Source organism: Haliotis cracherodii, unplaced genomic scaffold (assembly GCF_022045235.1).
Source record: "Haliotis cracherodii isolate W230 unplaced genomic scaffold, xgHalCrac1.p SCAF_20, whole genome shotgun sequence".
Taxonomy (NCBI): Eukaryota; Metazoa; Mollusca; class Gastropoda; order Lepetellida; family Haliotidae; genus Haliotis; species Haliotis cracherodii.
In genome coordinates, this window is record NW_027266276.1 from 925,563 (window position 1) to 997,651 (window position 72,089).

General features: G+C 41.0%; 2 protein-coding genes across 2 annotated transcripts; both read left to right on the forward strand.

Moving 5' to 3' along the window:
- The first annotated feature begins 5,197 nt into the window (after nt 1-5,197).
- On the forward strand, nt 5,198-39,948 carry LOC139470417 (uncharacterized). The gene is made up of 12 exons (XM_071252826.1): nt 5,198-5,250; nt 6,859-7,076; nt 11,251-11,376; nt 13,937-14,066; nt 15,542-15,673; nt 26,435-26,569; nt 27,426-27,547; nt 29,580-29,802; nt 33,667-33,966; nt 35,335-35,400; nt 37,859-37,962; nt 38,917-39,948. The coding sequence occupies exons 2-12, from the start codon at nt 6,870-6,872 to the stop codon at nt 39,799-39,801; spliced, it is 2,430 nt and encodes an 809-aa protein (XP_071108927.1). The 5' UTR covers nt 5,198-5,250; nt 6,859-6,869; the 3' UTR covers nt 39,802-39,948.
- An 18,465-nt stretch (nt 39,949-58,413) lies between these two features.
- Nucleotides 58,414-62,130, forward strand: LOC139470170 (tubulin alpha-1A chain-like). The gene is made up of 3 exons (XM_071252473.1): nt 58,414-58,544; nt 59,812-60,034; nt 60,890-62,130. The coding sequence occupies exons 1-3, from the start codon at nt 58,542-58,544 to the stop codon at nt 62,017-62,019; spliced, it is 1,356 nt and encodes a 451-aa protein (XP_071108574.1). The 5' UTR covers nt 58,414-58,541; the 3' UTR covers nt 62,020-62,130.
- Nucleotides 62,131-72,089: the final 9,959 nt, after the last annotated feature.

Genomic DNA, 72,089 nt, shown 5'->3' on the forward strand with positions numbered 1-72,089 from the left:
GTCATTCTCTTGTTATATATGGATGTGGTAAACGTGTGTCTGACTATTTATTGCTGAATGGTAAGTGTTCGGACAGTGACCTTATGGGAAAAAAAGACTGACATTTTTTTCTCATTTTATTTCAAGTTGTGTTATTAAAAAATATTTATCATCCAAAACTGGTTCACACAGGAGATATCGCTTGGGTGAGTCGTACATTGTAGCTCGATTATATAATGTGTGTGGAAGCCCTATGCATAACTTATATAGAATGCAAACTGAATTTGATGCGTGTGACTATCTTGTTTGGTTTAATGAAGTGTTTGTAAATATCTCTCGCTTTCATGAGATTGCTTCAGTTCTGCCTTGTAGTTGTAAAATGAATGACGTCTTGCGAATTTTTATGAATGAAAAAAGTAGTCCCGGTGTGACAGATATCCACATTCGTGACCAACTCGTATTATTCCGGGACAAGCCGAATAGCGACTCATGCTCCTCTCCATTCGTGACCAACTCGTGTTATTCCGGGACAAGCCGAATAGCGACTCGTGCCCCTCTGGTGGCCATTTTTGCGACCGGGTTCCGTCTTTGCGCAAACGGGCATACCTAAAACAATTGTCAACTCTTTGCGTAATGGTTCACATATATTTCCCTATATATTGTATATATTTCAGATGCAAGTTACAGCACATCGGGAGATGCGGAATTATACAGTATGATTGAACACACTTAACTGTGTCTTGGGTATATTTTAAGATGCAAGACATATATAAAATCAAAAATTATTTCCGAGGGATTCTTTGACGACGAACTTGAAATCATACGCGCATTCTGATTGGTTTGTCGTATTTTCGCACATAACATTCATCGAGAGGGGGACGAGTCTTCTTGCAGGTGACGGAAAGGGTCGAGTGATGACGAATGGCTCCTCTCGTGGCCATTTTTGCGACTAGGTTCCGTCGTAGCGCAAACGGGCATACCTAAAACAATTGTCAACTCGTTGCGTAATGGTTCACATATATTTCCCCATATATTATATATATTTCAGATGCAATTAAAGGACATGGGGACGTGCGGAATTATACAGTATGATTGAACACATTTAACCGTGTCTTGGGTATATTTTTAGATGCAAGACATATGTAAAATCAAAAATTATTTCTGAGGGATTATTTGACGAAGAACTTGAAATCATATGCGCATTCTGATTGTTTTGTCGTATTTTCGCACATAACATTCATCGAGAGGGGGACGAGTCTTCTTGCAGGTTACGGAAAGTGGCGAGTGGTGACGAATGATATCCAATAAAAATAAAAATAAAACGAGGACAACCTTGTACGACACACTTGTGACGTACGGATTGAGTATCTTACCACCTTTATTACTTGCCCGTGAAAAGATCACCCGTTTAATAAACATACAGCTGTATTACACATTGTGTAATACCAAAACGCGTGCTTATGTACTCTCGGAACACGTTTCACGAACAAATATTGAAAGCTCTCAACATCCCTTGGCTTATTCAACGACATTGCGTGTGGAGGTGATAGATCACTGAGAGGAGCTTATGCACACTCGATGACCCCAGCAACCTTGTTGCTAGGTTGACGTCACATGGCATTGTTTCGCCGTAGGATCTTGCAACAAAATTCCACAAATTACGTCATCGTGTATTGTGACGTAATTGTAAACTTTGTGGTACCGTTCCACAAGGCGATCGTACGGTAGCGCAACGACAGTCGTTGGTCTAAGTTAAAGTATATGAGTTGCGATAACCTTAACGCTACGATAATTTTGTGGAACGGACGCCTGAATTCTAAAGGTGGACCATTGGATGGTATTAAATTCATACGTTTCAACTTTTGACGTATTTGAAGTATTACTGTGTTAAACACAGTTGGATTATGCCGTGGATCGTGTAGGTTATTCACACACAACAGTATAATTCTAAAAACGTTATAAATGGCCAGTAATAAATAAAATACTAAACTCGCTCCCGTGTAATACCAATTTTATGAAACTCGTGAATAGTTGTGGTATCTAACTCGCTTTCGCTCGTCAGATACCAGAACTATTCACTCGTTTCATAAAATTGGTATTACACGGGAGCTCGTTTAGTATTCTATATGTATCTTCACCACATGGGTAATAATAATGAAATTGCATCACAATGCTTTGCAGTTATTGTGACGTCATTGCTACCATGACGTCACAATCAAATGACATCACTAATGGCGCTGCTACTGAAGTTGTTAGCAGTAGCTTTTACAATTAAGACACTGCTAATTATTGTCTCCAAACTGGAAAAGTTGGAAGAATGATGTTGGATGATAAATAAAATCTCACCCTCGGGTATTTTGATATCAAATATATCAACACTCGTTGATATATTTGATATCAAAAGACACTCGGGCGAGATTCTCTATATATCTACAAACTAAAACATAACTCCAAATGGAGCCCAGAACAATGTCTAATGTCAGCCAGGAACGGAGGCAATCTACTTTGGCCCAATCCGGGCTCGCTAACTTGGTTGATGCCTGTCATGGTATCCCATTTGCGTGGATAATGCTCATGATGTCAATCACTGGATTGGCAGGTCCAGAATCGATTATTTATATACCGCCGTCATAAAGCTGTAGTATTGCTGAGTGAGGCGTTAAACAACAAATAAACAAACAAACATTTTCCCAATCATTCTAGACCTGGGTAGGACTCCTTTTTTGATATATTCTCTTGGTTCCGGGAGACAGAGTTGTGAAGTGATTTGTAACAAGTAATTGGATCAGATCCAACAAAGGCTAGTTTTGTATGGCATGCGCCGTTAAAGAATATTTTTTTCTACTCCGTTATTGCGATGACAACACGAGCTAATATCGTTGTTTAACGTATCATTGCCCTGTAGTTATTTTGGGCGAGAAAATGTAGGTTCGGTGATTTATACTTGAAAATTCGATTTTAGTTAAATGTTGAATGTTACTTGCTTAGAGGTGTTCAGACCCCATGCGGGGGCACTGGTGACCCAGTCGTATATTCGTTGTGCAGAGTTGCGTCCCTTGGGCACGCCAGAAACCTATGATTGTGGGTTCGAATCTCGGTTCACCCCGATTAAGTTTCTATGATTGTCAGCACCATACCCGTGCTTGTGGGTTTCACAGAAGTGGTAAACGTCTGAGACCTGCATCACTTGGGGCTTTCCTCCCACATTAAGCGATACTGTGATACTGTTAAAAGCGGCGTTAAAACCCAGCACTCTCACTCAGATTCCCGGGCGGCATATTATGAATTGGCAGATGTAGGAGTCAATCGAATGATGAACGTTGCAAAGTTAAGGCATAAGGGAGTTAGTCGGCAAGCCCATTGCCAAGCAAGCAACTTTAGATTAAATTGGTTTCTTGGAAACAATGTATAAAAAAGTCATTGTTTTTATTCATACTAGGAAAGGAAACTGTATAAGCCCCAGGGAGCTGAGAATGAAAATCGGATGCACACTGATCATTTGAAAGGGGTAATAATGTAGGGCTTTGAGCATGCTCATGGTGTGAACGCATGATTGATATGGACATAGTTATATTATTACAGGTAATCTGTAATTCTGAGTTTCGATGAAGATAGTTTATAGCTTATCAGTTGTCGTTTTAAGAACGTAAAAAAACGTAAAAAATATCAACCCGGCAGATATCACTACTAAAGTGAAGGTGTTCTGATGACGTACTGTTATCAATTTGTGACGTCATGAACAAGAGATGACAGGATATACCCTGTTATCCTGAACAATTGAACGTCACGCGTGTAACAGCCCATTCAGCATTGCGAATCGTCAAAACTGACACGTGCAAATACCGTATAGGAGAGTTATGACGCTTCTGTATAACAACATGTCGTAAAAGGCGACTAACGGGATCGGGTGGTCAGGCTCGCTGACTTGGTTGAAGCATGTCATCGATCCCAATTGCATGGATTGATGCTCATGATATCAATCACTGGATTGTCTGGTCCAGACTCGATTATTTACAGACCGCCGTCATATAGCTGGAATATTGCTGAGTGCGGCGTTAAACAACTAACAAACAAATGTAACAACAAGATAATATACCCGTAGGGGTAGGTAAAATAGTGGTATCAATTAACAACACAAATCAGCCATCCGCACATGTAACCAGCCGAGCCCTTGGTCAGACTGGATTAAGTCTATTTAAAAAACCTAACTTCCGAGGAATATTTTATATCCTGGTCAGTGGCGTGTTCCGAAGGAGAGACCACGGGTAGCACTGTCGTCTGTGGCGCCGCTGTTCATGTTGCAAGCCAAAACGCAATATAGTGAGTGTTTTATTCCATTTACTACTTAATGCAACGAATGGCTTTTATTGGCGAGTTTGTATGAGATCTTATATACTTAATACAACGTGTTTGTATCGTTTTCTGTCGTGTAGTTGTCCGATTTTCGATCACGAACGCTGATACTACTTAATTTCGTTTACCCGACATAATCAAGGCCGTAGTTAACTTTTTTTTGACAGGGGGGGGGGGGGGGGGGGGGGGGTGAATTTTCCCTTTTTTCACCCCGCCGACAACCTGAAAGCATTTTGCAACAAAATATATTTTCTATACTCAGACCCACTGTAGTTGACATATATATTAATCAGGACAGTCAAACTTAAGTTTGTTATTTCTGAAATTGATAGGAGGTATAGATGCACAACAGTATTCAGCAGGTTAGCAGGCTCTCCTCCCACAGTTTGTTTGTTTGTTTGTTTGTTGTATAACGCCGCACTCAGCTATATTCCAGCTATAAAATGACGGCGGTCTTTAAATAATCGAGTCTGGACCAGACAATCCAGTGAATGGCATCATGAGCATCGATCCACGCAATTGGGATACGATGACATGCATCAACCAAGTCAGCGAGCCTGACCACCCGATCCCGTTAGTCGCCTTTTACGACAAGCATGGGTTGCTGAAGACTTATTCTACCCCAGATCTTCACGGGTCCCATTTTTAAAAATTTTACCGGCCGGCCTGTAATGCAGGAATAAGGTAAAACAATTAATTGCGTCTGCCCCACCCATCGAAGGGTATTTACCTGAAGACAATCCGTAAAGCAAATAAAAAAAGAGTGCCCTGAGATAATTTCTAAAATTGTTACTTGTTTGCAGTGACGCAAAGAGGTCAAAATCTATCCACTCACAAGCCTCTTACTTTCATTTTTGAGCTCGACGCCATTTTGAAGACATTCGTGTTGACATATAGATCTCTGCTGTGTTTTTATAGGTAAAGGGGTTCGTTCTTATACATGTATGTGTTGTTCACGTCGATTCGACAGTATCGATCAACACTTGATACAAAGGAATAACGCTTTACCTTACGAATGATCAGGTTCAGTCACCTACAAACATCTATCGCGTTGACAGATATAAATAGATCCGACGAAATTCGGAAGTATTCATTTAAGTTGATCTGCGGGAAAACGGTAGATGTTTTGGTAGAAAACTATGGAGTTATTCTTATTCTAAGTACACCCTGTAGTAATCAAGGTTCTTATAGGGGTAGATCTATGTGTTTTGATGCAGAGTGAAATTTAAAGTATAGAGAGTATGCACGGGCCAAATTGGCAGTGCTTGCCGATTTGTAGACTAACATATAGTCTCTGAAATGAACATATCATACAGAAAATAAAAATCTAATAAAAAGGGAGCCCAGTGATTCTCTTCATTTTCAGATACTGCAGTAATCTAGACTTGCCAAACATTATAGACTTGCATGGGCTGTAGTTGATATAAATGTATCAGGGTCTGTAAGACAGACTAGCCGATTTGATTCAAGTCGTTTTACCCACGTGTTTATACACTGACATATGTTATTATATATGTTTATCAATCTGACAGTGATGATTATCTTGTTTGTCTGTTGTAAACCTCACAGCGTCCAAGCCATGTGATCCCATTAGTCGCATCTTAAAATTACGACAAGCGTTGGTTGCTGAGCTCGGATCTTCACGGGCGATTGTCAGAATCATATATACTGTCATTTTGATACTTGTCACTAATTAGTCTACAATGTCTAGAAGTTGACCGAAAATCGATGTTATGACGTGGAGTATAGTTCGACTATAACCAATTAGTTATCAATGGGTCCACCAGGTTAAACAATTCGATGGAACGTTGATTGTACGGGTGCTTCATTTGTCAATTTACGTGAGGTTAAAAAGAACCAGCTCAAATCCTGATGTGTGTTTGGTTTATGATGAATTGAAATAATTGAAGACAGAATTCTAGATGGCAAATCAATCTTACAACCTCAAAGATTTGCATGTTATAAACATGAATTTCATAATTTATAATAGGGGATGGGTTTAGTGGTGGGTGTTGATGTGTTTGATGGGAGGGATTAATGAGGGTCCCAAAAAAATGACACAGCAAAAGAAAGGAAATTTATATTACATCTTGGTGGGGGAGGTGGGGGGCATGTTTCAATTTTTTCAAACTGTTTTTAAAAATTTGAACTTAATTTAGATTATTACATAAAATTTGGGTGGTGTTTGGGGTGGTGGGGGTGGTGGCGGAGTCAGCCAACAGTGATACAGTCCTCTAATACCAATCTCACGACCATAAATTCAATTCAGAAAAAAAAGAATATGTTCTGTTTGTTCAAAGCCACATTGATTCATTGCAGTCATGACAACAACAGCCTTGTTCACAGGTGTATTGTCCCTCGACATCACTCACAATCAACCAGGTCATCAAGCCTGAAACCTTGTCTGATCAGGACAGGTTGCTGGGACAAATTCAAACCCAGAATCCCCACAATTGAAAGGTGTAAAGAGGGCATCCATCACCTGATATTCTAAATATGTAATGATAACAAGCCTTTATTTCTCAGGTGACTCAAAGATGCCTCATGTTCCTGCTACGGAGGAGAGTGATGACTTCCATCCAATGGAAGGACGCCTGCTTCCCCCAGACCCAGATCCCCAGACTCCTCCAATCACTGTACAGCATGGCAACTTCCAGACTTTACAGCTCAGTCTCTGTGACGCAGCACTGAGTCGTCATGACCAGAGTCTCCATCACTGTCGATGGCGTGGAGTCATATTGGAGGTAGGTGCCCTGGACAGAGTAGGCCAGAATAATAAGGTGCCTCACCACCCAAAACCTCATGGTTTTGTTGGCCCCAAGTCAGTGTCCAAAATAGACATTGTCCCATTGGGCCTAGCCTGACAGATTTGTTCTCGAGCTAATAGTTATAAATTTCATCAGTCCCTTACGGCCTGAAGTTTATTAAGTAATTTTAATAAAGCATTATTTAAGTAGTGAGATAAACATAACTTTCATGTGTATACACAGAGGGATTAGACATTTCAAATGGTGTATGAAATATAGTCACAAAGATGTTTACAAGCTGATAATTTCCTGATAAATACCTCTTTGTAACAGTTCTCTTGTGATTACAATTCCATGGTAAATTAAGAACTCCTCATGACAAAGAACAATAGAACACTACCTTGGGCGGATAACGCGTCTGACTACGGATCAGAAGATTCCAGGTTCAAACCCTGGCATGCTTGGAAAATCTTTTTAGCAATTTTTGAAAAAAAAAAAAATCCAATGCTGATAAGACATTGAAGGACGTGTGTACAACTGGCAGGGAAACTCTAATCATCAGCAGACAGAATCCATCTTTGCATCAACACAAACTGAAGTGATCTGACAAAAATATCCCTGGAATATCCTCCCATCAGAGTCCTCCAACACTTCCCCAAACATAAAAGCCAGTTACCTACAAGTCTTGTAAGTAATGGTTCTGGGTTTTCGTATCTCTTATATATTTTTGGTTTGAGTTCGACTTTATACTGCGTGTATGTTATTGGTTCATCACAGGAGGTGGACCAATCACAGTAGAGGTTACATTTGATGAATTCCTACCCAAATGGTCAGAGCTACAGATAAGCTGCGTATTTGCGTAAAATACCCACCAAAAATATTCAAAACCCAATTACGTTCAATTAACATGCGTACAGAAATGAAATGTATTAAAGGAAAACACACATGTATAAAAACAGCACATGTAAATCCCCATTGAAGCTTTTTCAGCATGCATACTGTGAGGAAATCTGAGAAAAATGCTAATTTGTCTGTTATCTCGTACAACGTGTAAGTGCAATAAGGGGTTGCAATGTTCAAGATGGTCCAGTAACTGGTAGCTTGTTGGGAGTAAACATCACCGCTGACATAAAATGTTGTTTGGGTTTCTTATCTTTGAGATGTACAATGACATGGCACTATTTGATGTATTTGCTGAGTAAGAGGTGACCAGTCAGTTACAGGAGAGGTCCACTTTTATGGATAGGTAACAATCTGAACCGATCACACATACTGTGATAGTTGACAATCGGAACCGGTCACACATACTGTGATAGGTGACAGTCTGGACCGGTCACACATACTGTGATAGGTGACAATCGGAACCGGTCACACATACTGTGATAGGTGACAATCGGAACCGGTCACACATACTGTGATAGGTGACAATCGGAACCGGTCACACATACTGTGATAGGTGACAGTCTGGACCGGTATGCATACTGTGATGGTTAACAGTCTGAACTGGTCACACATACTGTGATAGGAAACAATCTGAACCGGTCACACATACTGTGATAGGTGACAGTCTGGACTGGTTACATGTACTGTGATAGGTGACAGTCTGGACTGGTTACATGTACTGTGATAGGTGACAGTCTGGACTGGTTACACATACTGTGATAGGTGACAGTCTGGACTGGTTACATGTACTGTGATAGGTGACAGTCTGGACCGGTCACACATACTGTGATAGGTGACAGTCTGAACCGGTCACACATACTGTGATAGGTGACAGTCTGAACCGGTCACAAATACTGTGATAGGTAACAGTCTGAACCGGTGACACATACTGTGATAGGTAACAGTCTGGACCGGTCACACATACTGTGATAGGTGACAGTCTGAACCGGTCACACATACTGTGATAGGTGACAGTCTGAACCGGTCACAAATACTGTGATAGGTAACAGTCTGAACCGGTGACACATACTGTGATAGGTAACAGTCTGGACCAGTCACACATACTGTGATAGGTAACTGTCTGAACCGGTCACGCATACTGTGATAGGTAACAGTCTGAACCGGTCACACATACTGTGATAGGTGACAGTCTGAACCGGTCACACATACTGTGATAGGTGACAGTCTGGACCAGTCACACATACTGTGATAGGTGACAGTCTGGACCAGTCATTCATGCTGTGATAGGTAACTGTCTGGACCGGTCACGCATACTGTGATAGGTAACAGTCTGAACCGGTCACACATACTGTGATAGGTGACAGTCTGGGCCGGTCACACATACTGTGATAGGTGACAGTCTGGACTGGTCACACATACTGTGATAGGTGACAGTCTGGACTGGTCACACATACTGTGATAGGTGACAGTCTGGGCCGGTCACACATACTGTGATAGGTGACAGTCTGGACCAGTCACACATACTGTGATAGGTAACAGTCTGAACCAGTCCATGTACTGTGATAGGTTACAGTCTGAACCGGTCCACATACTGTGATAGGTGACAGTCTGGACTGGTCACGCATACTGTGATAGGAAACAGTCTGAACCGGTCACAAATACTGTGATAGGTAACAGTCTGAACCGGTGACACATACTGTGATAGGTAACAGTCTGGACCAGTCACACATACTGTGATAGGTAACTGTCTGAACCGGTCACGCATACTGTGATAGGTAACAGTCTGAACCGGTCACACATACTGTGATAGGTGACAGTCTGGACCGGTCACACATACTGTGATAGGTGACAGTCTGGACCAGTCACACATACTGTGATAGGTAACAGTCTGAACCGGCCGACGTACTGTGATAGGTAACAGTCTGAACCGGTCACACATACTGTGATAGGTAACAGTCTGGACCAGTCACACATACTGTGATAGGTAACTGTCTGAACCGGTCACGTATACTGTGATAGGTAACAGTCTGGACCGGTCACACATACTGTGATAGGTAACAGTCTGAACCGGTCACGTATACTGTCATACGTAACAGTCTGGACCAGTCACACATACTGTGATAGGTGACAGTCTGGGCCGGTCACACATACTGTGATAGGTGACAGTCTGGACCAGTCACACATACTGTGATAGGTGACAGTATGGGCCGGTCACACATACTGTGATAGGTGACAGTCTGGACCAGTCACACATACTGTGATAGGTAACAGTCTGAACCGGTCCATGTACTGTGATAGGTTACAGTCTGAACCGGTCCACATACTGTGATAGGTGACAGTCTGGACTGGTCACGCATACTGTGATAGGAAACAGTCTGAACCGGTCCACGTACTGTGATAGGTAACAGTCTGAACCGGTCCACGTACTGTGATAGGTGACAGTCTGGACCGGTCACGCATACTGTGATAGGTATCAGTCTGGACCAGTCACACATACTGTGATAGGTATCAGTCTGGACCAGTCACACATACTGTGATAGGTATCAGTCTGGACCAGTCACACATACTGTGAAAGGTAACAGTCTGAACCGGTCCACGTACTGTGATAGGTAACAGTCTGAACCGGTCCACGTACTGTGATAGGTGACAGTCTGGACTGGTCACGCATACTGTGATAGGTATCAGTCTGGACCCTCATGTACTGGGAAAGGTACTGATCCTTGTTTTAAGTTGTAGTTCTGGATTGTGATATGGGGCAACAAATGAACATGGTTGATCATTGTATGGACATTTTGTTATAAGGCAGAAACGATTCACCGATACATCTTTGCTAAAATGTTGACCACGTGCAGTTTTGTGAACCATCAGTGATGTAAGTACAGTTTGTGAAGTGCTGCAATTTGATACAGAGCATGAATAGAATATCATTTTCTGTAGTGAAATTCTTCCTTTGTTACTATCTGTTACTATCTGGAACAGGTGGCTGTCGGATGGCCGAGTGGTTAAAGCATTAGATCGTCATGCCGAAGACCTGGGTTCAATTCCCAACATGGGTACAATGTGTGAAGCCCATTTCTGGTGTCCCCAAATTGTCATATTGCTGGGAAATTGCGTAAAACCATACTCACTCACTCACTCATGGAACAGGTTTTACTAGGACATTTTTCCACGATACATGTACAGTGGCAGTAGTTGTTCCACACCATACCCAACCTTGTGTCTTATGTCTCAAGTCTTATTGATTTTATTTTTTTAATTTTTTTTACAGAATCAAACTGTAATACCACCTGGAGTTGAAAACTTTGACTTGCCTTATCACGGTAGAGAAAGATTGGGCCGTCGAGATAAAGTGACGAGGAGAACATTGGACAACCACACCATCATCTCCAAACAGGTAGGTTGGTGTGTTATGCAACACCCTTTTCATGTTTGTGAAATCAGATCAATTTGGAAACATACTGAGAATGACATACTGAAAGGACCAGTTTTTCCCATAAGTCGGCCATTTCTGCATGTATCATTTTGAAATTTGATAATTATTTGGTTTGATAATTTTCATTATGAAATGATATATTTCTCTTTTAATGTGATATTTACAATTGAACCTTCAACTGTTAACCCTTTATGTGTACTGCTGTGTCAATATTGATTTCCAGTCAGGAATCAGGGATGCATTGATGAACAACACAAAATGACGCAGTTCTAGTGTTTCAAATAAAAAAGGTTATAAATGTGAACATTATTTAGGAATTAGTCTGTTTTTACTGGGAGGGGGGCCACGAAAACATGTTACATCAATAGGGAGGTGGGGTGGGGTATGTCGGGGCAGGGGATTGGAAAAACAATATATGATGCAGTCCTAGGACCAATCTCAATGTCTTGCATCGCCTGTCCTTTGTCGTAAATATCTTCGTCTTCAGGTAACCAATGACATGCTTACCATCAATGATGACACCCTGATTTTTTTCAAGAGGTCCAAATCTGATTATTAACGGCCATAGTGAACTAGTGAACCTATTTAGGGCAATGACACAGTACATGTGTAGTTTGTGGAGAAGCTCCACTTGTCAACATGTGTTCTGTTTTGGGTGATGTTTAGGAGATAAACATACTGTGATTTCACTGTGAAGCTAGATTACCTATTACTTTTTAAGTATCTATGTTTGTTTACATTTTAAACCGTTGACTATATATTCAGGTGAGCTACAGCACCATGGCACTAATTTGACAAACTATTTCTGAACTTGTTGGGTAGCCTTGTGGTTAAAGCGTTCACTCGTGGCGCCGAAGACCCGGGTTCGATTCCCGACATGGGTACAATGTGTGAAGCCCATTTCTGGTGTCCCCTGCTGTGATATTGCTGGAATATTACCAAAAGCGGCGTAAAACCATACTCACTCAATCACTCACTGAACTTGTTATTATTATGTTTAATATGCTGTCGTTTTTCTTCATAACATGTTTAATTTTTGCCATGATACAGTTTCAACCTTTGACCTTGAGCAAAATGTTCTATTGTGGTAACCATGGCAATCATGAAAATCATGTAAATGTTGCTCTCTACATAGGCAGTTATGCATGTGTAAATATGTTATTTTAGGATCATGATGTGAAAATGTTTGTTGTGTAGAAACGTCTGCTACCATAGATCGTTGAAGATTCTTGCAGTCTCATTAGCCAGTCACTGTCTTGTAGAAACCAATACTGGTAGAATGGCTGATCTGGGCTGAAAGTATGAAGGGATAATGTTTGATGTGACGTTTGTAATGTCCAAATTCAAATTTATAAGCGTGAGTGAGAGAGTTCAGTTAAATGCAGCTTTTAACAGTATTCCATTTATATGACAGTGCATTGGCTTGATGATGGAGGAAACACGGGTATTGTGCTGACAAACCAAGAAACATAATCAGGGCCAACCAGGATTCGAACTCATGCCCTCAAATGCAAATTGTGGCACCTTCGGCCTACGACAACTGGGCCACCCGTGCCTCCTCAAGTTACAAAGAGTGGGATGGTAGCCATAAAATAGATTATAATGTCACCCCCACATATTTCTTTGTAACGTGTCAGTTTGTTTGATTGATTGTTTGTTTTTTAATGCCTAATACAGCAGTATTCCAGCTTTATAATGCAATCTGTAAATAATCAAGTCTTGACCAGACAATCCAATGATTTACATCATGAGCATTGATCTATGTAATTAGGATACGATGTCATGCATTAACCAAGTCAGCTACCCTGACCACCCGATCCCATTAGTCACCTCTTACGGCAGGAATGGGTGGCTGACGACTTATTCCCTACCCTACCTGTTTTTATGTTATCTGCTTCATATTTCGTCAAAATCATCAGTACCTAACAATTATTTACCATTTGTAACAAAACTATTGTTTTAGTTATCTCGAATTCACCTGTAAGGCTTAAAAAAACAAAAAAGAATTGGTTCTCAGGCAATCGCTTTTAAAAATATAGTGCGGGCGGGTGGGCGTAATTTTTTTGTTTTGGTTTTTATTATTAAGTTCAAGCTAGCATGTAACCAAATTCTGTTTACAATAATTTTGATTTCTCTGTCAGGGTCGTGTGTTTGAAACGCGGAATATTTAAAGATTTTTTTTTTTTAAATTTAAATTTAAATACATGTAAAGACAAAACATGCGACAGACTTTATGATGATGCGGGCGGTGCCTGAGAACCAAGACTATTAGGTTTTTTAAGCCTAAAGTATGTTTGGTTACCTACAGAGCCATTTTATGGTGTCATTGGATTTTCTTGTCCATCACTTGATTGTGATGGGGATGAGCACTCGGGCAGGCTTAACCTGTTTAGACTCACCTGGTATCATCACTGAGTTTCACCAGTAGTCTGACTTTTGTGCCCAATGGAATCTGTTTCCGTGGATAACCAAGACTGGTTATTGTGGGAAGTTGAAGGTAGATATTAACCATGTGTTGCAGTATTCCCGGGCTGACTTCAAGAGAGCTGAAGTGGAACTGGCAATTACCAGTGGATGTGGCACTATGACTGAGATCATTGGTGTCATCTGGAACCACTGTACGGTCCAGATTTTGCAGAAATGTTTTAATGGTATGTTGATAAACACAATCTGTACAGTGAATATTATGCAGACATAGGTTTCTCATAATTAGTACGGATGGGTATGAGAGGTTTAAAGTGTATCACAATATTTTGCAATGCACAAGGACGTATTGTGATACATATAGCGATATATTTTATAATTCTAAATCTTTCATTCAGAAGCAATCTGATACATTAAGGTATGAATTGAAGTTCATAAATGGAAAAAAACAAGATCCTTACTCATTAAAAAAATACACAGCCATCCTGGGGCCCCAAATGTTTGCTCCTTGGCAGCAGAAGCTTTTGGCAAGTTTTTATATCATGATGAAAATCGCGATTTGTTATTACCGGATATATCAAATATGAAAGGTGATATCGTGATACGAATCGTGGAAAGCATGAACCTCAGTTTACTGATATACTGGTAATACCTCACACCCTTAAAAATTAGGAGTGAGTGAGTGAGTGAGTTGGGTTTAACGCTGCTTTTAACACTATTCCAGTTATATCACAGCGTGTCATCCTAATGTGGGAGGAAAGCCTGAGTGATGCAGGTCTCAGACGTTTATCACTTCGGTGAAACCCACAAATATGGTGCTGACAAACCTAGAAACATAATTGGGGTGAACCGGGATTCGAGCCAACAATCATAGGTTTCTGGTGTGCCCAAGGGACACAACTCTGCACAGCAAATCGCGTCGCCTTAGACGACTGGGCCACCTGTGCCCCTAATAATTAGGAGATAGACGTAGAAGAAATCCAATTCAGAGCCTTTGGATGCACTGATGCGGTTGTCAAATCACCTGTTTCAATGAGAGGTGGTAATTGTGATTTGAAACCTACAACTGATGATACAACATCAATTATTTCTCAAATTCAGGGACAAGTATCAGCCAAGAGAACCCCATCTCCTTGAGGCAAGTCCTGTAAAAGTCCCGTTTCCATCCTTGCCGAACTTGAATTTCGTGGCTCAGTCTCAGTGCCAGTAGTTGCGGCTACGAATTATGTCCCTTCTATGTGCCTCCTGTTGATTCAGATTCCACCTCTCATATCACTTGCATTTTCAAACAAAATGGCAGCCCAGTCAAAACAATTAGATAAATAAACAAGATCTTTATTATGATAAAATTGGTCTTACCTCACGAAGTGCATCAAATCATTTGATTAAAAACATGATTTATTTTTTAAAACATCTGTTAACGGTAATGCCCACTTGAGGGTACAAATGCTCTGCAAATCCTGCAATCAACTTGAAATCTGCTTGGCAATCACCATGTTGTTTCTGAACCGAGTGTCGATTTGGTTACGCGATTTTGATTGGACTATGCATAGACCCGTAAGTTGACCCAAATATTATTCCATACTTCCAGCCTAGTTCAGAAAGGGTGGCAACTAGACTTTTATAGTCAGTTGCCTCCCTTGCATCAGGAAGATGCGATAAACAGGGTTCCACGGTATAATTCATGATATTCTATTTACAGGAGTAACACTGACAGAGCTGCTAAAAACACGACAGCGACTGACAGACATAGAAGTGAAACTGTTAAACTACAGGCTGTTAGTTTTCTTGAAGAACCTACACAACAAGAATATTCTTCATCGAAATATCGACCGTATGTATAAAGCCGTTTATCTGTGCTCAAACACTAGAATGGGGTTCAGACATCTTTGATAGTTGCTGTCTAGGCTTTAATGCTCATGTTTATATTATTTTTTGTAGTTAATGTTTTTATTATGCTACAAAAACCTGATTACAGAAGGCAAACCAATACCACGGTGGTAAGGGATCCCAGTTTTATGGCATGTGACAGAAGGTGAAACCAATACCACGGTAGTCAGGGATCTCAGTTTTATAGCATGTGACAGAAGGTGAAACCAATACCACGGTGGTCAGGGATCCCAGTTTTATAGCATGTGACAGAAGGTGAAACCAATACCACGGTGGTCAGGGATCCCAGTTTAATAGCATGTGACAGAAGGTAAAACCAATACCACGGTGGTCAGGGATCCCAGTTTTATAGCATGTGACAGAAGGTGAAACCAATACCACGGTGGTAAGGGATCCCAGTTTTATAGCATGTGACAGAAGGTGAAACCAATACCACGGTGGTCAGGGATCCCAGTTTCATAGCATGTGACAGAAGGTGAAACCAATACCACGGTGGTCAGGGATCTCAGTTTTATAGCATGTGACAGAAGGTGAAACCAATACCACAGTAGTCAGGGATCTCAGTTTTATAGCATGTGACAGAAGGTGAAACCAATACCACGGTGGTCAGGGATCTCAGTTTTATAGCAAGTGACAGAAGGTGAAACCAATACCACGGTGGTCAGGGATCCCAGTTTTATAGCATGTGACAGAAGGTGAAACCAATACCACGGTGGTCAGGTATCTCAGTTTTATAGCATGTGACAGAAGGTGAAACCAATACCACGATAGTCAGGGATCTCAGTTTTATAGCATGTGACAGAAGGTGAAACCTATACCACCGTAGTCAGCGATCTCAGTTTTATAGCATGTGACAGAAGGTGAAACCAATACCACGGTAGTCAGGGATCCCAGTTTTATAGCATGTGACAGAAGGTGAAACCAATACCACGGTGGTCAGGAATCCCAGTTTAATAGCATGTGACAGAAGGTGAAACCAATACCACGATGGCCAAGTCATGTTTTAAGTATTTGTACATATAAGTTAGATATTTTAGATGTTTCATTTTAGCTTTAAACTTTACATACAGTACCCTACAAACAATCCTTTAGAGTTATACATGCCCTCAATACAATAAGCCTATCCCTGCACCCTGCATTTAACAATAGCCACCTTACTGGGTCAGGCCAGTGGTCTCGTGGCGGATGCAGTTATAAGCATGAACTAAAGGTCCCACATAATTCTTCCAGTCCCGTTTCTTGTCAGGCGATAGGGTGCCAAGCATGCCACAGAGGGTCCTATTAAATCTCTCACACATGCCATTGCCCATAGTGTGGTATGGAGTGGCCCTTGACTTCTTGATGTTCAGTAAGTCACATAATTCCTTCACGAGCTTGCCCTCAAAGTTTGCTCCTTGGTCGGTGTGGAGACGCTGTGGCATTCCATAGTGTTGAACAAAGTGGGTGTAGAAAGCCTCTGCAGTTGTCTTGGCTGTCTGGTTCCGTGTGGGAATGGCCATGGCATACCTGGTAAAGTGGTCTGTAATTACCAACACATTCTCGTAGCCTTGGGATGATTCCAGTGAAAGGAAGTCCATGCACACTAACTCCAGAGGTTGGCTGGTGTTGATGCTCACAAGAGGTGCTCTGGCATTGGTAGGAGACTTCCTTCTGTGGCATCTTCCACAAGCACGTACCCACGCTTCAGTATCTTTGGACATCCCTGGCCAGAAGAATCGGTCTCGCAGAAGTGATAGAGTGCGGTCTCTTCCAGGGTGTCCCACTTCGTCATGGCATCCTATCATGGCTCTTTCTACACAGGAGGCAGGGAGAACCAGCTGTAGTCTCTTTTCTTCTCCTATGGTGACCTGTCGATAAAGGACTCCATTCTTCAGGATGAGTCTGTCAAAAGCCTTGAACAGAGTTGCATCCGTCTTTGTTGATGGAATCATGTCTTTTTTTGGTTTGAGACCAGCTCGCACATTGGCTATCCATGGCCTGAGAGTCGGATCCTGATACTGTGTTTTCCTCCAGTCTCTGTCAGTCATGAGGCGGATGTCTTGTCCTTGGTCTAATTCGATATCTATGACCTCAGCTGATAGGCACAGGGTTTCTACAAAGGGTTGAGAATGGATTACATTACAAACAGCTTTGACAGATTCTATAGGAACCTGTGATCCTTCCTCTTCCTTTCTTGACAATCCTGGAAGCCTGGACAATCCATCTGCATCTGCATTACTCTGACCTGGGCGATACATAATGTCGAAGTTATAAGCTGCAAGTGCAGCTAACCAACGATGGCCAGTAGCATCGAGTTTGGCAGTGGTGAGCACGTAAGTCAGTGGGTTGTTGTCAGTAAATACAGTGAAGGTATTGCCGTACAAGTAATCCCAGAATTTCTCAGTCACTGCCCACTTGAGGGCCAAGAACTCCAACCGGTGTGCAGAGTAATTCCTCTCTGACTTACTCAACCCGCGACTTCCATAACAAATCACTTGCTTCTTCCCGTCGTCTGTCTTCTGGTATAGAACTGCGCCAAGTCCGTGAGTACTAGCATCTGTATGAAGTTCAAAACTCCTCGTGTAGTCTGGGTATCCTAGGACTGGTGGTGATGAAAGAACATCCTTCAATGTCTGAAAAGCTGACTCTTGTTCTGGACCCCAAGACCATGGCTTACAAACGTATGTCTTCTTCTTGGTCCTCTTGCATTCCTTGGGAGCTGGCATGAGGCTTGAGAGTGGTTGAGCAATTCTGGCAAAGTCCTTCACGAATTTACGATAATACCCAGCGAAGCCCAAGAACTGGCGAACTTGCTCTGGTGTTATAGGACGTGGCCAATCCTTGATACGTTGTACTTTATCTGGATCTGCTTCAACTCCTTTCGATGACACAACATGTCCAAGAAACTTTATCTTCTCCTTGAAGAAAGAACATTTGTCTGGTGTTAACTTCAGGCCACACTCTCTGATTCTCTCGAAAACTCGCTCAAGTCGATCCAAGTGTTCTTCATATGTGTCCGAGAAGATAATGATGTCATCTATGTAGATTAGGCAGATCTTGAGATGAAGCCCATCAAAACACTCGTTCATTAATCTCTGGTACGTTGCTGGACTGTTACACAAACCAAAGGGCATCCTGGTGTACTCGTAAAATCCGAGTGGTCCTACTGTAAAAGCTGTTCTCTCTTTATGTTCTTCAGCTAACTCCACTTGGTGATACCCACTCTTCATATCCGAAGTCGTGAAGAATTTGGATCCAACCAGAGCATCAAACATCTCTTCCACTCTTGGCAAAGAATAGCTGTCCTTGATAGTCCTGTTGTTGAGCTGGCGGAAGTCCACACACATTCTAAGTTTGCCATTCTTCTTCCTTGCGAGCACAACATTAGATGACCATGGTGAATAGGATTTACGAATGATCCCACTCAGTAAAAGTTGTTGAAGATGGTCTCTCACTTCCTGATACATCGGTGGTGGGATCCGTCTGTGTCGCTGTTTGAAGGCATGCTCATCAGTCAGCTTAATCCTATGCACCACCATGTCAGTATAACCAACATCTGTATCCCCAGTTGAGAAGATGTCCAAGTGCTGTCTGATAACATCTTTGCCTCTGGCCAGTTCATCAGGAGTCACAGCAGCTTCTTCAAAGTCCATCTTCTCAATCAATGGTCCATCACTAGTGGTAGATGTCTGGGGTATGTCTTCAACGGTGACTGGCTGTACTTCATAAAGTATTGCATTGGGTGGTATAGAAACGGTCCTGGTGGTGACATTACTGATGTAAACATCAACTCCCATCTTCTGTTTACTGTTGTAGGAGACAAGACTTGGGGCAATGTCAAGGTCATCTGGTATTGTGGAAGTCTTCGTTGCCTGCAGTACAGCACAAGTCGAGTGGTACTCAAGAGGTTTATCAAGATATCCATGAATCTTTACTTCACTATTCGGTGGGATGATAAATCTCTTGAACTCTACGCTCTTCACTAAAGCTAACCTATGGTGGCGCTTGACTAGCTCCTTCTCCCTAAGTACGAGACATCTGAAGGCAAGGTACCATGGGGTAAAGAGATTAGCACACTGTAAAAATCTGTTCCCATGATGCTCCTTACAATTAACCATAAGCGCATTCAAAATGTTTGTGCCCATAAGAATAGGTACAGTCTCATTGTAGTCACTGTCAGGGACAACAAGAAATAATCCTTGCTGGTCAGCTGGTGACATACCAGTTACCTGAAGCGGTGTCTCTGCATATCCAAGATATGGTAATGGCTTACCATCAGCACACTCTACATGCAGGATACCTTCAAGTGGCTGTATAGGGAGGTGGGACAGGTGATCTCGATGGAAGGACTCGCTCATGGTTGAAACTGTAGCTCCGGTATCCAGTAGGGCTTTAGTGTTCACTCCATGAACGGCAACTTCCACTTCTGATGCAGTACCCACAAGGCCAGTTATATCATCATCTTTTGGACCCTGTACACTGAAATCCATAACATGTCCCACCTTATGGATTCTCCTCAGTTTAACGGATTCCAACTGTGGTCCATCCTAACTGTACACTTGTAGCTGACGTGTCCAGGTTGTCCACAGCGGTAGCAGATGGGGGTAGGCTGTCCATATGCATCAGTTGTCCATCCCTGCCTTGGCCGAACTGTCCCTGGGTGAAAGGCTTGCTGTCCCCGTGCATTGTTGTTCTGAGCCTGAATAGAAGCAGGGGATGAAAACCGAACTGGAGGACCCTGAGGGTGCCGTGGCATCTCTTGGACTCCCTGAAATGGTGGATACCAGGCACCTGCAAAATCAATGGAGGGTCGTGTCTTTGCTTGAGAGGTATTGTCGCACTTCTTCTTGAGATCAGCTACTTCACCTGAAAGTTTTCTGATCATCCCCTTGATCTCTGCCAATTCCTTGTTCTCCTTGGAGACAGCCGCCATACCAGGAATAGGATTCTTCTTAGTAACAGTAGAATTGGGAGTAAAAGACAGGGGCCCTTCACGTGTCTTTAATTCCTGTTCTATTCTTCTGAGGCTGATTAGAAGATCGCTGAAGGTGAGGCTCTGATCGTACTTGTGGCCGGAAATGTCCTTTAAGTCAGGCAGAAGTCCTGTCCATAGCATGGATTTAAGCATTCGGTCTTGCTTGTGAGCTTCCACTTCTCCGGCATCTATGGCCTGTCCCAAGAGATCCTCTAGACACACAGCCCAGGTAGCTACTGACTCAGTCTTGGTCTGTTTGGCGGAATAGAACTTGGCTAAAAGTGTCTCCGTTGCATCCACATCGCCAAAGACGCTGTCCATTTTGGCTAAAATAGAGCTTCCATCAACGTGTGGGCCTAACCTAAGTAACACTCTGGCAGCAGGTCCCTTCAGTGATCTCCTGATGGCTTGCTTGATGTTGTCCTCCGAGTGTAACTTATCCTGATATAGACACTTCACTTCATATCGCCAAATGTCATAACTGGCATCCTTGTTACCTTCCCCAGAAAAAAATGGTAGGCGAGGTACCTCTGCCACCTTTAGAACCGTCTCTGTACCAGTGAGAACTCCAGGGGTCTCATGAGTGCCTGTGTCAAATGGTAATTCTGAATGCTTAGATTCGGTCTTTACCTGTGAAGTACCAGAACACTCACGCATCCAGGCCATAAAGTCCTCTGGGGAACCCAACTTGGGGCGCATCTTGAGTGTATTGAGAGTAGACACAAGCTGGTCTATCTCCTCTTCAGTCATACCATCTGGCTCCATAATGAATAAGTAAACAAACTAGTAGATAGAAAATGAAAAATGGTAACACTTCTCACCAAAAGTACTATCTGATGATGACTCAGCAAAGTCAAACACAAAATTGTGCCCTAAGTAATATACATGTTGGCGGAAGAATAAGCAGTAAACTTGTTTAGGAAGACATACTTGTTGTCGACTGGTAAAAAGCACAAAAATTGAGTAGTAACACAACTAAGAAGGAACACAAAAACAGCTAGAGTATATACTGCAGGTGTGTATACTATCTACTTGAGTCAGGTATGTTGTATACTTCAGGCGAGTATACAAGTATAATATATACTTCAGGTAAATATACTGGGTACACAACACAGTGTATACATTGATATTTGCAATAGGATACTGGGGAATTTATGTATGATCAATTATGTGTAGGCTAAGTGCTCAGGTTAGTACAAATTTCATGCTTAACTTATGCAGGTGCAACGCAAGCGCAAATGATAGCTGAAACAGGAGAACACTGAAGAAATCCAACTGCAATAAAGACAAACTACTTAAACCAATTAACCGAAGAAAGGATCAACACACTAAAACCTAGTCGAACGAGATATCAACCCCTTTAAACTAAATGCTAAGTACTAACAACTAAATACTAACATCTATATATATGATAATAAAGCATTAGACTATGCACCTTAACACGTAATTGAAATTATCTACTGGACGTAAATCCTACATTACTAAAATTTATTTAATAGTAAGTAATTATATACTTTATTGATTCCCTGTTTATTAATAAACACAAACTCACACCATGCAAACTCAATCACATGATATCAATCATTCAAAATCAAATGAAGTGACAAAAAAAAACCCACTTCAAGATGAACGCTTGGTTACATAATAATAAACCGCGACAATAGCGAGTCGTGGCAGTACTGCGACAATATAAGGCTAAACAGTCGCGACAAAATCTGGAAATCCAAAGGCCTGCAACAATATTATCGCAACATCAGCGCGACAACAAATCATGGCAACGGCGCGAAATGAAAACAGGTCAAATATGTATTTATGGCAATGATCTAGTTATCAAAATAGTTATCAAAATATAAATTACATGAACATATAAAGCCTATAAATCACACGAATGTCTGTAGCACAAAGACTCTGGCACAAAGTCACTTGGGCTAATGCATGGTAGTCCCACTTGTAGTCTTGCAGATCAGAGTCACTGAATGGTACAAGCACCAATATACTCCCACTTACATTATAGTCAGTGGCACTAGCACCGAATACAGTGAGATGTCACAAAAATCATATAGTCACTGGCTCACATATCACCACATGACATGGTGTCTCTCACGGTGTCTGTCCCGAGGGCACGGGTGTCACTCTCTGGTTGTCAATCCTCACTGGGGGCTCCAAAATGTAGTAGCGGTTATGGGGTGGATGTTGGTGGGGCACACACAACACGACGCTACTCGTCAGTTCACATGACAACCATCTTTATTCCGAGAGTAGATAATAATCATATTAAACCCACTGTGTGGCAATGAGCTTATCTCAGTGGTTCGCAGTCACGTTCAAGGTTGTTTACGGTCACATCATTCTGGATAATGAAATCCTCAATACACAAACATCGAGTTCCCTGAATGTACAATGTTCCACATCCACAATCAGCAAGGGGCTGATATGAAGGAAAACGATCCAATACAAATCCAAGTGACCTCCTTGAATAAATGTGTACAACTGCCAACAGGATATGCCGGACAGAAACCTTTAAATCTACATACACAATAGATAGTAAGCTGACCACAGAAACTAAAGCAGACAGACAAAAGAAACTTGTGCAGTGTGCATACGCATGGGTCAGAACCTGGCCTGACCCAGTAAGGTGGCTATTGTTAAATGCAGGGTGCAGGGATAGGCTTATTGTATTGAGGGCTTGTATAACTCTAAAGGTTTGTTTGTAGGGTACTGTATGTAAAGTTTAAAGCTAAAATGAAACATCTAAAATATCTAACTTATATGTACAAATACTTAAAACGAGACCACTGGCCAGACACCCTTCTTCCTTATGTTTGGACGTGAACCCAGATTACCAATCGACCTTGCTTTTGGACTGGAGCTCAACAGTACACCAAGGCCCTCAGGGAACGACTCTGGAGTGCTTATGAGCAGGCAGCCAAGTCCACACAAGATGCTCAAGGTCGACAGAAGGCAGGTTATGACCTGAAGGTTAGAGGCGGAACCATAGAGGTCGGAGACAGAGTGCTGGTCAAAGCTTTGGCTTTCGATGGACGACATAAACTAGCGGACCGATGGGAAGAGGATGTTCATGTAGTTCTGGAACAGCCAAATTTAGACATTCCTGTGTTTGTGGTCCTGAAGGAATTTGGTGAAGGACGGAAGAGGACCTTGCACCGGAACCATCTCCTGCCCATTGGGGCCATTTCACAGTCAAAGGATGCCAAGGTCAAGCAGAGGCCAACTCCAGCTCCTAGACGAAGAACATCAACTGTGTTATCCCCAGCATACACTCAAGACGCGACATCAGAGATGTCTACTGGAAATGATGAAGATATCATGGAGATAGGAACATTTACAGTGCCTGTTCAGACGTCCCAAGATACAGCAGACGTTCATGGCTCCACAGTGATGAACGCAGAATCTGCAGAGAGGGATGAGGAATCTACCCAAGCAAAGACTGGTAACGACCAAGAACTTCTTGAGGTAGAGGGATCTTCTGGTGGCGACGGTCACTCGTCAGTGTTGTCAGAGGAACAGCAGGACACAGAAGAGACCTGTGAAGAAGAAATACAGGAAATTGATGAGGACGAAACTGAACAGGAGGAACCTGGGGCTCAGACCGCTTCAGGGATAGATGACAAAACATCTGCTGCTGCAACTGCATCGATATTTCCAACTGCATCTGCACCTAGACGTTCAGGAAGAGACTCAAAGAAGCCTTCTTGGATGACATCAGGGGAGTACTTGATGAGTCACAGAGTGACAGGTTCAGAGGCTACTATGGACAGAAGATCTAGAGCAATCCAGGAACTTGCAGCTAGTGGTGTTTTAAAGCATATTAGTGAGAGTTTATCCCAGGCTTTTATTTCTATTCTGGATGGAACTTCCAAATGACGAGGACGTCATTTCTGGGGGAGGGGAAGTATGTGGCCAAGTCATGTTTTAAGTATTTGTACATATAAGTTAGATATTTTAGATGTTTCATTTTAGCTTTAAACTTTACATACAGTACCCTACAAACAAACCTTTAGAGTTATACAAGCCCTCAATACAATAAGCCTATCCCTGCACCCTGCATTTAACAATAGCCACCTTACTGGGTCAGGCCAGGTTCTGACCCATGCGTATGCACACTGCACAAGTTTCTTTTGTCTGTCTGCTTTAGTTTCTGTGGTCAGCTTACTATCTATTGTGTATGTAGATTTAAAGGTTTCTGTCCGGCATATCCTGTTGGCAGTTGTACACATTTATTCAAGGAGGTCACTTGGATTTGTATTGGATCGTTTTCCTTCATATCAGCCCCTTGCTGATTGTGGATGTGGAACATTGTACATTCAGGGAACTCGATGTTTGTGTATTGAGGATTTCATTATCCAGAATGATGTGACCGTAAACAACCTTGAACGTGACTGCGAACCACTGAGATAAGCTCATTGCCACACAGTGGGTTTAATATGATTATTATCTACTCTCGGAATAAAGATGGTTGTCATGTGAACTGACGAGTAGCGTCGTGTTGTGTGTGCCCCACCAACATCCACCCCATAACCGCTACTACAAAACCAATACCACGATGGTCAGGGATCCCAGTTTTATAGCATGTGACAGAAGGTGAAACCAATACCACGGTAGTCAGGGATCTCAGTTTTATAGCATGTGACAGAAGGTGAAACCAATACCACGATGGTCAGGGATCCCAGTTTTATAGCATGTGACAGAAGGTGAAACCAATACCACGGTGGTCAGGGATCTCAGTTTTATAGCATGTGACAGAATTGCTGTAATTAATACATAAATGAATATGGATGTACATGATAGTTCAAGAAATCTGACATATATAGACTTTACATTTGTTGTTTTTAGTACTAAATTTCATTCAGGAGAAGAATTATGTTTGACAAAATTTTAAACGAAAAATTCACATGAATTGTTTGATAGGCATTACTTAGAAGTTGATGGATGACAAAGTAGACACAATTTATGAGGTGAGGTGAAATGGGGTTTAACGTTGTGTCCAAGATTATTACACTTACATAATGACGTGCATGCAGGTGTGTGTGTGTGTGTGTGTGTGTGTGTGTGTGTGGCTGCTTGTACTAGTCCAGTCTGATGTCGATTTATAGTGCTAGCACACTGAGACATGAATACCCCACTCAGACACAGTATACTGACTCTGAGCTGGCCAGTCCTTGTTTTAGCCCCTTAATGCCGAGCGCCAGACAGGATAACAACAAGTACCATCTCTTAACATCTTTTGGTATGACATGGCAGGGGATCGAACCCCGGACCTTCCGCTCTCTGGGCGGATGCTCTACCACTAGACCACGGAGGCGGTCCACAATTTATGTATAACAACTTCCTTGCTTGACAAAGCCCGAAGTGATGCAGGTCTCAGATGTTTACCACTTCAGTGAAACCCACGAGAACGGGTATGGTGCTGACAAACCTAGAAACATAATTGGGGCGAACCTGGATTTGAGCCCACAATCATAGTTTCTGGCGTGCCCAAGGGACGCAACTCTGCACAGCGAATTGCGGCGCCTTAGATGACTGGGCCACCCGTTTCCCCGCTTGATAATGGAATAAGGGTCTATACCGAAACGTTGCCTTTACAGTAAATGAAGAAGTTGTTATCCATAAATTGTGTCTACTTTGTAAAATTCACACATAACACCCATTAACTTCACATCAGGTAACCCTCCTCCATGTTCATGTGGACCTGGTAAGTTGTTGACCATGTTGTTGTTGTTGCTGTCACAGCTGACCACATCATGCTGTCGAGACAGGACCTGCAGATCTATGTAGTTGGATGTAGTGCACTCTGCAACATCGACGATTCTACATCCGAATTTTTCAGAACTCCCTACTCTTCTCCTGAGGTTGCACGAGGCGAACGTAAGTGTTTACTGTTTAATAAGGTGAGATAAGAAGGTATGACACAATGTTCGGGGAACATAAAAGATTTTAAAAAATATCATTGTATGAAATCATTGGATATTATGTCTTACACAGTATGGCATGTTTGTTTGTTTGTTGTTTTACCCTGCACTTAGCAATATTCCAGCTATGTGTATGACAGCATTCTGTAAACAAATCGAGTCTGGACCAGACAATACAGTGATTGACATCATGAGCATCGACCCATGCAATTGAGATCGATAACATGCATCGACCAAGTCAGCGAGCCTGACCACCGGATCCCATTAGTCACCTCTTGCGTATGGCATGTCCTCATCCCTAAGTGAGATGGGGTAGCCTAGTGGTTAAAGCGTTCGCTCGTCACACCAGAGACCCAGGTTTGATTCTCCACATGGGTACAACGTGTGAAGCCATTTTGGCATCCCCTGCTGTGATATTGCTGGAATATTGCTAAAAGTGGCATGAAACCAGACTTTGGGGTTGTCTTTGGCTGTTGATAATTTTGTATTTGCTCAAAATCTTCTCCATTTCAGTACTTTGATTCAAAATAGGCAGGTATCGTTGAACCATGGATAATTTTTTTGTCATTTTTCTCGAAAACTGAGACTGAATATTTTGAACCTGAAGAGGACAACGACGTTGAATGGGATGATGACGCAGACAGTAAGAAAAATAGTGAAAGTCTGGTGATAATCAAATCCAGTTTTATACATCCACGCGGGAGAGAAAAATATTTGGAAGACTTTTGTGTTAGAACTTTACTGTGCTTTTTCTCAATGTCTGGCTCAATATTAAAAGATTCCGAGCCTTTGCTAATGTCCAATATTTTCAGATCATGGCTACAAGACTGATGTGTTCAGCCTTGGTTGTACCATGTTGAGTGCTGCGTCGGGGAGAATACCATATTTTGGCACTCACAGACAACAAATCTGCCTGTCTGGAATTCTACATCAGGTGTGTTTGGCTGCATCCTCAGATTTGGAATTGTTTAATAAGTGAATGTATCTGTGATGATATTCTTATATTATTCATCTACTGACGGAAACAAATAACTATGCTTCATTAGGAGTTCAATCAAAATATACTTATTCTGAAATTAAATAATGTCATGATTCACAATTTGCATGGCGCACAATATTTCATATATTTTTTAAAAAAATCTGCCCCACCCCTTCCACAAAATATCACCTAGTCAGTTCCTCACTGATGCGTCAGTGGTCCTGTACACAAACATGGCTGCAAATCATTTGGACCTTTTTTAACAATTTGGGCATTTCGTTTAAGTGAGATATCAATGAATGTGACCTTGAACTTGGTAAATCTTGCATTGTTTTCATATTTTGCTAACTTTAGCGATGGAAAATATAACTTTAAATGCAAATATTACAAGAATGACATTACATATACATACATATACAGGTATGCATATATATACTGAGAGATTCTCAGAGACTGAAAATAAGGGTGTTTAGTTTAAGAGTTATTTACTAACATGCAACTGTAGACAAGACAAACGATGATGATGATGATGATGATGATGATGATGATGTATGAATAATGATGTAAATAGCAAGAATATAATAAAGGTAACAAACTACCCTGCTACATATATAATTGACCGATCAGGATGAAACCATTTAAACTGACCATCATTACCAAATCATAATTCTATATACACTGATTCACAAAATGGCGCTTCGTTGTTGATGGCAACATCTAACGATCATTATGAGAATAAAAAAAGACAACAGAATCAGCTTCCCACATTAGGAGAGTGGATGACTGGCTTGATAAATCTTTATTAGAAATATTAATGACTTTTTCAATATAATTACAACTTTTTTCATCTTATTGAATATCTGCGAGTACCAGCACATGTCTTGCAGTCCGACTTCGCAGTGTTTTTGCCTCTCACTTCCTGGTATGGCTTATCTGCGGGTCATATCATTTTCGTTCATATTTCAATGGTCAAGTTAATACCTCGGCTTATCTACGGGGACGGCTTATCTGCGGGTCATATCATTTTCGTTCATATTTCAATGGTCAAGTTAATACCTCGGCTTATCTATGGGGTCGGCTTATCTGCGGTCATATACGGTACTCGTGACCTCCCTATTGTCAGTCCAATAACTCCACGGCTATCGGCCGTACCCAGTCACACTTCCCTGAATCTAACCTGTTCCCATCGTATTACCAGACAGTATCTAACAACACTCCCCCACCTTAACATACTAATTTAACCATAGCATTATACCTGTATCTAAAGTATTAACATGTAATTAATGTAACCAAATTATCTGTGATACTGACACTCGTAAACCCTTTCAGCTAATTGTCTCTTCCTGCTAGGGCTGGGACGAGTCCAAATTTACTACCCGGGTACCCGACCCCCTATTACGCGACCCTACCTGGGTACCCACTGCAAGTCTCAAGAGTTGGGAACAAAATGTCTGATCGGTAATTGTTTTACCGCAGCCCAGGCTAAAACTATTTAGATACATGCATCAAACAATCAGATCATGCGTTCACTGACGTTGAATGTCATTAAACAATATATCACATGACTAACCATGGGTCCGGGTAGTCCTGTGGGTACCCGGGTCCTACTCCTTACCCATCCGACCCGAGTTACCCATCCCAGCCCTACTTTCTGCCCACTACCTTTTATTTCTCTGGCTTACAGGGGGCACGGGTGGCCCAGTCGTCTAAGGCGCCGCGATTTGATGTGCAGAGTTGCGTCCCTTGGGCCCGCCAGAAACCAATGATTGTGGGTTCGAATCCAAGTTCGCCCCAATTATGTTTCTAGGTTTGTCAGCACCATACCCGTGCCCGTGGGTTTCACCTAAGTGGTAAACGTCTGAAAACTGCATCACTTCGGGCTATCCTCCCACATTAAGCTGACACGCTGTGATATAACTGGAATACTGTTAAAAGCGGCGTTAAACCCAACTCACTCACTCACTCACTCACTCACTCTGGTTTACAGATTGCCATCGGAGAGTTCCCCGTGGACGATATTCTCCGTGATATGGAAGACCCAACATCGCTGAGGGACATGATATCAGACATGACAAAGTATCCTCAAGAGGAGAGATTATCTGTTGAAGACCCAACATCGCTGAGGGACATGATATCAGACATGACAAAGTATCCTCAAGAGGAGAGATTATCTGTGGATGAGCTCTTACAGAAATACTACAGTCACGGAGGTGAGAGGGAGGGGGGATATGTTACAAGTTATTTCTTATGTACAGGACCTGTGAAGACCCGGGGTAGAATAGGTCTTCAGCAACCCGCGTGCTTGCCGTAAAAGGTGACTGCTTGTCGTAAGAGGCGACTAACGGGATCGGGTGGTCAGGCTCGCTGACTTGGTTGATGCATGTCATCTTATCCCAATTGCGGGGATCGATGCTCATGATCTCAATCATAGGATCGTCTGGTCCAGACTCGATTATTAACAGACTATCGTCATATAGCTGGAATATTGCTAAGTGCGGCATTAAACAACAAACTAACCAAACAACCAACTTTTATGTACAGTCAGCCCTGGGTATTATGGCCCTGGTAATAACACCTAAGGCTGCCAGAACTGATTTCCCACCATTAAAACTCCCTGGAAACAATGCCAAACTAGTTATAACGCCACCATCAAACTTTCTCAAAACAAATGTTACAATTTCCTGCTTATAATACCAGTTTTCTTTAGACTCGTTTCACTGGAAATGAGTTTCACTCCTTTTCTAAATGACTGGCCCGAGGAAACTCATTCCTCTCTATGAATGGATATTTTTACACATTACTCATTATCATATCAGAATGATGAGATCTGATTGGTCCACGTGACCTTGATTATATACTGTGTATCCCACCTTGGAGGGGAATACATTTCGTAGCTGGGGAGTAAATCTCATACCTTGCCACAAGCAAGTCAGGGTGCACATGGATTCATGAGAGACAGAATACTTTATAACCCGCTTCAAAGCAAAGAGCTGCACGCTTTTTCCGAGTCTGAGATTTTAATTTTTGTATATTGATATGAATTCATTTAATATCTTTGGCTGCTCTGTTTATATACGTTCGAGTAGCTATCCATCTCTCAGAAATAGAGTTTAGGAGATCTACTACAGATGGCAGATCTAACAGCAATTCTTGTTTCCCCCGAGCTCAGACTGGGGTGTGGTCTTCACAGTGAGAAGCTTATCCCCTTTGTAAATGGCAAATCTCATAAGCCAAGATGTTTCAAACACGTCCGTCATATACGTTATGTAGAATATGACGCTAATAAAAAAAACATGGATAACTTGTGTAATATTTGCGGGGTGGTTAAAAAGGGCTTTAAGAAATGGAGAAGAGCTTACCACACCATGTGCTGTTTATGTCAGATGATGCCCATAGCCACGTGGTCCCCGAGGAGTTGTCACATGTCAAGGTCAACTTTCTGCGTCCAACAACGACCAGCCATCTTCAGTCTCTAGATGACTTTTGTTACATTTGACCACTTTCTAAATGGCATTGTGTGTACGTTCAGACAAATACCGAAAATGGCATCTTAATCACCTAATTGAGTGTATTGACAATCAACAACTCCCCCCCTTGTTTTGTGGAGGGATGGATAATACACTTTTCAACTTCTGAATCCCATGATTTTATTTGTTCGTTTGTTGTTTATCGCCATACTAAGCAATATTCCAGCTTTATGACGGCAGTCTGTAATAATCGAGTCTGGACCAGATAATTCAGTGATTGAAATCATGAGCATCGATCCACACTATTTTGATATGATGACATCAACCAAGTCAGCGAGCCTGACCACCGAATCCCGTTAGTCGCCTCTTACGACAAGCATAGTTACCTCCTATAGCAAGCATGGGTTGCTGAAGACCTATTCTGCCTTGGATCTTCACGGGTGAATCCCATGAATGTTTACATGTTGATATGTTGATCATTTTCCATGTGTTTGTCACATTTATTTGTGTAGATGAACATTTTCCACTGGCTTAATAAAAATAAATAACAGAAGATATTGATGTTATCAACTATGATTTGAAGTGTGCCCTGGAACATCTTGTAACCTTGGCACCAGGGTTGTTACCATTCTCTCACGTATTCAGTGAATCAAACCGTATCCTGGAACATCTTGTTACCTTGGCACCAGGGTTGTTACCATTCTCTCACGTATTCAGTGAATCAAACCGTATCCTGGAACATCTTGTTACCTTGGCACCAGGGTTGTTACCATTCTCTCACGTATTCAGTGAATCAAACCGTATCCTGGAACATCTTGTTACCTTGGCACCAGGGTTGTTACCATTCTCTCACGTATTCAGTGAATCAAACCGTATCCTGGAACATCTTGTAACCTTGGAACCAGGGTTGTTACCATTCTCTCACGTATTCAGTGACTCAAACCGTATCCTGGAACATCTTGTTACCTTGGCACCAGGGTTGTTACCATTCTCTCACGTATTCAGTGAATCAAACCGTATCCTGGAACATCTTGTTACCTTGGCACCAGGGTTGTTACCATTCTCTCACGTATTCAGTGAATCAAACCGTATCCTGGAACATCTTGTAACCTTGGCACCAGGGTTGTTACCATTCTCTCACGTATTCAGTGAATCAAACCGTATCCTGGAACATCTTGTAACCTTGGCACCAGGGTTGTTACCATTCTCTCACGTATTCGGTGAATCAAACCGTATCCTGGAACATCTTGTTACCTTGGCACCAGGGTTGTTACCATTCTCTCACGTATTCAGTGAATCAAACCGTATCCTGGAACATCTTGTTACCTTGGCACCAGGGTTGTTACCATTCTCTCACGTATTCAGTGAATCAAACCGTATCCTGGAACATCTTGTTACCTTGGCACCAGGGTTGTTACCATTCTCTCACGTATTCAGTGAATCAAACCGTATCCTGGAACATCTTGTAACCTTGGCACCAGGGTTGTTACCATTCTCTCACGTATTCAGTGAATCAAACCGTATCCTGGAACATCTTGTTACCTTGGCACCAGAGTTGTTACCATTCTCTCACGTATTCGGTGAATCAAACCGTATCCATTCATAAATTGAATTCGTTATTCGTGGCCACTAGAATCAAATATTCGTGAATATGCAATCATGTGCATTTACATACCGTGTATCTAAAGATATCCATGAGAACATATTATATGCATAGACAACACTTTTATAATATTTAATTTGACAGTATTGTGGTATATTAATGTATAATATGTCAATAATTAACAAACCATGTCAAATAATTTATGTCGTTATTGTTTCACTGAATATAACAGGTAATACATCAACTGCTGACTTGTTATTGAATTTGTGAATTAATATTTGTATTTGTTACCCTATATTTGTGATAGGAATTGTATTCGCCTCATAGTGTATTCATTGCATCCCTACTTGCCACTATGATCAGCACTAAAATACAAGTAATTTCTAATCCAATCTCATTAAAATCAGATCTTAGTTCTCGCTACCACTAAACAAAGATCTGAGGACATCCCATTAAGGGTCATGTCAGACCAACCTTGCGTGAACTTTGACCAACCAATGGAATGACCAATCAGAAGGCAGCTTTCTCATGCTTTATGGCACAAATTTCAAATTTGCAACTACGCTTTGAAGCATATTTTGACAAATTCTCGATTACAAATTTGAAACCTGAACAAAACAACATTCTGGAAAGACTAATAGATGGTCTAGATTGTAAGATTCAGTTGTTAGACCCGTAACTATCGTTCGGAATACCCCATGTTAAAGTTTTCGAGATTGCATGATTAGAAATCACATTCTGACTGTCACTTTCATAATCTGGTAAGTGACGCATTGATTGGTCGGATGAAAGGTCGTTCTGACATGACCCCTTATGGGATGTCTTCAGATCTTTTTTTAGCGTAGCGAGAACTAAGATCTGATTTTAATGAGATTGTTTGTAACCCTGTTGCTAATCCTAGATTTGTCCTAAAGTCCCTGATATTTTGGAAATCACAGCAACATTCATCTACATTGATTTTTGTATCGCAAAGTTGTGTTTTTCTGCATGTTTCGTGTTCACAGAACCTCCGTGGGAAAGCTGGTATTACCAACCAGAAAGCACAGCGCCACCTGTTGATCAGTATGGCAGAACCCCAGAACCAACAGTTCCAAGGCCACCCCTGTCTGATGTACCCATCTCAGTGAACTTACCAAGTGCCGAAATCTTGGAGGGGTCTTCAGACAATGGAGACGAGGAAGGAGAAGAGGAAGGAGAAGACGAAGGAGTAGCGCTGCCTCCAAAACCTCCCTCAGATCATTTATCTGACAGTGGGAGGCAGACTACATCTGACGTCTTGTCAGGTCCTCCCACTGGATTGAATGGTAGGTCTTATTGATTGGTTGGTCGGTTGGTTGTTTAACGCCGCACTCAGCAATATTCCAGCTATATGACAGCTGTCTGTAAATAATCGAGTCTGGACCAGACAATCCAGTGATTGATATCATGAGCATTGATCCACGTAATTGGGATCGATGACATGCATCAACCAAGTCAGCCATCCTGTAAGTCGCCTCTTATGACGACGCCTTTTACGACAAGCATGGGTTGCTGAAGACCTATACTACCCCGGATCTTCGTGGGTCAGGCGTTATTGAAAGCTCCCTTCTTCCAAGTTTGTGAAAGATGTCAATGACCAACGGTTTGATATTCTTGGGGGTAACTCTGGAATTTCACCGTAAAGATTTTATCCCAGAAAATGCTTACAAAAAATAATTGTGCTGCTTGCTGTTGAAAAAAATGCAATCTCATTCAAATCAGATCTTATTTCTCGCTATCGCTAAACAAAGATCTGAGGACATCTATTACGGGTCAAGTCAGAACGACCTTTCATCCAACCAATCAGAGCGTCACTTACCAGATCGTGAAAGTGACAGTTGGAATGTGTTTTCTGATCATGCAACCACGAAATATTTAACATGGGGTATTCCATCTATTAGCCATTCCAGAACGTTCTTCTTATCAGTTTTAACATTTTTAATCGAGAATACGTCAAAATATGTTTCGAAAGTCGTCACAAGTTTGAAACCAGTGTTGTAAAGCTGGAGAAAGCTGCCTTCTGATTGGCTTATGTCAATTTCTTGTCAGTCATTTCATTGGTTGGTCAAAATTAACGAAAGGTCGTTCTGACGTGACGTGACGTAATGGGATGTCCTCAGATCTTTCTTCAGCGGTAGCAAGAACTAAGATCTGATTTTAATGAGATTGAAAAAAAATGATAATTGTCCACCACGCATCAACCAAGTCAGCGAGCTTGACCACCCGATCCCGTTAGTCGCCTCTTACGACAAGCATTGTCACCTTTTTCGGCTAGCATGGGTTGCTGAAGACCTATTCCAGTCCAGATCTTCACAGGTCTTTGTGATGGAGTTAGGTCACACGTATTCTAATGCTGGAGATGAAGCTGATGGAGATAAGATAAACATGTTAAGAAATTTCTTTTTCTTATGTTGCTTATGATTGATTCCAATGTGAACCATGGCATCACCAAGGCAGACTGAAAACACTCCCGACCTTATAAGAGTAAACATATTATTATGTGTATGAAACTTTTTATAGAATGGAGATTTGTTAAACATGACAATTTTTCACACTAATGAGCACTAAACAGCCACACTTTACTCCATTTTGTGTCTAATGATCATAAGATTGAATTGGATGTGTGTTGAAGACTCAACAATTCACTTCTTCAGATATTGCGGAGACAGAGGCAAATAATCTTGGGATCCCTTGCAATCCTGGGCCCACATACCCAGAAGGTAAGGCAAACCCCATGTTAGTTAAAATACACCTGGAAAATAGTTAAGCTGCACCACTTCTTTATTTTGATATGTCACAAACTCTAAGCATCTTTATTCTTCATGAAAATTCATGCATAAGGGACCAGTCATTTATTATTGGGGTGGGGTTGGGGGTGGTGTTGGGGGTGGGGGTGGATGGGGTCAGATTGGTCTTGTGACTTGGTTTTAACATATGCTTTAACATAGACTTACGACAGACATAGCGCTACCACTGACCAACTCCTATACTTTAACATAGACTTACAACAGACATAGCTCTACCATTGACCAACTCCTATGCTTTAATATAGGCTTACGACAGACATAGCTCTACCATGGATCAACTCCTATACTTTAAGATAGACTTACGACAGACATAGCGCTACCACTGGCCAACTCCTATGCTTTAACATACTCATAATACTGCGTCTTTTTATGTTAAAGTATAGCAGTTGGATGGTCATAGTGCTATGTTTGTCGTAAGTCTATGTTAAAGTTTAGGAGTTAGATGGTCATAGTGCTACTTGTGTCGTAAGTTTATGTTAAAGTATAGGAGTTAGATCGTCATAGTGCTATGTGTGTCGTAAGTCTATGTTAAAGTATAGGAGTTAGATGGTCATAGTGCTACTTGTGTCGTAAGTTTATGTTAAAGTATAGGAGTTAGATCGTCATAGTGCTATGTGTGTCGTAAGTCTATGTTAAAGTATAGGAGTTAGATGGTCATAGTGCTACTTGTGTCGTAAGTTTATGTTAAAGTATAGGAGTTAGATCGTCATAGTGCTACATTTGTCGTAAGTCTATGTTAAAGTATAGGAGTTAGATCGTCATAATGCTATGTGTGTCGTAAGTCTATGTTAAAGTATAGGAGTTAGATGGCCATAGTGCTACGTTTGTCGTAAGTCTATGTTAAAGTATAGGAGTTAGATGGTCATAGTGCTTCGTGTGTCGTAAGTCTATGTTAAAGTATAGGAGTTAGATGGTCATAGTGCTTCGTGTGTCGTAAGTCTATGTTAAAGTATAGGAGTTAGATGGTCATAGTGCTATGTTTGTCGTAAGTCTATGTTAAAGTTTAGGAGTTAGATCGTCATGGTGCTACTTGTGTCGTAAGTTTATGTTAAAGTATAGGACTTAGATCGTCATAGTGCTATGTGTGTCGTAAGTCTATGTTGGTGTATTGGAGTTAGATGGTCATAGTGCTACTTGTGTCGTTAGTCTATGTTAAAGTATAGGAGTTAGATGGTCATAGTGCTACTTGTGTCGTAAGTCTATGTTAAAGTATAGGAGTTAGATGGTCATAGTGCTATGTTTGTCGTAAGACTATGTTAAAGTATAGGAGTTAGATGGTCATAGTGCTTCGTGTGTCGTAAGCATATGTTAAAGTATAGGGGTTAGATGGTCATAGTGCTATGTGTGTTGTAAGTCTATGTTAAAGTATAGGAGTTAGATGGCCATAGTGCTACGTTTGTCGTAAGTCTATGTTAAAGTATAGGAGTTAGATGGTCATAGTGCTATGTGTGTCGTAAGTCTATGTTAAAGTATAGGAGTTAGATGGTCATAGTGCTATGTTTGTCGTAAGTCTATGTTAAAGTATAGGAGTTAGATGGTCATGGTGCTACTTGTGTCGTAAGTCTATGTTAAAGTATAGGACTTAGATCGTCATAGTGCTACTTGTGTCGTAAGTTTATGTTAAAGTATAGGAGTTAGATTGTGATAGTGCTACATGTGTCGTAAGTCTATGTTAAAGTATTTGATTAAATGGTCATAGTGCTACGTTTGTTGTCAGTTTATACATGTACTATACTCTAGTATAGACTTACCACAATCTATCAATACGATACCTTTGTGGAATGGACCTCAGTTGGAGTGCAATGAGGTATCATTACAATGCCGAAGTTTACATATTGATTCGCACCATTAAAGAATATCCTACGGAAAACTTCATCCAAATGGCCCAAGGAAATATTTTTGTTTCATGTCATGACAAAGTTTAAGGTCATGACATTAGCTTTGCTATCTATACCATTTGTAGTTACATTTTCTAAGAAAAATATTGATGCTTTTCCCACGAATTATTTTTTTTTTCTCTATAACATGGCCTTAGTACATTGTAAGGCTTGAGTCACAAGGGTATCATTGCTAAACATGGTTCTATTGATGGCAAGTTTCTAAGATAGATCTACCTATATGCATCTTTATATTGCATTATCTTAAGTCATAAAATGTAAAAAGATCAAGGTCATTTAGATTTCTGTGAAAAATGGTTGTGTCATTCAATACCTGTCACTGCAAGATGTTCTTGTAAAATCCCATGACGTGGCAGTTGTTGCATCTCAAGTAGTTTTACTGAGCAAGGTCAAGTTAATGGTACTCTCACTCATTTATTGTACTGACCAAAGTGTTTTGCAGGAACATTTAGCTGATACCAAATGTTTTGCAGAGTGCTACACAATTGAAGTGAAGGAAAATGAAAGGGTTGTTTGTGAGGTGACATGCCGACCCAACTCCCTTGGCAGAGATCTTCATTCATATGTGAGACAGAAGGTGGGTTGTGCGGCAATGTGTCCAATGTGCTTATCATAGTGAATGAGTGAGTGAGTTGGGTTTAAAGCCGCTTTCAACAGTATTCTAGTTATATCATGGCGTGTCAGCTTAATGTGGGAAAGCTTGTATTGATGCAGGTCTTAGACATTTATCACTTTGGTGAAACCCTCAGGCACGGGTATGGTGCTGACAAACCTAGAAACATAATCAGGGCGAACCAGGATTCGAACCCACGATCATAGGTTACTGTTGTGCCCAAGGGACACAACACTGCACAGTGAATTGCGGCACCCGTGCCCCCTTATTATAGTGAGTGAGTGAGTTAGGTTTAACGCTGCTTTTAACATTATTCCAGTTATATCGCGGCGTGTCAGCTTAATGTGGGAGGAAAGCCCGAAGTGATGCAGGTCTCTGACGTTTACCACTTCGGTGAAACTTACAAGCACGGGTACGGTGCTGACAAACCTAGAAACATGATAGGGGTGAACCGGGATTCGAACCCACAATCATAGGTTTCTGGCATGCCCAAGGGACGCAACTCTGCACAGCGAATCGCGGCACTCTGATCCACTCAATGTACAGGAGATGTGTGGCAGTGATCAATGCTAATGGTGGTCATACCAGGTATTGACCCGAATCTGTGTAAGCCCTTAACATTTGAAAAGAACAATTATGTCATCTGCCTTTTAATAAATTAAGTGTGTTCAGTCAAATTTTTGTCAATCTTGCCCTATTAGTATTTCTTGTCTTTACTGTTGAAAATAAATAACATGTATACTGCATACTCGACTTGCGTTTTTTTTGTGTGCGAGTATAGATGTATAAAATTAAGTATTACATTCATCAAAAATGAAATGATAGGTCTGTCTCCTACAGGCAGAAAAGGTCTGTCTCCTAAACTATGATATATATGATTAGTGATAGAAATATAATACTGATCAATTGTCATTTCAGATGAAGGTTGCATGCATGCTAAAATATGAGAACAAGGTGATACGTTTTGATCACAAACTCCAACACCTGTTTCTTCAGAGGAGTGTGACAGTCACCATGGAAAGGATTGTACCAGGCAAGAGACTTGTTCCCATAGATGCAGAACAAAGGAGTACAGGCAATTCAGATGAAGCAGATTTTGTACATCAAATAGGTATTCCAGAGTCTTCGACTATCACAGATTCAGATCTTCAAGATGACATGTCCTCTCTCACAACCATGACTGGGGATATCCCTATGTTGACAAGGAGAGAAGTCTTGGAGACAGAGCAATGTCAAGAGGGTGGAGGTGGAGAACCCTTGGTAGCAGAGCAAGGTCAAGAGGGTGGAGGGGGAGAACCCTTGGTGGCAGAGCAATGTCAAGAGGGTGGTGGTGGAGAACCCTTGGTGGCAGAACAATGTCAAGAGGGTGGAAGTGGAGAACCCTTGGTGGCAGAGCAATGTCAAGAGGGTGGAAGTGGAGAACCCTTGGTGGCAGAACAATGTCAAGAGGGTGGAGGTGGAGAACCCTTGGTAGCAGAGCAATGTCAAGAGGGTGGAAGTGGAGAACCCTTGGTAGCAGAGCAATGTCAAGAGGGTGGAAGTGGAGAACCCTTGGTAGCAGAACAATGTCAAGAGGGTGGAAGTGGAGAACCCTTGGTAGCAGAGCAATTTCAAGAGGGTGGAAGTGGAGAACCCTTGGTGGCAGAGCAGCAGCTGGAAGGTCATCCTTGTAAAACAGATGGACAGAATGATGGGGATGACTCAGGTTGTGTGTCTAATTTAGAAATCACAGATCTGTCCATTTCTGACACCAGTCAATTCAGTGAAGATGCTTCCTCTCCTATGAGTGATAAGGCCTTCTGAGTCTTGAGTCAGTCTCCAGTGGAAACATCTGCTATACCGATAATCTGCCATTTAGGGACCAACCGTTCGATATTCTGGGGAGTAGAAGGGGGAATCTGATTTTTTTAAAATTCTGCTCCAGAAAACAAATTGGAAAACAAAATTGTACCCAGGCTTTATTGAAATTATTCATTTGCTTGCTCGACCTCGTGGAGGTAAAAAATATATAGTTGACCTTTAATGTTTCGGTGAAATGACCCCAAAAATATCCTATCTCAAACAGAAGTGCAGGCTCTCCCCAGAATATTAAATCGTAGGTCCCTTACAACTTGCACAAAGAAGCTGATATTTTAGGTCCTTGTTTTATGTGCTGTTATGATCACACCTCAGTTTGTTCAAGAGGTTCGAATCTGATTTTCAGTATGGCTGCCACATTTGTTCAAATACATAATGAATTTGCTTGGTCATGGTCATAGGTCATGTGGACAAGGCACCTGATCCCGGATCATCAGGTCTGTGGTTCGATTCCTATCACGTGATTCAATGGGGTATGTTGAAAGGATGACTAATTTGTTAGAGCATTCTAGTATCATCAACAAAAGTTGATTGTCACATATTAGTACATTTGATATAATGAATGTAATTTTAGCATGAGCGGTGATTAATATTTTTTTTATATATATACTTTTACAAACTGTGATTGTATATGAAGTCATTAACTACACTGCCATTCTCACATTCCCAAAACATGAACATTGTTCAACAGACTAAAAAAATAGCTGTGTAACTTATATAAAAGTAATTCATAAAACATTTCCATAAATATTACAAGAGTATTTGTAGGAGATATGCAGACATGATAAATGTGTGTTATGAGCCATATTTCCATCAAGTCAAAACTGATATTGTTCTCATCCATTTGACCTCGCTCTATCAGATAGGTTATTCCTCCAGGGAACACAAGTGACATGGTTGTATTCAGGTTCTGGGAACTCCCATGACAGAATTACATTGAAAAAAGTCCTTTGGGAAAAAAATAAAATCTTCTTAAAAAAATAAAAAAATGTATCAGTCCTCTTTAGCAATTTTTTAAATTCCCAGTTCAAGACCAGGAAGTCATTCTTTTAAATGCCAAATTTGTTAAATCTGCTGTTCGAGGGCTGGTAAAAAAGTTCTAAGCCTGACGAACAAAATTAACAATTGTGAAAGTGTTTTTAATTTTATTTTTCAACATAATCTACCTGCTGTTCAAAAAACTTCTCATATTGATAATGCCAAATCTGTTAAATCTGCTAATCTAATTTTTTCTCCTTTGGTCTTACTCTCCAAATGAAAATGAGGTTAGTGTGCATTTAGTTATGCTAAACACACTCGATAACTACTGCTCCAAATTCACACTGTACTACATATAGGGGGTTATACAGAAATTAACTGTGTTCAGTGTTTCAAATAACTAGACGATTAATAGTATTCACTTTTCAATATATTTAATCACATATGTATAATTTGGTTTATGTATAAGAGAACATAATATGTATGTTAGGGCTTCGGATGAGTCCAAATTTACTACCTGGGTACCCGACACCCTATTACCGGGTCCTACCTGGATACCCGCTACAGGTCTCAAGAGTTGGGTACAAAATGTCAGAATGGGAATTGTTTTACCGCAGCCCTGGCAAAAACAATTTAGATACATGATCATGTATACACTGCAGTTGATAGACGCTTTATCCTTACTCGAACATATAAAAGTCAGAACGAATGCCTGCATGGTGAGTAAGAAATGTGAACATTAGCTCTACGCGTAGTGTAACCATTGAGTTTTATTGTTAATGTCATTAAACACGTGACTAACCACGGGTCCGGGTAGTCCTGTGGGTACCCGGGTCCTACTCAGGACCCACCTGACCTGAGTACCCGAGTTACCTGTCCCAGCTCTAATGTATGTATATATGTAAATGTTTTTTATGATTTCCCTCAATTTCTAACATGCAGTCACATTCCATTTATAATGCCCATCAGTGGTATGGCACCCTCAACAAAGTAACAATGCAATGTTGTTATAGTTTAAAGAACGTTGGGGCACGTCTTTCATTTGTCTTTGCTGTGATTGTGTCGGCATCACAGCTTCACAGACTGTTTTGTTGTTAGAACACTCCCATACTGGATTGCTTGGTCCAGACCCGATTATTTACAGACCGCTGCCATATAGCTGGAATATTGCTGAGCGTGGTGTTACCCCAGAAACAAACAATATTACAGATAACAAATAATTCTTTGCTCTGAATCTCCTCAGGGTTGTTCCAGTTTAATGATAAAACTGAGGTATTCCAAGATAGACATAAGAAATACTGATTGACTTTAATGTGTGATACATTTTGACTGAAAGCCACAGTTTCTCCGTACTGGTAGAATTTAACACAACTGAAATCCTTCACCATGGTAACTTATCATTCCTACTCAGGACAGATTAATATATTTTTGTATTTAGTATTGTTCAAAGGATCCATACATTATGTTTTCTAGAAAATGTCCGACTGATAATACATGTGTATGTGTATTTCAACATTTTGTGTTTGTATTTTTGTGAAATCTGTTATTTCAAGAAAGTTTAAAGAAGGAATTGTCTGTAAGAACTTTGAACACCTCCTTAAGTTTGGTGTGTTGACCATCATTATCTGTAAAGACATAAGAAGGCATAACGTGGGTGAGGCCTTGTATTAATACTGAATATGTGTACACTTTAAAAGTATTGTGTCTATTTATGTAGATATATTGTATTCGACGTAATAAGCGCCCCGCTCTAATAAGCACCCATTGTGATATTTGCTCATATATTGCCTAATGATCAGTCCAAATTAGCACCCATTCCGATTGATCAATGTACACAAGACTTATTTATGCACCCTTAATTATGGGCAATTAAATTCTGGAAAAATACATCGGTGGAACATAAACATTTCAGGCTGTCAGCGTAAACCACGAAATTTATCTTTCAACTCAAAATGCTCTTTTCAATTCTTTTTTTCACCAAAATAATATTCTAATAAGTGCACCTTATTTCTAATTTTGAGAGCGCCCTGGGTGCTTATTACGTTGAATACGGTACATGTAACTTATAATAAGGTCTCATTTGTAAAACAAGTGCCCCCAATCTTTATACTCCCTCTCCCTCTTTTCATAACTATGTTTAGATAGAAATGTTCTTCTTAAAAGTATTTTGTATATTTATATATTTAACTTATAATGTGGTCTCATTTGTAAAACAGATGGTCCAGCAAAAAAGTGGCTGCTTGTTCTGCTTTCAAAATGAAATGGTTTTGGAGCACATTCCATGTGTCGCCTCCATATCAGTGTTTGCACAAAGCAGCATACAGTTAACACTTGTTAGTCCAGAACCTGTTATTCAGGAACACACCTTTTGTGCAGAACGTTTGGGTTGGGAACACAAGTTCATGAAAGTACATCACTCAATGAAGAAATCGGTTTATCTGGACGATGTGAATGATGGGTTTGTGTTCATTAATCAGTTTGAGTTCATGTAACCATTTCACTATATACCATTTGTTATGTCGTTCCCTTACAAAATAACGTTAAAATATTACAATCCAATTATATAAGCAGCACTATTTACTTCATTATCTTATACTCATTAAATCAATGTCATGTGTTACCGTCTGCGCAGATCTTCATTTCATTGGCACGACCGACTCCGTGGTCTAGTGGTAGGGCGTCCACCCGGAGAGCGGAAGGTCCGGGGTTTGATCCCCGGCCACGTCATACCAAAAGATGTTAAAAGATGGTACTTGTTGTTACCCTGTCTGGGGCTCGGCATTCAGGGGCTAAAACAAGGACTGGTCGGCCCGGAGTCAGTGTACTGTGTCTGAGTGGGGTATTCATGTTAAACTGCAGCATGGTATCTCAGTGGGATAGCACTATAAATTGGCATCAGTCCAGACTAGTACCAGCAGCCACACATACCGACACACACGTACATGCACGTCGCTATATAAGAGCAATAATCTTGGATGAGATGTTAAACCCCATATCACCTCACCTCAACATTTCATTGGACCATCACTGTGACATGTACATGTATATCCATCTACCAGATTCTATGGAGATTATTTGTTGTTTTTCATCACACAGGTTCTTGTTATCTCCTAAAGTGGTGGGTCATTTGATATTTTATATAACTATTTTATATATTTTCTGCAATGACCAATGAAAATTGTCATAGTTAGCCACATGTGATTTTCATTTTAACAATTGGCTTACAGAGTTCGAAATTATTCATAAGGTCAAAGTGTCCTTGCCATGGTTGAAATATGAAAAGTAAACGACAGGGGTCCCTAGATCCTGTTAACTTCGAACACTGGCTTAATTCAAATTAGAGTGTTGAAAAACAATGTCATACATTTGGTGTAGGTAATTGGTGAGGGTTAGTTTCTGTCATGTGACAGATTACACATACCATGATCCCAGATCAGTTTCTAACAACATGTTAATGTTTTCCCACCGTCAGCTGAAGCTTATGAGGTGAGGTGAAAAGGGGTTTAACGTCGCGTCCAAGATTATTGCACTTATATAGCGACGTGCGTGTACATGTGTGTGTGGCTGCTTGTACTAGTCCGGATTGATGCCGATTTATAGTGCTAGCTCACTGAGATACCATGCCACAGTTTAACATGAATACCCCACTCAGACACAGTATATTGACTCCGAGCAGACCAGTCCTTGTTTTAGCCCCTTAATGCTGAGCGCCAGACAGGGTAACAACAAGTACCATCTTTTAACGTCTTTTGGTATGACACGGCCGGGGATCGAACCCCGGACCTTCCGCTCTCCTGGCGGACGCTGTACCACTTGACCACGGCGGCGGTCCTGAAGCTTATGAGAAAACATTCTGTGACAGCCCTATTGTAAAATTCCTAAACATGAATTATTATTTTTTGTTTACATCCTCTTTAGCAAATGACAAACATAATATTTTATTTTTTATAAATATCTCATGTTTGCAAATGTGTTGAATGAATTGTTTGAGAAACATTGACATGTTCGTCAAAATACATGAAAATCTGGTTTGGTGTACTCCCATGTACCATCAACCAAAACAATTAAAGGAACACAGTTTTATTTCTGAACTTTGATTTATGAAAACACAAACTGGTTTATACACAACGCAAATAAAAAAATAGAAAAAAGTAGTTTTTGTATCTTTTGTTAGCATGTATTCTGTATTTCACTGAGTTTGTTTGTTGTTTAACACCGCACTCAACAATATTCCAGCTGTATGACGGCGGTCTGTCAACAACTGAGTCTGGACCAGACAATCCAGTGACTGACATCATGACCATCGATGATCTACGCAATATGTGCGAAATTAGTCTGGGATGTATTAGAAACTCATTTGGGGATTATTAACTAACAAACCTGATGGGTTTAACACTGAAGGGACCCGCACAGAACTGTACACGACTATAATGTACAGTACAGAATCAGTCGCACTACTTGACGTGCGATGTGCCCCTTGAACGTTCGATATTTTCTCGTGGCGTTGTTAAATTAAACTTTGAAACCTAACACTTTATATTCATGGGACATGAAACAACTATTGACCCTAACAAAACTCCCAGTACGTATTGCAAGACATTACAATCTTACAATTATGAAACGTGCAGGTGTTAGTTTGGGTTTTCTTGATACTGTGGATAATCTGTTAAAGGTAAGATTCTGGTAATCTTTATAAGACGAAACCTCATTAGTCACAACCCATTATACTGTAATGGTAGACACATTATGCCGGTTAGAATTGGGTCTTCAGTAACCCATGCTTGGTTGATGCGTGTCTTTATTTCCCAATTGTGTAGATCGATGCTCATGATGTCAGTCACTGGTTTGTCTGATCTAAAATCGATTATTTTACAGACCGCCGTCAGACAGCTGGAATATAGCTGAGTGCGGCGTTAAATAACAAACAAGCCTAAACATGGAGATAGCCCTCGAGTGAGTGAGGGAGCGCGTTCATGACCAGTGAACGTTGTACCTCTAGCCACCGCCACGATCACTGTCAGGAACGTCTACACATTCACAATGAACATAGCTCCGTATTTCGATGCCTTGTTAATCAGGGCGATGTCACTGGGAAGGGTAACCCAGGTGTCACTGTACCTCGAGCAGTGAAGTAATAGTGACGCGCCACTCAAATGTGTGGTATAAGGGAGGTAACTCCTGTCACCTTCCTTGTTTCCTGGAATCAGTTGGTTCATGTTCCGTTCGAGTGCAGTGACATCTGTTCGTGAAAACATGCATATTTAGTAGTTGATAGTTACGAGATACCAAGAAACTTAATATTCACCAAACTTCCCGAAAATATTGTGGCATAAAGCCACTATTCTGTCGATTATATTTTGCAGTTATCGCAACATTTTCTTTGGTACCAGTGTAAATAGAATGTTCACACCCGCCCGTCGGAACTTCGTATCTAGTAGTTTTATGCCACGGGAACCATTATTACATGAGATTGTTTTCAATAAAACTCATTTACTGGTTAGATTTATTCCTGTCTAGACTAAATACTCTGATTAGAACTGATTATCGTTTACATCAACTGCATTCGTGATGTCAGGTTCCCCACTGCTGATAGCGTTAAAGGTTACTGGAATGGTTCTGGTCGCCAGGCGTGACATGGCTGGCTGTGTCATCGTGCCTGATGGCGTGGATATTTGTCATGTTTTCAGCGACTATGGGCATGGCTTGCCTAGCCACGACTCCATTATGATTATATACAGGTCGGTGTCATGCCGATTGAAGATAGCTGGCACCCATTACAAACTCATTCGTGACCACTCGTGTCATTCCGGGACAACCGTGGCATAATTCGTCACCACTCGCCTCTTTCCGTAACCACCATTCAGCTTGTCACAGAATGACACGAGTGGTCACGAATGGAAGGTTCTGAAAGACGGCATTACGCACACACCACTGGTTTGAGGGGTCCAGGTTCGAACCTGTCTTGTCCAGGTGGTAATATTTCGAACGAATCCGCGTGAAACTGCTTCCCTGAATGAAATGTACATTCACAGTGCTAATGTTTGTTGGCGAAGTGAATGTTTGACAGACAATGTCACAATGCAGCACCCATTTGACATGAAATGAAAACATGGCCCAATTGACATGTCATCGTGACTAACATGAAAATGTGTTAACATAATTCATGAATAATTAGGATTATTGAAATTCATGAGTGGAGTATGAACATTTATCATCCAAAACTGGCTCCCACAGGAGATATCGCTTGGATGAGATCAAGCGATATCTACACTGTAGATATCGCTGCAGTGAAATTACATCACAATGCTTTGCAGACCATTGTGACATCACTGGTTACCATGACGTCACAATCAAATGACATCACTAATGGCTCTGCTACTGAAGCTGTTAGCAGTACTTTTTACACTGAAGACACTGCTAATTACTGTCTCCAAATTGAAAACGTTGGAAGAATGATGTTGGATGATATATAAAATCTCACCCTCGTGTCTTTTGACATCAAATATATCAACACTCGTTGATAAAAGTGACAAAAATCCTCGGCAAGCCTCGGAATTTTTCCACTTTTATCAACTCAAAAGACACTCGGGTGAGATTCTCTATATATCAGTACTTAAGATCATTTCTATACTCAACAACAAAAGTTCCTGTGACACAAATATTTTAGTGTATTTTTCATACAAGTAAAGTTTGGTTTTCAATATTGTAGTACATGTATGGAATCAAGTCACAAAAACGCAACTGCTACAGAAAAGTATGTATTCCATGCAAAAGTTTACTTTTATGCAAGCCCCATGCATTTCACTACCCAAGAATGGGTATAAAAGCATGTGCGTTAACGGGATTCTATATGCATTGTTACGCAATTATTCAACATTACGAAATGCCACGCCTGTCCGAAAATGAGCGTCTGCGAGACATTGGTATGATTGAAGCAGGATCGAGTCAACGTGATGTTGCAAGACAATTTAACGTCCTCAGAAACACTATTTGGTGTTTATGGCAACGTTGGCAACAGACGACTGCAGTCAGAGACCATCCTCGGAGTGGCAGGCCACGCGTAACCAAAAATCGACAAAACAACTGGATTCGAACAACACACCTACGAAATCGATTCCAGCCAGCAACACTGACTGCAAGAAGAATCCCTGGCCTTCGACGAACATCTTCACAAAACGTACGTCGTCGCCTGAGATGTGCAGAGATTGTCGCCAGAAGGCCCGCCAGACGTCCCATCACGCTGGACGGCCATGCAGTGGGGACAAGTTCTATTCAGTGACGAGTCTCGTTTTCATCTCAGCCACTGCGATGGACGGATTCGAGAGTACCGACGTCGAGGTGAACGTTACGTCCATCATTGTGTCATGGAAGAAGATCGTTTCGGGGGCGGCAGCGTTATGATATGGGGTGGGATTACAGCAGGACAGAGGACCCGTTTGATAGTGGTAGAGGGAAGTCTCAATGGACAGCGCTACCGCGACGAGATCATCGGCCCTGTTGTTCTACCGTTTTTGAGTCGTCATAGCCCAGACACTACCTTTCAACATGACAACGCCCGGCCAAATATTGCTCGACTTGTTCAGGATTCTCGTCAACCAAACAACGTGAATGTCATCTCATGGCCGGCTCGCTCCCCTGATCTTTCATCAATCGAGCACATGTGGGATGAGATGGATCGGCGCCTTCGACGTCAACCACGGACACTCCAGGAACTTCGAAACATGCTCCAGCAGATATGGACAGATATGCCACAGGACTTTGTGCGACGCCTGGTCCATTCCATGAGACGAAGATGTGTTGCTTGCATCGCAACCAGAGGTGGACACACACGCTATTGATTTGTAAATTGACATTTTGGCATGTTCATGTTTTTAAAAAAAATGAAATCATGCTTTTTCTGAAGTCAGTATGGCAAATTAAACCATTTGAACACGTACAGGAGTCTTTTATCTGTTGCAAACCGAAATTGTTTCAGATTTGGTAAAAAACATAACTTTGCATTAAATCTTATTCAATGTCACAGAAACTTTTGTTGTTCAGTATAGATTGAGTAATACCGTCGACTGAGTATGGAATGTACAGGTTAACCATCGCTACGTTACAACCAGACGGAGTGGTCAGAATCTGGTATAAACAAGGTCAGGGTAAAGAGCAGGAGAACAGCATCAACACCACCGACAACATCAACACCACCGACAACATCTACACCACCGACAGCATCAATACCACCGACAACATCTACACCACCGACAGCATCAACACCACCTACAGCATCGACATCACTGACAGCATCATCACCACCGACAGCATCATGGCCACTGTACAGAGGAGCATAAGATAAATGCTGACGAGTTTTCAGTCCTCGTGAAGATGAAAGTCCGAGAAGAGTCCAGACCAGCCTCTGCTATTTACCAGGAGTGAGGTGAAATGGGGTTTAACGTCGCGTCCAAGATTATGGCACTTATGTAGCGACGTGCATGTACGTGTGTGTGTGTGTGTGTGTGTGGCTGCTTGTGCTGGTCAGGATTGATGCCGATTTATAGTGCTGGCTCACTGAGATACCATGTCGCAGTTTAACATGAATACCCCACTCAGACACAGTATACTGACTCCGACCAGTCCTTGTTTTAGCCCCTAAATGCTGAGCGCCAGACAGGGTAACAACAAGTACCATCTTTTAAAGTCCCTTGGTATGACGCGGCGGACGCTCTACCACTAGACCACGGAGGCGGTCTATTTACCAGGAGGAGATGCCAGGTGTGTCAAACAAACAAAGCAGGACTTATTAAATTATATTAAATAAGCTTATATGCAATAAACGTTATAGTAAAAAAAAAATACTTTAGAAAAACGCGAAATTGGTTTATTCATGTGGAAATTTGTGTGTAATGCTATATTTGTTTACCTTTACGATTCCCGACTTCCCCATCGTCATCGCCATGTATACAGTCCCGACTCGACTATATTCAGCCACCACTTCCTCAACGTCGTCCCGACACAAAAGGCTAACGTTTCATCTGAGTTCTCAAACTAAAGCCCCGGGGGCGGATTCGACCCTACCGTAAATGCTCGCATAAAATCGCCAACATCTTCATCAACACCGAAGTTAGGAAGGATGTCGTTGACTTTGAGATGGGTGTCGTTTCGAGATAAGAGTCTACTCGTGATAACCGTCATAACAACATATTACATCGTTTCGAGATGAGCAGTGAAAAGGGCGTTCATTCGAGATAACCGACACGATTAACCGTTATATCGAAATATGTCGCCTCAGACGACTGGGCCACCCATGCTCCGTGTTGACTGGACGAAGCGTCAACTTATAAAGGTGACAAACTTTAATTTTCATCAAAATTGGTGCATTAAATTGTAGGAAAAAGTGTATGTCAACATCGTTCTAGAAAACTTGGCATACAATCCTGAGAAAAAGAAGAAATCATAAATTTTGCAACAATCATTGTCCATGAGACTGAAGATAAATTCAGATCAAGGGACGCAACTCTGCACAGCGAATTGCGTCGTCGTCTTCCCATTATGACTACTGTTTCATACATGTACTTGATGGTTCGGTGACTGCTAAGTACTAGTTAATAGTAGTTATCACCCCTGTTTCGAGGTTATGTTGGGTATGGAGTTTAAACAGTCAAAATAGGAAAAAGACAACAACGATTCCTTGTAGTATTCCTTCGTTTCAACTCTAAATTCAAGTTACAAGTGCTGTTCAATGTTCAATTTATTACTCGATAAACGCACCAACGGTGGTGCATGAGGATACATCTACACATTCGATGAATAAAACAAGCAGGATGACAGGCCTGGAAATTATGTTTCAGTGTTTTAAACAGTACAGTAACGTTTTAAGAAGGATTCGTTATTTTTTTTCGCTTTCTGGGATGAGCATTCTTATAAATGTGTACATATTTGGCCATTCATAGATTGATTTTGGAATGTAGAAACTGTGATGCTGCAGAGTTTTGTGTGAGAAGGGATCCTTTTCAAAAGATAAAGTTTCTGCTTTGAACTTTCCAGAACAGAGCATCGCCAGTTTTGCAGATATTGATCTTTATGTATTTCTACGTTTGAAGCAAACCATTGTGTAGAATATATAGACGGGCTGTCAAACAATTCAGTAAGTCCACAATCATTAAGTTATATTGTAACCAAAAAATCCTTGTGAGTCAATCAGCAATATGGATTCAATTAAGAGTGAAACATTGAAATAAAACGTTTGTTCATTTAGGCATTGCCTTTTTTGTCGCTGTTTTATCCCAAAATATGATAATCCATTTATAGAGTGGTTCTTTTTTTCCAAATTCACCATAGACCATGAAATGTGGTGTTGATTAACAACCAAATTTCAAATATACTCCATATGATGTTTGTATTTTCAAATCCCTAAATTTCCATAACTGAATCGAAAGCCTGGTAAATATTTCGTGCTACCGTAAATACTATAGAGAATACAGAACAAATAACACGTCGAAAATAACATCTCTCATCAGACATTGTACCAGGTACACATGGTCAGAGGAGGACTGGAGTAGTCCTTTATTCTATAGGTAGGCTCCTCTCACCCTGCCATAAAGGGAATAGCCATAATGGGAGTGACCCAAACATATTTCATACACACAAACATTCATCCATCCAATGCCAAAATATTATCTTAGGCTAAAACATACACCTATATAGTGAATCATACATTCAAAAAGTAATCATGCAGTAAAACAAACACCATGCAGTAAAACAAACATCATACACCCAAACGTGACCAACGCAAAACCGCGTCACGAACTCAAGCCATGTACTCCTCCATATATCTCCTGTTGCCATCATTTTGTGTATTCGGGAGGGGACAGACAAGAGAATGTTTTTAACATCCGCAAACCATGCACTAAAAAACCTTCGAGGCTAAATACATTTCCTGTTGCTGTGTGTCTAGCCCGAGAATCAATGCTTCCTTTGCAGTGTTATGGTGGTTAACATTTGTCTTTGTGCGGACAATATAAGTTATGTGGCATACATTTTCATTATGACTGATGTATCTGTTACATCACTTTGTCTGTTACTATGGCTACTCGGTAATTAAAAACCCATTTTATGTTTTCAGGACTCGTAACCCTGTTGCTAATGTAATCCAATCCGGCGAACCCACTAACTGAAACTGTCTGCGACACAGCCCAGCGCTTTCCCATGCTGCGGCGAGGCGTGGACCGATTTACCGTCAACTTTTATTGCCATCCCAATGTTCATTGCGCGACAGAAAATAGTCCGCTAATCGACGCAGGGTCATTGAACCGCTCAACGCCTCACGGTGCATAGTGCGGCTGTAAGCTAACACATTTGATAAAAGGATTACGTCTTCATAGCCTGGTTACCATCGTGGAAGCAGTCTGTCATATATTATGTAATGATGCTTAAGGCCACTTTGACATTTCACGCTGACCGGTGTTATCTTGGGGTATAGGCGATTTACCTCGCCTCCAGCAAATGATCAGTTTACGGATATGGCGATTTTGATCACCATGAAGATAATTACGACGGCCGGATGTATGGGGGTGCGGCAACTGAATGCGCATTAGGAGCGGTTCGCAGAAGGTAGAGGGAAGGGGGGTGGGGGGGGGGGGGGTGTACCACCTCAGTATGGTCCGCGTTTGAAGGGATGAGATCTACACACGAACATACGAATCGGGAATTGGAATGGACGGCGAAGTTGAGCTCCTACAGTCGCAACACAAAACCAGAGACCAGATACCGTATAGTCTCTAACAGATAGCATGCATATAACGGTCTCTGGTAAGGCGACAATTAAGTCGTAATGTGACACAGCCATTTCCATACAGTTCTCACAATGAGGGGATAATCGGTTTAGCCACAAATCCAATAATCGATTCTCCGGGGTATTATACCTTCGTTCTATTGTGGTAAATACCCCACACCCTTTCACGACATATACCTGAAATAGACGTTCAATCAAATTATAGTCACGTGAGACGTTATGGGCCGTGTTACTGATGGGAAAACATAACACACGCGCACACACACGCACGCACACACACCACCGCACACACACACCACCGCACACACACCACCGCACACACACACACGTGCATGCACGTCGCGAAAAAATGCAATATTCTTGGACGCGACGTTAAACCCAATTCCACATCACCTTATAAACAGAGTGAGTCTTTAAAATGTAAAAATAAAATATAATCAGGGCATATTATTTCAAATAAAATTGAACAAACGTCAATGACTAGAATGGAAATACAGAAAAATATTCGGAACACATCAGTGACAAAAACAAGTTTTCTGCATTTATTTTCGAAACAGGAACTTGTCCAGTCAAACATCAAATTGGTAGTCTGTAAAATACATGTGCATACATAATATTCATGGCACTTGGGACTTCTCCCAGGAGCTTATCCAAATACCTAGCCTGTCTCACAGTCCCTCAATCATATTATTTCCCTTTAGCCTAGCCCTTTCTGTAATTCAAAATACCAATGAAGCAAGCCTAGATTTCACACAGGTACTGGATCTCCCATCTCACTGGGGCACCATTTCAATTTAAATGTAGCTACTATCAAAATTATATATTTTCAGAGACTAAGCGTTAGTCTACAAAAAGACTATATACACACATCTTTACATGGCCTGCAACTTCTCTAAATCCCGTGAAGCAACATGCAAATCTCACTGGAATCACACCACTATCAAGACCCAAGGCTCGTTGCCTTACACTCGTGGAAACTCTAAAACAAAACTATTTTGGCAAGTCTAGATTCCTCCAGCTTAATCTTCTGAAAATGAGGAAATTATCTGGGCTCCTATAAATATGTTACATACCAAAATACAATTTACACCCAGAAATCTTTAAGTGTAGTGTAGCCCGTTTCATGAAACGACGACTGTGGCCATTGGGATGCCGATTGGTTGTTGTCATGGCGCCCAGTTTGTCCAACCAAGTGTATGAAGCCGAAATGACGTTTTTGAGAACGTAACTAAGGCCTTAGGTCACATACAGACCTTGAAACAAATATATGTAAAAAAGCCCATGCAAGTCTATTAATTTTTTCTGCCGAATCAGGCCCGTCTTCAGAGATGAAAATGAAGAGAGCCTCTGTGCTCCTTTGTTCATAACTATAATTTAGCATCTGTTTTTTATCTATGGAAAATCGTCATTTACGGGACTAGATTTTAGTCTTACGCCATCAAAAGCCACTTGTCATGACGGTGACGTCGTTGCCGGTTGTTGTGTGACGGTGACGTCGTTGCCGGCTGTTGTAGTTTATGGCTCTGTGGAACATTACATCATTTCTGTGGGAAAATTAGTGCGAGAGCTCATACACCGATTCCTACACGAATATAGTTATTGTATATTCTCTTCCACCAGATGTAGACCCGTGGAAAGTCCGGGTTAGAAATTGTTCCCTAGCAACCTATGCTTGTGACATGAGGAGACTGAAAGGATCGGTGGTCTGTGTCTCTGTCATCGTATCCCTACTGCATAGGACTATGCTCATACTATCAATCACTGGTACGTCTGACCCAGACTGCATTGCTTATTTTATTCATATAGCTGGAGTAATGAGTGTGGCGTTAAACAACAAACAACAAACAAAGAAAAGCACCCCTTATTGATTCAATTCAGTTCGTTCTTTTCAAAAACTCGATGTTCTTAGAAAGGATTGTACAATCTAATCATGTACACATTCACACTTTTTGTCCAGGCTCTGTGGCGCTCAATTAGCTTGCAGAGTTGCGCCCCTTATGCGTGGCGGGATCCTGTGACAGTGGGCACGCCCTGATTATGATCCTTGGTTTTCCAGCACCACACCGATGCTCGTATGTTCACCGACGTCGTAGACGTAGACAGTCTGCATCAATTTGGACTTACATTAGGCTTAACACACTGACATACTGTTCAAGACTGCGTTAAGCCAACTTGTTCACTCACCCGCTCACTCTCACACCTTTTGTAAACACTCTATACTGAAGACCATACCTGCAATACAGTCCCATATCGAAGATTTGTTTGTTTGTTTGTGTGTTTGTTGTTTAACGCCGCATATTCCAGCTATATGATCGATGATTCTGTAAATAATCGAGTCTGGACCAGACAATCCAGTGATTAACATCATGAGCATCGATCCACGCAAAATGGGATACGATGACATGCATTAACCAATTTAGCGCGTCTGACCACCCTATCTCGTTAGTCGCCTCTTACGACAAGCACAGCCGCCTTTTACGGCAAGCATGGGTTGCTGAAAACCTATTCTACCCCTTTTCTATTAACTGCATTAAGACAAACCATCGGCATTAAGACAAATCCATTTCATTAAGAAAAAAAATATCTTTTCTACTCCGGATGTTCACCCCCCCCCCCCCCCCCGACACACACACACACACACACACCAATCTGAGAGTGACGTGGATGGCGTGTGTGCAGCGATAACACCGGAAGTATGACGATAAGGGGGACATGTTCACCATGACAAACATTCTTTATCCATTGTTTTTCTTAGCTGTACTCAAATAGGAATTAAGATTTTTATATAAGTCTAGTAATGAGTGACATGTTAAAAATAAGATCACATATATAATCCGTCGGTAGCGATCATACGCTGCTCGCAGTTTGCTAAGAATCACCTCTTTAAAAGGTAATATGTCAAATTGTGTGCATCTGTTGAAGTAGCCAAAGGCAGTATTGCGTGACTACATGTTTAATAAACAAAAGTCTGTTGCCATGTGCCAAACAACCAACATCGCCAGTTAGGTCACCCGTCAAAATGAGAGTATCTGACCAAAACTGAAAAGTGAAAAGAAATTAACGAAAACAAATTCACTGTCCCCCAAAAAACAACTCCCAGTAACGTATGTGATCCACGTGATGTGATCCAGCCTGGCGCCGTCTTCTTATGCTTTCAATAAGTGTCTGGATGCTAGACAAAGGACAATTGTACCACTCTTCAGTAAGGACATTGCCGAGTTCCAGGAAGGACGGGGCGTCATGAGAGCGCTATGTGCAGCTTGTGCCACATGTATTCGTTGGGATACTGAAATCTTTCTCCTTGTCAGCGCCCCATTCGGCCACGAGGATCTGTGAAGTCAAGAGATTATCTCCATGCATCGACACTGTCGGCAACCTGCATGTTGCTGGGTAACTGAACGAAACGTCTGGTATCGATCCCAAGCCCTGCTGAACACAGGTCATAATTGCATTCAGTTGTTGCAAACACAGGTTTTAACGCACATATTGTACATCGAGTCAAGATGCACCCCTCTGTCAATTCATCATGAATTTGAGGCCCTACAGGGGTTACCTAATCGCTGTGTACCGGAACATTTCAATTTTTATTTGTTGGATGTTTTTTTGAGTGCGGCGTTAAACAACAAACAAACAAACATGGTGCGTTAAGGTGCAACGCCACGGTATAGTACATGACTACATGTACACATCAACGATAGATACATCAAAAAAAATAAGTTCCCTTATTTTTTGTCGGTAGTATATACATACGAAATAATTTCAATTAACTTTATTGGGGGCAGGAGTTATTTTTTTATTCTACAACCATAGACTTACCATAGTAGCAATGGCATTTTTATTACCTGAAAAAAATCTATGACCTTTTAATAAAAAATAAACACATTAGGTATTTCTTTTAAATATTAATGGCTGTATTTTAGCTGGAGGTATAAAGTTAATATGTGTTTATATTTCATCTACGTCTTTGACGCAAAATCCCAGAATAAACCACTGCAAATCCTTCTTTTGAGACTGTCTGCACAGCATCCATGAAATGATGGAAATGCATGAATCATGTGCTAGATCTGAAGGCAATATCTCCAAGTCACGAGATCCAATCGGGGGAATTGTGCAATACCCAGTTGAGACTTGGCCTCAGCCGTTACGCTGATTACCTCCTGGGGTCCCTGGAGGTAACCGGCCGTGGATGATATTGATGAAATTGCGAAGTTATATATATGAGAGAGAGAGAGGAGGGGGTGGGGGTGGGGGTGGGGGTGGGGGTGACATACTCACCCGGTTGACCGTGGATTGTATTGATTGTATTGATGAGAGAGAGAGAGAGAGAGAGAGAGAGAGAGCATACTCACAGTGTATGATAGACTAACATGTAGTGCTGGTAATAAAATAGAATTAAAGTCTCTTTAATAAAAGTATATGTATCTACAATTCTACATCATAACAAACAAAATTCAAAGGGTACCCAAAACTATAGTTAACTTGCCCAATCATCCTAGACTTGAGTTGCATTTGTTTTTTAACTGTTAATAGATCACGTGAGAGCTGCACGCACGCGTGTGGACATATTAAGTGCCTATGTTTTGTTCTCTGATCAGGTGGAGCTGTAATGTCAGTGAATCATCCCTGCGTCAGGTGGTGATTCACGACAGGCAATGAACTGAACGAGCTTTGCAACGGCTTAAGTCGCTGTCTCTGTGCAATAATCACGCAGGGCGTAAATGTCACACAAACATTTAGTCTCCCAAGTTGATATATTTCAAGATTTAGGGTTTAACTTGTCTTTTAGATTTTTAGATTGACTCAATAAATCTACCGGAATTCTGAATCTGTACCAGTAGGCAGTGCAGTGACAGTTGGCAGGGGAAACGTGCACCATAGGAAGATCCGTAGGGGGTCTGACCACCCCCCCCCCCCTCTGTTGTTGGCAGTAAAATTATCTGAGAGAGTTTTTATTTTTATTTCGGACCCCTCCCTCCCTTTTAAAAATGCTAGATCGGTTCTTGTGCACAGTCGCGTGAGAATTGCGCTGTCATCTAGTCATCTACAACAGTATCAGACGTGAAGCTACCAGCCAGGAGTATTGGAGATGTGCAGTCAAGATTTATCATTTATCACACCTATGACTGGGGGCATGGCAAAATGTTACATAAAGTGGCGGGGGTAAAATATAATATAGCCCTAAATCCCCCCCACCCGACCCCCGCCCACTCTACGATAATGAACATGTGTAAAACTCGAGAAGCTCATTCTTTTAAGAAGCGGCGTAAAACCATACTCACTCGGTGACGTGAAGTAAACAACTGGACCATGTCTGATTTATTATCATTATAGATTCCCTTCAACCTTTTCATTGTACACATCGCCTTTTACGCAGTTAGGTAATTAAATAGCTGAGTATAATTACCTACAAACACCTGGAAATCGCAGTTGGTAACACAGACATTTAGACGAGTCGGTCCTCCTGACACTATCGATAGAATTATTCATCCAATCAGACAAAACCAATTAACGTCCGCGTATTGTTTCGTTATTTTTTCATGATAAGTGTATCGGGTATTCTCTTTGTCTCGTGGTCTAAGATGAACCTGTGATTAAATCTCTTTGCCAGACCGTTTATCACGTTTCCGTTCAATCGTTTCTGCTTCATAAAAATATTCACTATATCCTTTCATTTATTCCGTAACGGTCGTTAGGTAACGGTGAGTAATGCTTGAATTTAAATACCACGTTGTGAAGCTGACCAGACAGATTTGACCAATGAGATTAATGTATCACTCCGCGGTGAGTCAGAGGGGTATAAAAGCCCATATCGCCCATGTGGATGACACAGTCCGCCTGCTCACTTCTGACCATCGACGTCAAAGTGTGAGACAAGTTCGACTAGCTTTTTCTTCCCCGACCAGTATTCTCGCACCAAGGAATCTTTTACAAAATGGTGAGTAGTTTGCTTAATCAGATCCCATTCAAAAATACTTGATAAAATTCTTGCATATTTATGTACTTTCTTGGAAAATGGCGGAACCGGCACTCCCATGTGCGAGCTGGACGGATGCGTCACAGACATTTGAAAATTACTCATCGCCCAGTATCACGTATTTCATAATATGGACGTACCATGAGTACTAAAAGAACAATGTAACTTTCCCGTGAACATACTAAGAGCAACCGCGATAGAATCGGGCAACAGATCGGAGCTCGCTTCCAATTAATTGGCGCTAGTCTGGGTTTTCGGTAATTAACATAAATTATGGAAACGGAATTCGCTCTCGGAGAACCGTTTTTAACAACGATATTTTAGCGGTTAATATTTTAAAAGTTGATTTTTGTGTGGTTTCCGTGGATGCATTTCGCATTGAACGGTTGAATTTTGAGACTTACAATTTCCTACCGTCTGAAGTATAGCATGATTCATTCTAGGGTCAAAGGTCAAACGTCAAAGCGATCGCTTGAACGCGTTTTTGCGGCATGTCGTTATGCTATGTATGCCATAGCCTGACCATAGTCGTCTGCTAAGCAATGGGAGATGTAACCATGTAGCAAAAAGACAAAGCTAAGTGTAGAAAGGTACTCTGCAGTAGACCGATCAAAGACCCATTGCAAGTATTCGAACATCTTTGCAACACTCACAACTACCTCCACAGCGCTACATGCACCCCCCCCCCCCCCCCCTCCCCTACACACGTCCTCTAAATACATTTGATACCATTTAAAAACAACACAACAACTTAGGTTACTAGATGTTTACAGTATACCCACTCATTGTAACTTAGTTTCTTGTATAAATTGCTTATTTAATTCTATCACTGAAAATGTAGTAATAAAAAATATTTGCACTGGATAGCATTATTTTACAGGTGTTAACAAATGTTTGAACACTTTTTATAGAAATTCTTAGGGGGGAAATATTAATAAGTAACAAACAACTCAAGTTGTTTTAATAATTGCTTGAGATTTGTTTTGCTTTTGTACAGCTTTAGGGGGCAATTTGGAAAGACAAATTATTGCATGTTTATATAGATCTAAATGCATATTCTAAATTCATATTCTAAAACTGATACCAAGTTTTGTGTATTTTCATCAACATATTGTAAGTGATAGCTGTGATGTTCATAAATTACTAACAATATCCATGCCTCATGTATATTTTGATTATATCCACATCGCATATTAAAGCTATGTAATAAATATTTATTTGTTCGCAGAGGGAGTGCATTTCAGTCCATGTCGGCCAGGCCGGAGTCCAGATCGGCAATGCATGCTGGGAGTTGTACTGTCTGGAGCACGGCATCCAGCCTGATGGTCAGATGCCATCGGACAAGACCATCGGGGGTGGGGATGACTCCTTCAACACTTTCTTCAGCGAGACCGGGGCAGGGAAACACGTCCCCAGGGCCGTCTTTGTCGACCTCGAACCAACTGTAGTTGGTGAGTTGAATCTGTTTCTCTATGCAGTTAATTTGGAAGATGTTATCTCGGGGTTTGGATTGTAAGGTGCCATTGCTCAATTCAAAGGGGTGAACTTTTCCATGAGAAGTAAGGTCGCTTTTGTTGTTTTTTAATATTTCTTATATTATAATAATTTTTTTTACGTCACACATCACATTGAAGTCCCGTGTTTGATTCCCCACATGAATATTGTTGGAATATTGCTAAAAGCTGCACCAAACATTTCTCAAAGAAATTACATTGTATTAATGATTCATTTAAATTCCTTTTTATCTTCTCTCCACTTGGAGAATATTTACTTGGAAAATGGGTGTCCCTTAGAAACGTTGAATATTGAAATACGACAATGTTGATTCAAAAGAAAACATTTTTCCTCAGTGTTTGCATTTGAAGACGCTCAAAATTGCTGCTACAAAAAAACTTTTAAGTCTTTTCTTTTGGCTATGCTTTGAAACAAACTTGACCTCCATCACTGTGCAGACAGTCCACTGCTTCAAGTGGGGCAAGATCCTTCTCTTCAGTGATGAGGACCACAGGGGTTTGCTCCATTGGTCATATGACTTAACATGCTTAAGTCTGCAGCTCATTTCGGACTTTTTTGTTCATGTAAAATAACATAAAATAAAATATTTTGGGATAAAACAACTAGTCCATCTTGATTGTTATTTACCTGTTTATTCCTCGACATCCTTTGACATAAGGTTTGTGACAAGGACCTTGACTTAATATTTATTAACATTGCTTAGTAACTGCTCTTATTATAAATAATCTTCCTAGTAATCCAAATACTGTTATGATTGACTATTTGCTAATCCATACTGCTTTTTGTTTTAGACGAGGTTCGCACCGGCACCTATCGCCAGTTGTTCCACCCGGAGCAGCTGATTACAGGAAAGGAAGATGCCGCAAACAACTACGCCCGCGGTCACTACACCATCGGCAAGGAGATCGTCGACCTCGTCCTTGACCGCATCAGGAAGTTGGCTGACCAGTGCACTGGACTCCAGGGCTTCCTCATCTTCCACAGCTTCGGTGGCGGCACTGGCTCCGGCTTCACCTCTCTGTTGATGGAGAGACTGTCCGTCGACTACGGCAAGAAGTCCAAGTTGGAGTTTGCCGTCTACCCTGCTCCTCAAGTTGCTACTGCTGTCGTGGAGCCCTACAACTCCATCCTGACCACCCACACCACCCTTGAGCACTCCGACTGCGCTTTCATGGTTGACAACGAGGCCATCTATGACATCTGCAGACGTAACCTTGATATTGAACGTCCCACCTACACCAACTTGAACCGTCTGATTGGTCAGATCGTCAGCTCCATCACTGCCTCGCTCCGTTTTGACGGTGCCCTGAACGTGGATCTGACAGAGTTCCAGACCAACTTGGTGCCTTACCCACGTATCCACTTCCCTCTTGCTACCTATGCACCAGTCATCTCTGCAGAGAAGGCCTACCATGAGCAACTGTCTGTTGCCGAGGTGACCAATGCATGCTTTGAGCCTGCCAACCAACTGGTCAAGTGTGACCCCCGTCATGGCAAGTACATGGCCTGCTGCATGTTGTACCGTGGTGACGTCGTCCCCAAGGACGTCAATGCTGCCATCGCCACCATCAAGACCAAGAGGACCATCCAGTTTGTCGACTGGTGTCCCACTGGCTTCAAGGTCGGCATCAACTACCAGCCACCCACTGTTGTCCCCGGTGGTGACTTGGCCAAGGTCCAGAGAGCTGTCTGCATGTTGAGCAACACCACTGCCATCGCCGAGGCCTGGGCTCGTCTTGACCACAAGTTCGATCTGATGTACGCCAAGCGTGCCTTCGTCCACTGGTACGTGGGTGAGGGTATGGAGGAGGGAGAGTTCTCTGAGGCCCGTGAGGACTTGGCTGCCCTGGAGAAGGACTACGAGGAGGTTGGAGTCGACTCTGTTGAGGCCGAGGGAGAAGAGGAAGGGGAGGAATACTAAGTCAGTCTTAATCGACACCTACAGACCTGACAACCAAATGTGCAATCAAAACATTATGACAATTTAAAATGCATTCATGACCAAAACAACATTAAAGCATTTTGAGAAGATCACATTTCTTGTGTGGTTTATAACATCGGTTTTCTGAGTGAGAGTGAAGGCCTTCTCATGGGTCTGTCAGTGGGGTAATTATTGAACCTGGACACGGTAAACCATTTGTAGATTGTAATGATGTTATGATCTGTGCTGTTGGCCATAGATCCACTCAATCCTCATTTAACCCTCATTTAACCCTTAGGAGTGGGGGGTGAGGTAGCCTTAGAGATTTGTAATATTTAATGACTAGTGTAGGTCTTATTCCACAAGACCTGAGTTTGTAGACAGCCTTGCTTGAACAAGACCATAATGTTTACTATGTTTACATTTTTGTCAGCTATTTTCAGTTTGAAGCAAAAAGCTTTGAGGACTGGTTCAGAATTGGAGCCCACCAATATTGCTACCGTCATGATGAGTCTTGGGTCAGTGAACAGTGAATTTCGAATGATGGCCTGGTTGTAATGGGGTTAGCGTGTCAAAGCTGTTTTCCTAGGAGCTTTGGGGGAGGTGGGTTAGCCTTGTGGTTAAAGTGTTCGCTCGTCACACTGAAGAGCAGGGTTCTATTCCCTACATGGGTACAATGTGTGAAGCCCATTTCTAGTGTCTTTGACCATGACTTTGCAGGAATATTGCTAAACACGGCCTAAAACAATACTCATTAGGAGCTACGATTTCCCTGGGGGTGCTAAGCTTATTTCCAAGGTTTCCTTCCCCATACATCCCTTAAAGATGTTTCTAATGCACATTTCGTCAGACTGCTAGACTAGCATCTAGTCTCTAGATTTATTTTATAAAAAAACCAGTTGTATAATGATCTTAACATATATAATAAAAAGGATCCCAGAGACTTCCAGATACTGCAGTCATCTTGACTTGCTGACTATAGACTTGCAGGGGATGTATTGGAAATGTTTTTAGTGTCTGTATAACTAACAGCTGGCTTGAATTGCATATTTACTTTGAGGATCGTGGCTTTTGGAACAAATGCAGGTATTCCAGTCATAATGCAGATCGATGCTTTGTTGTTTAACGCCGCACTCGGCAATATGGCGGCTGTTGCACCGTAGTGATGAGCAACAAATTACTACGGTCAAAGGGAGATAATCCTACACATTCTGTGCGGAACGACAGCTTAGTGGCAACCATTTTTGTTTGACAATAATTGGAAGGAGCTGCTTGGGGCGAATTACGAAAATGTTTTATAAAGTGTTTGCAATCATAGTTCATAACATCGGACAATATACATGTATCATACATACATACATGTAAATATATACCTTGATTACCGAAAATCAAATGTGAGGAATAGCCGGGTTCGATTCCCAACAAGGATGTAGACATACACACCCATGCTCATACATATCATCGCCCCTCACATAGATGCGTGTTCGTGTTGGGATGAATATGACTGAGGAGTATATAAAGAAATATGTCCAGTCTTTTGTTTCCCGTCCTGATACTGATGATACTCTTGTTCTTGGGTAGTCAGCGTTGTCACACGTCTAAATGTTAGTCAAATAAATTACAAAGTATACTGAACCGATTTTATGAAAATACTTTTCACCTTTTGACCGCTAAATTTGGATACGGAACAATGTCAATTACGAAAGGGACCCCCCCCCCCCCCCGCACACACACACAAAAACAACACAACAACAACAAACCCCATCCGTATTTAGAATGGGACGCCTCTTGCAACAAGCATACAAGCATGGGTCCCTCTAGAAAAACCTAACCCGGACCTTCGCGGGTGTCAGAATATGACTAAAATCAGAAAAATCAGACGGGGTGAACGTCTGAGGCCTGCATCACTTCAGGTTTTCCTCCCACATTAAGCTGACACGCCGCGATATAACTGGAATACTGTTAAAAGCGGCGTTAAAACCAACTCACTCACCCACTAGATCCAGGCGTGTCCGGATAAGCCAGAAATCGTTCATTCCAACGAAAAGGTACTTTCGGTTTGGGTTTTTCCCAGAATCATATGTGTGCCGCCATCTTAATCTCTGCTTTCAAACAGTCCCTGTTATGTTAAATATTCTTCATTTTCGCTGTCCTGTGCGTCTGTTCGCGGTGTATTTCCTGCATGGATATATGTACGACAGAGAGGATACGAGTGCGGAACATTTTGTGAGCATTTCCTGAGTACTGGGCGATAACTCGTGCCGTGATTCAATAATGGCGAGAGCTTCGGGTGAACTATTCCACACAGTAGCGACCCCTTGAATAAGGTAGGAGACGTCGGTGATGTTTCATAATATGCCACTAGTTTGAGATAATGTTGTAATCAGCAGATTCAGCTTGAGGTTATTTGTTGTTGTAACGTCTCTTTGTATCTTGACACCAAACAAATGTAGCTGCGAAATCGTTTGCCTAGAGCCGCGATGGGGTCCCGGTTCCCCTGTCATGATGCACGACATAGTATATTTATATACTCAGCCGCTCAACTTAAGATGTCGTAAAATGCATTGGTCGGTAATTTAAGATTATTATTGGAGATGATGAAAACAGATAAGTACATTGCCGCGATTTCTCAGCTGCAACCAGATGACAGCGTTGTTTTACATAAATCATCATTTAAAATATAATTGGTTTCCATGGAAACAGATTTAGATGAAAAAATGTATTGGGTTAATTTCTGGACTAACTAAAAAAGAATTCTGACTGAGTCTCTTTGTAACTTTGCACAAGCTCAATCACTTAGATATTACATATATAGTTTGATTTTGTATCCATGGAAACACTGCCAAAGGAACCTGAAAAGGGAAAATAAATGCCCCAAAGCGTTCGCTCATCATGCCGAAGACCCGGGTTCGATTCCTGACATGGATACAATGTGTGAAGCCCATTTTTGGTGTCCCCCGCTGTGATATTGCTGGAATATTGCTAAAAGCGGGGTAAAACCTTCTCACTCACTCACTCATTTGTATTGCTAAATTATATTGTGCCTGTTTTCATGGAAACCAAACTATTTAAATAGACTTGTTACTGAGAGTTTTGAAGTTTAGCAGGATTTGACTAAACTTGGTGTTTGCATATGTGGTTGGGACAAATCAGAGGTGACACAAATGATATTACTTGTATCATGGGACTCAAATGTTATTACTTGTATCATGGGACACAAATGATATTACTTGTATCATGGGACACAAATGATATTACTTGTATCATGGGACACAAATGATATTACTTGTATCATGGGACACAAATGTTATTACTTGTATCATGGGACACAAATGATATTACTTGTATCATGGGACACAAATGTTATTACTTGTATCATGGGACACAAATGATACTACTTGTATCATGGGACACAAATATTATTACTTGTATCATGGGACACACATGTTATTACTTGTATCATGGGACACAAATGTTATTACCACATGATTACTTGTATCATGGGACACAAATGTTATTACTTGTATCATGGGACACACATGTTATTAACACATGATTACTTGTATCATGGGACACAAATGTTATTACTTGTATCATGGGACACAAATGTTATTACCACATGATTACTTGTATCATGAGACACACATGTTATTACATGTATCATGGGACACACATGTTATTACCACATGATTACTTGTATCATGGGACACAAATGTTATTACTTGTATCATGGGACACACATGTTATTACTTGTATCATGGGACACAAATGTTATTACCACATGATTACTTGTATCATGAGACACACATGTTATTACATGTATCCTGGGACACACATGTTATTACCACATGATTACTTGTATCACGGGACACAAATGTTATTACTTGTATCATGGGACACAAATGTTATTACTTGTATCACAGGACACAAATGATACTACTTGTATCATGGGACACAAATGTTATTACTTGTATCATGGGACACAAATATTATAACTTGTATCATGGGACACAATTGTTATTACTTGTATCATGGGGCACACATGTTATTACTTGTATCATGGGACACACATGTTATTACTTGTATCATGGGACACACATGTTATTACTTGTATCTTGGGACACAAATGTTATTACTTGTATCATGGGACACAATTGTTATTACTTGTATCATGGGACACAAATGTTATTACTTGTATCATGGGACACAAATGTTATTACTTGTATCATGGGACACAAATGTTATTACCACATGATTACTTGTATCATGGGACACAATTGTTATTATTTGTATCATGGGACACAAATGTTATTACTTGTATCCGGGGACACACATGTTATTACCACATGATTACTTGTATCACGGGACACAAATGTTATTACATGTATCATGGGACACAAATGATATTACTTGTATCATGGGACACAAATGTTATTACTTTTATCATCGGACACAAATTATATTACTTGTATCATTGGACACAAATGTTATTACTTGTATCATGGGACACAAATGTTATTACTTGTATCATAGGACACAAATATTATTACTTGTATCATGGGACACAAATGTTATTACTTGTATCATGGGACACAAATGTTATTACTTGTATCATGGGACACACATGTTATTACTTGTATCATGGGACACACATGTTATTACCACATGATTACTTGTATCATGGGACACAAATGTTATTACTTGTATCATGGGACACAATGTTTATTACTTGTATCATGGGATACAAATGTTATTACCACATGATTACTTGTATCATGGGACACAATTGTTATTATTTGTATCATGGGACACAAATGTTATTACTTGTATCCGGGGACACACATGTTATTACCACATGATTACTTGTATCACGGGACACAAATGTTATTACTTGTATCATGGGACACAAATGATATTACTTGTATCATGGGACACAAATGTTATTACTTTTATCATCGGACACAAATTATATTACTTGTATCATTGGACACAAATGTTATTACTTGTATCATGGGACACAAATGTTATTACTTGTATCATGGGACACAAATGTTATGACTTGTATCATGGGACACAAATGATATTACTTGTATCATGGGACACAAATGATATTACTTGTATCATGGGACACAAATGATATTACTTGTATCATGGGACACAATTGTTATTACTTGTATCATGGGACACAAATTATATTACTTGTATCTTGGGACACAAATGATATTACTTGTATCATGGGACACAAAAAAGTTTAGCGTTTTTATATGGTGCAATTAATTTGTAAAATGCAAATACTAATTAATGACAAGAAATAGGGTGTTATAAAGCAGGGTGTCGTTCTGTCTATCTGATTCTGTCAGGGCTTACTTCTTTTGAAGCCATAATTCTGATTAGATCATTTCCACCTATTGATCATAAAAAGACTAATTGGCTGGCCTCATTTTACTGTTACAAATATTTTCTTTTTACTTAAAAATAAAAAAAAAAGCCAGTGGCGTCACTGTTTCTCCGTTTTTGCCCTTGTAAATAGTAAGTAGAGAATAGGCCTTGTAAAACACTACTCATGGTTGAGAGGGAGTAAAATCGTTTGTTTTCCATTATGGAAAATTGTGTTCAGTTGTCATTGCTTGGTCATATGGACCTGATAAAATTTTGATTATTTCATCTTTGAATCACCACTAATACAGACTAGTGATATTTTAGTGTTGACTTCCAAGATTTGTATGGCACTTACTGTAGTGGTAGAAGACATAAGTAGTTTGATCACATTTTCTGTGATCTCAGTAGGTTAGAATGAAAGCCCGGAGACTCCACCTCCATTTGGGGGCATGGGTGGCCCAGTTGTCTAAGGCACCGTGATTTGCTTTGCAGAGTTGCATCCCTTGGACATGCCAGTATCCTATGATTGTGGTTTCGAATCCCGGTTCACCCCGATTATGTTGCTAGGTTTGTCAGCGCCATCCCCGTGCTCGTGGGTTTCACCGAAGTGGTAAACAACTGAGACCTGCATCACTTGGGGATTTCCTCCCACATTAAGCTGACACGCCGTGATATAACTGGAATACTGTTAAAAGCGGCGTTAAAACTCACTCACCACCTCCATTTTCATATAGATAAACTTTTGAGATTTTGTTCAACTGAAATTCTGTTAGAGAATCCTCAGAAAGAATATTATTAAAGTAATCTTTCAGTCTACTTTTTTTTGAAGAAAACATTATTCCATAATTGTGAAATTTTGGGTTGGCTGACATACTGAACATGTGATAACAATACACATTAGTAAATTTTGTTTCTCTTCATGTGGTCTGGTCAAAGGGAGATAACTATGGCGGAAGAGTTACCCTCCTCTTACGACAAACAAGTGTGGGTTGCTGAAGACCTTTTCTACCCCCAAATTTCTGACCCCCAAAATGCCTACATTGTGTTAACTTCACTGCAGCGAAGCGAACGGACCCATAGAACCGTCGTTCCAACTTCAGAGTTCCCTCCCTTCCGTGTGAAGTCTAAAAACTTGGATCGCAATGCGAAACAATCAAATTTTTTTGGTAACAATGAGCATCATGAGCATCTTGTATAACCCAGTATAGGGAGATGTTGTATATCACAGCTGGATGCTGGCAGACAGGGACTGCACATCAGCTGTGTATTGTATAATGTATCAACTCATGTGGTTTGAAGTACAGGGAGTTAGTTATCTTCACCTGCCGAGAGGCCAGTATTTGGCCCAAAGTCTGCAGCAAATATAATGAGATATTCCCAAATTTGAATGAATTTTCTTTTTTAAATTCATCATCATTTGTTGTGGCTTTGAATATGTGACTTGTATTTCACTGTAAAAAGGACCAATAGAGAAAGGCTTTAAGGCTCAGTTTTACATTATCACATTGAACATGTTAAATGCAATGTTACAGTACCACTGAATTTAATAAAATAAGTACTTAAAAATCACCATTGGTAAAAATAATTGTTTTTTACACCTTGAATGCCAAGGGCAACTGGGGGAGTACCCATTTGATATTCTGGGGAATGATGACATGATGGTGATGAAGACATGGTGATAACATGGTGGTGATGAAAACATGGTGATAACATGGTGGTGATGATAACATGGTGATAACATGGTGATGATGACATGATGGTGATGACATGATGGTGATGATAACATGGTGGTGATGATAATATGGTGGTGATGATAATATGGTGGTGATGATAACATGGTGGTGATGATAATATGGTGGTGATGATAACATGGTGATAACATGGTGGTGATAACAGGGTGATGATGACAGAGTGGTGATGACAAGGTGATGCTGACAAAGTGATAACATGGTGGTGATAACATGGTGGTGATGATAACATTGAGATAACATGGTGGTGATGATAATATGGTGGTGATGATAATATGGTGGTGATGATAACATGGTGGTGATGATAACATGGTGGTGAATATAACATTGTGATGATGATAACATGGTGGTGATGACAGGGTGATGATGACAAAGTGATAACATGGTGGTGATGATAACATGGTGGTGATGATAACATGGTTGTGATGATAACATGGTGATGATAACATGGTGGTGATGATAACATGGTGATGATAACATGGTGGTGATGATAACCTGATGAGAACATGTGTAATACAGGAAACACCTCAGAATATGAGATTCTTGGTATACAAACGTGACTGCTTTAGTCCAAGAGTATTCTTGGAATTTACCGATGGTGCCAACAAACACTTTCGGTGCCACAGTACAACCTGACCAGTGTGATCAGGGTTAGAAACTAACAGTTTTTGTCCACTAGTCCTTATAATGATAACATATAGCAAAACCCTTAAAATGGGCCAATTTCTACTAGTCCTTAGGATACCTTTACTATTGGGCAGTTTGGTAAGGACTACAGGACTAGTGCCAATTTCTAACGCTGGTGATTCCGTGTTAATATTGAGTTTTGTTTGCTTAGCTCACTAGACCAACAGACACTCTACTTGACCTAGACTTAGGCCTAAACTGCAAACATCTTGATGGCCATCCTCGAGCGGCGATGTATATTGTTTGCCAAGGGCACCATCTGATTTACAGGGGAACAGAATTTTGGTTTAAGATCAGCATTATATGGCATTAACTGTCTCTTGACTTTCTAGTTACAACATCATATAAAGTCGGAAAGTTAATTTAAGGCACCAACGTTTACTACAATATCTGAAAAACTATTGGACCTACTCCAGTCAAAGTTGGTATGAGATTATTAAACAGTCATACATAACTGGATATTACATTTAAAGACAATCGGTGCTTGAATAAAAAATCTGTCTATTTAGCTATCACTATATTTCATCAATAACCAGACCTGTTCGTCATGGGTGGAACAAGCATTCATTGTAACAGCCATCTGCATAATGCTACCCCTGCATCACAGGGCCATATGACACAGTTGAACCAATCAACTCAACTCAAAAGGTTGCAGGGGAATCACACACGCACGTATACGGTGTTAGCGTTGGGCGTCTCAAGCAGTTATTTAATAATATTCATCCAATAATTTTTGCGTTCTTTTTCAGGTCAGTGTTATTGACTTGAATGTATCATTCCTTGCCACATTATCATATTTCATGCATCATGTTATTAGGTGTAATATATCGTAAGTAATTATTCATTTAAAAAATCATTGCTTTATGGTTTCGAAGAAAATATTTTAATATTTTCGTAGATGATTCGAGACTTTCGGGGCTGTTTCCGGTGAAAGAGAATAAAATTCTGGTGTGTGATTCCCGTGCACCCTTTAGAGTTGAGTTGACACTTTCAACTGTGTCATATGGCCCTGTGACGCAGGGGAAGCATTATGCAGATGGCTGTTACAATGAATGCTCGCTCCACCCGTGATGAACAGGTCTGGTTCTTGATGAAATATAGTGATAGCTAAATAGACAGATTTTTTATTCATGCACCGATTGTCTTTAAATGTAATATCCAGTTATGTATGACTGTTTAATAATCTCATACTAACTTTGACTGGAGTAGGTCCAATAGTTCTTCAGATATTGTAGTAACCGTCGGTACCTTAAATTACCTTCCAGACTATACATCATGAAATTTGTTGATTAAAATAGGTCTTCAGCAACCCGCGCTTACAGTTAAAGGTGACTGTGCTTGTTGTAAGAGACGACTAACGGGATCAGGTGGTCAGGCTCGCTGACTTGGTTGATTCATGCCATTTCTGAGTGTGGAGTTAAACAAAAAGCAAACAAACAAATATGAAATTAATAAGATTGCTGACCCCTCACCTAAAAATAATGGGACTACCATTGAAATTTTAGAACTAATCATTGAACACTGAGACTGTCAACTTAGAACTCCATCACATGGTATTAAGGCGCACAACAGTCCAGCTGCATAATACTGTGTGTTTATTTTCCTCAACACAACCAAATGTTTCCCCATAGACTTCTATAGTAACGTTGTGTTTTTTTAACAAATAATTAAGCATTCAACAGCTATTACCTGTATGTGTGTGCACAGTTTGACCTTAGAGCAGCAATAAAAAAAATGACTAGCTTAGCCAGCTCCTTTTCCAAGAACAGGAAGCTAAACACACCAACCCCAGTTTCGCGGCAAATGTCACCTACTTGAAAATAGCTGTGGTCACATTCAGCATAAGTGATCATGTTGAAAAAGACAGTACTAAATATAGAAACAATGGTCAGTTTTAATAACTGGATGGATGTACATTTAAAAGACATAAAAATCTTACACAATATCATCCAATCACAGCCTGCAGATATCTCTCGATCTGCACTGAAGGGTCCTACGAAAACGGCACAGTCACAACTGGTCTGGATTTAGTGTAGTAGAACCTTGTCATGTGTTCTAAGTTCTTGGAAATCAAGAGCAGAAAATTCCAAAGAAGGTATATTCAAATGTGATAGATCACCTGACAAGGATTGTAAGAGGCCCCATGTCATGTTAGGTGATGGACTGAAAATTGTGCTTAGTGTCTGAAAATATACTCACTGCCAAAAGAAACGTGAACTATAGAAACATATAGAGAAGTGGGACGTCGGGGTAGCC

Excerpts from the sequence above, each read along its gene's own strand:
- LOC139470417 (XM_071252826.1), top strand. The coding sequence starts at position 6,870 with ATGCCTCATGTTCCTGCTACGGAGGAGAGTGATGACTTCCATCCAATG. Across the intron at positions 11,377-13,936 it reads ACACCATCATCTCCAAACAG|TATTCCCGGGCTGACTTCAA; the intron begins GTAGGTTGGTGT and ends CATGTGTTGCAG. Across the intron at positions 26,570-27,425 it reads TGAGGTTGCACGAGGCGAAC|ATCATGGCTACAAGACTGAT; the intron begins GTAAGTGTTTAC and ends CAATATTTTCAG.
- LOC139470170 (XM_071252473.1), top strand. Across the intron at positions 60,035-60,889 it reads CCTCGAACCAACTGTAGTTG|ACGAGGTTCGCACCGGCACC; the intron begins GTGAGTTGAATC and ends TTTTTGTTTTAG.